This window comes from Dipteris shenzhenensis, chromosome 24 (genome assembly GCF_047967505.1).
Source record: "Dipteris shenzhenensis isolate YYH24624 ecotype China chromosome 24, Dip_SZ_1.0, whole genome shotgun sequence".
In the NCBI taxonomy this organism is placed as follows: domain Eukaryota; kingdom Viridiplantae; phylum Streptophyta; class Polypodiopsida; order Gleicheniales; family Dipteridaceae; genus Dipteris; species Dipteris shenzhenensis.
In genome coordinates this window covers 18,133,172-18,203,083 of record NC_141619.1, presented here as the reverse complement: position 1 = coordinate 18,203,083, position 69,912 = coordinate 18,133,172, and the positions used below count along the sequence as shown (strand labels likewise).

Below are 69,912 nucleotides of genomic sequence, written 5' to 3'. Positions count from 1 at the left end.
TAGGAGACCAGCCATGGAAGTAATTTTTGCAACATGGTATTCTTCAGTGTACACTAGCTGGTTAGTGGTGGTCAAGAAGTGTTACCTGGATTTTATTGATGGATCACTATACTCAACCTGGATGTGGATCACTATAGTCAACCTGGATTATTTCCATCTGACACTTATTTGTGCAATTTCATCCCCTAGAGAGGAGATAGCCGAGCAGCCACCATGAGCCTCAAGAGGATTCTCAACCTATATTCAGCTGGTCTAGATGTATGCTTGGCATATGTTTAGGTGTGAGATTAGGGCTAGCACCTTTCTTATATTATTCTATAGACACTTCTCATAAACTTATACTTATGCAATCGATGGATCGGCATGATTTTTATTGGCAGAGGATTAGAGTGATAGGATGTCGGTGAAGCTATGTTCACTAGACCCTTCTCAATTGTTTGTCTTAGAGGAGCCTAGATGGAGACTATGGATATTTTAGGGGAGACCTCTAGCAAAATTGTATTGGGATCCTATAGAGTAGTCTTGGCCAATCACTATTGCTTCAAATCGTCCTTTGCCCTTATTTTAGTATCTGACAACTTACCACTTACCCACAGTTGTTTAGCATTGGCAGGCGTAGGGATTACTGAGTAGCTCCTGTCTTTTAGGGAATTAGTAGAGCATACTTTCTTTAGCTTACCATTCATAGGGGTATCTCAATGGTCTCATGGTTACATCAAAGGGGTAGACCCTCACTATGCATGAGATGCTAGCTTGTAGAGGAATCCTGCATTGCTTGTGGAGTTGCCACATTAGCATGGTGGTTTGGACCAAAATTTTCAAATTATTTTCTTATATTACATCCAACCATGCCTTCCTTCTTTGTTTTTTTGTTGTCATGGCATGGTAGGGAACTAATATGGTCTATGTATACTTCTCTAATTGGTAGAGTCTTTATTTTAGGGATGCATGATCTCCCATACATTCTTGTACTACTATGCGTAGGCTGGGTATTACAAATTCCAATGGGACCACAGCTTCAAGGCCGTACATCAATTGAAAATGTGTATTCCCTATACTAACCTTGAGTGTAGTTTGGTATGACCATAAGGCTACATTTAATTTCTTTTCCCAATCAGAACACTTTGGTTCTACTACCTTGGTGAGGACAATGCATAATATTTTGTTGGTGGATTTGGATTGTCCATTTCCTTGGGGGTAGTAGGATGTGCTCTTTCTATGGATTACCATAAAGCCAAACAAGAGATCTTGGATAACCTCATTGACAAAATGTGTGCCTCTATTTGACACAATTTCAATGGGACATCTGAATCAAGTGATCACATTCTCATATAAGAAACTTGTTGTGCTTTTAGCATCTACCTTTCTAACTGTTTTAGCTTCAGCCCATTTGGTAAAGTAATTAGTGGTGGCTACAATGATGTATCGTGCCCATGTTCCCTTTGTTGCTGGATGTATGGGACCAACAAAATCAATCCCCCATTTTTCAAATGGTTTTTGTGCAACATCTGTTGTTATGAAGGGATTGAAGTCTTTGTGTTGAGGTTTAGTAGTTCGTTGGCATATATCACAGCTTTTGACATATTCATAGGCATCTGCCCAAGTGTGGCCACTAGTATCCTGCAAGGAGGACTTTTCTTGCTATTGCTTCCCCTTGGAAATATCCACCTGCAATGCCTTCATGGGCTTCATTGAGGATTGGCATGATCTCAGGTGGCATTACACATCTCCTTAAAACCTTGTCCTTGCCCATCTTATATAGTTGCCCTGCAATGAGTTGATAGGGTGCAGTTTTAGGATAGTTTTCTAGCATCCACTGCTTTCATTTTAGGGGGTGGTTTTCCTACCATTAAGTACCCAATGATGTTTACACACTAGTCAGGCACAACATCAATATGAAATAATGTGGCATCTGGTAGGTCATCTTCTATTCCTTTTGGCTCTTCTCTTGTCGTCAATCATGACATGTGATCTGCAATGAAGTGTTGAGATCCTTCTCTCACCACAATTTTGAAATTAAATTCTTGTAGCAAGTCGTTGAGGAAGACTTATAGGAACTTACTGAAAAAAAAATCCTTGAAGGCAATGCACACGACCCTTTGAAAAGTAGATCGGGCATTGCATTAGCCAAATGGCATGACTTTGTATGCAAAAATGTGCCATTCTATGGAAAATGTTGTCTTTGCCTGATCTTGAGGTGTAATTTGTACTTGGTTGTACCTACTGAACCCATCTAACGAGCTATACACTTCAGATCTTGCTACCATTTCTAAATTTGTTTCAATCAATGGGAGGGGGTAGTGATCTCTAATTGTTGCTGCATTGGTGTTCTTAAGATTCACACATATTTTGAGCTTCTTGTTTTCCTTAACAACAATCACAATTGGTGACACCCAATTGGTATGCTCGAGTTCATAAATGAAACCGGCATCTAATAATTTTTCTAGTTCCTCATAGAGAAAATGTCAAAGTCATCCCCTCCTAAATGATCACTTACATGCAAATCAATGTGTTGCCTCACGGCTCTCGTGTCTCAACTCGATACTTTGATGCTCAATGGTCCATGTAATGTCTGCTAAAGATATGAATGATAGCCATTATGTCTTCTCGGGACATGTCAACTATAAGACAATTTCTTTTTTCAATCCCTTTCTCTTTTTGTCTCTTTCCTGTGCCTTATTTTGATCCAAAGCAAATCCGTGTTGCTTGCAATCTTTGTTGAAACGCTTCTATTTGCTTTCTCACTTTTGGGTAAGAATGGTTGCTACAAGGGCTTAAAATCTATTTGACACCGAGAAACATCTCATGGAAGTGTCACACAAAGTCCTATGAATTTTCTTGATACAAGTGAAAAGAAAACAATCCTAGAATTGTGAAATTGCCATGGGAAGGTGAACAACTATGCGAGAGCTCACAAATTTGATTGACAGCCAATGTGGAAACACAAAATTACTGCTAATAACACAAGCATCGAATCTAGTTGGTCCCTCATCCAGATCAGTTATCTTGATGAATCGTAGGATCCATCAACCACCTCACTATGCGAAAGGTCCTCAAAACCAATCGTTTAGATGTCCTTAAGCAATTGTTGTCTCGATTGCTTGGCAAAGCAAAAAGCCAAACCCCTAATGCTAGGAACATACCATGAATTGAGCCATTTCATGAATATGATATGTTTTTAATTACACGGATGGTCCATCATCATCTGAACGCTACAATTGGATCAACCCACACCAAATTGAAAGCTATTATAAATGGGAAAGCATGGATATATACTTAACATGAAACAATTCTCATTATGGTTATCTCTTATGAATGTATTGATTTAGTGAAGTAATAGAATTCTATGAAACTACATCTTATCTCATCTCTCTCATGCTCCTATGACTATTCTAGTCTCTCTCAAGCCTCCTGAATTTTCTTACAAGATTCAAATTAGTTAAGTTTTTCTGTATCACACAAATTTGAAATCAATTTACAACGTTCATGTTCATTGCTTCTCATGTCTCATGTCACCTCTCCACTTCTCCCCTCTCTCTCAATTTTGGGAGTCTTTGTTTCTCTTTGGTAGTCTCTCCCTCTGTTTAAGAATATCCAAGAAATTGTAATGGCGTCAAAGAAGCAACTTTGGAGCTTTACTCCGTGGCTTGCCACAGGCTTCCCACTAGTGGAAGGAAAGGAGAGAGAAGAGAAGGGACGAGGAGAGAGAGGAGAAGGAAGGAGGAGGAGGGAGGAGGAGGAACGAGGAGGTGAGGGAGGAGGAGGAAGGAGAAGGGAGGAGGAGGGAGGAGGACAGGAGGAGTTGGGAGGCAAGAGAGAGAGGAGGGGTTGCAAGGTTGGAGGAGAGGGGAGGAGTTGTTGCAAGGTTAGGACATGCTTTTGGACGTGGAGTGCAAGGAAGCATGGACACTTGGAGACAATTGCTTGGAATACAAAAGTAGAACTCAACACAATGCCCCCAAAGAGTGTGCGCTTCATTCCATTATGGGCTATTTATACAAGTTGGAGAGCTTCTCTCTTTGCATGTAGGAATTGTAAGACATTCTCTCTCTACATGTAGAACTTGCATATAGAAGTTGCATGTAGGAGTTGCAAGTTGCATGTTGCATGTAGGAGTTGCATGTTGAACTCGCATGTAGGACTTGCATGTAGGAGTTGCAAGTAGAACTTGCATGTTGAGGATTCCTAAGAGAGATTATTCCTAGCCTTATGCAAGTACAAGCGGAGCTTTGCCGCTACTCTACACACACATTCTGTGCTACCGAAGTCCATGTTGGCACAGAGACAACATACTCCCAGATCCAATTTATTACCCGTCCTCGGGTTATGGCTTATTGTGATCATGGAGTTGGGATACCATGCGTGTAATCTAGTGGCTGTGGAACTTGTGCCATGCCAATTGATCCTGCTATAAAGCCTTGGCACCATACAATTTTGCTTGTATCCACCATTTGTTTGAACAGAGATATGTGGCGTGCTTCTAGAAAGATGACTCTTTGATAGAGTTGGCTTGTAATAGTTGGCTTGTAATCTGAGCATCGATCCGTTCATTGGGATTGAAACTGAGTGCAGGCAAATGGCGGTTGATGTGGCTTGGGACCTCTAGAATGTATTCCAATGTTTTGCAAAAGATAGCACTTTGGCGAAGGAAGCAGTCAATGTTGCCACACATCATTTGCTCATGTTGTTAAAGTGCTCGGATCAGTGTGCCTTGGATATTCCATTCTACACCAGAGTATGGCTCGGCATTGGCCAATTTAAGGTGCAATCTTCACCCAAAGTGTGTATGTTGGCTTCCCATCTGTGAGGTCATGGAACTTAGGATGAGTTCTGAGACATGGAGGTGCATGCGGGTACTCTTTCAAGAAGATTACATCAAAGAGCTTGGGATGGCGGTGCCAATCAGGTTGGGGATCCAACTTGCTTACCCAATCTTTACTAATTTGACGTTGACGAAGGTTGGTAGAGAAGTTGTCCAGGGTCCATCCACCTCGAGTTTTCACATCAGGATATTTGCTCCAAAATTCCTTGATGGGGTTACTGGGAAGTGGTATCACATCAAAATCATACCCATCATTGGAATTTAGCATGGGAGTGTGAATTCGATTATCCAGATCCTGATATTCAAAATCAAATACTGGGTCATTTTCTGCTGATGGTTGGCAGCACAAGTAGTGTCGGAGGTGGTGACGGGGCAAGGAGAGAATGTGGGAACACGGGGGAGAAATATGGAAGAGCGTTAGTTGTGGAAGGGGGATCAGAGGGGAGGGGGGAAGAACTGGGTAAATGGTTTGAGCAGCTTGGTAATCCTCGAGGGTAGGATTAACAAGGCAAGGGAAGAAGCTAGGTGTGAGGGGCTCGTAAGTTTGTGACTGTTGGGTTAGTTGAAAGTGGTGAGAGGCATGAGCAAAGAGATGATGAAGGGAGTAGATGTTAGGCTGTAGCTCGGGGAAGGTTAAGAAAGTGGTAGAACAAGGGTAAGTGAGGGTATGAGGTTGGCATAGAGAGTGGTTAGATATGGGAAGTTGGATGTGAGATAGGCCCTATCATCTTTCGACACTTCTTTTTGCTGGTGCGATTGGATCATCAGTTGTAAGGGTGGGATGTCAGTTATGTCATGCCTTTCAAATAATAGTGATGGCCTTTGTAGTAATGGCAACAAACTAGCAATAATCCTGAGGGGAGGACTACCCATGAGACATACATATGCGATGAAAGCATTCGTCCCGAGTGCTATAAACTCGACATGTGTAGACATGCAAAAGATATTTGTCTCATCTTTGGACAAGTCTTAGCAAATTATGAGCAGATTTTTGGTCCCTATGGAATGTTCCCATTTGATTGCTGGATGAGCAGATATGATCCTAATTTGGAGTTGCTTCCATTAAAAAAGCCCCCAGTGCATTGAGGTGATCTTCCGCTTGTAGAGCGGCCACAAGCTCTTGGTACACCACCGTTGTGCATTGTAGTGGGACTTCATTGGTGTTGTCTTCCATTGCCTCATTGTTGTGCACTAACAATTGGAGTTCAAGCTTGGAGATGACTATCTTTTGGGATCGCATCTCATCCATTTTTTCTTTATATTTATGGAAGATGGATGTATATGCCTCCTTAAGCTTTCTCATTTGCAAGGTGACCTATGCTTGTTGAGGAATGAATTCAATGGTATTTCACCATTAGTCCAAGACTTGTGCTTGTGAAGTGCTGGCCTCTTTAGCAGTAGCAAGTTGGTCCTTTAAGATTTTGCAGTCCCTTGTAAGCTCTCCAATGCTGAATGTGTGTATTGCCAAAGACTGTTGCATGTCTTCAAGCTTGTCTTGGCAATCTTGGAGCTCTTTTTCTTTGTGGGTTAGAGCGAGTCAAGCTTGTGCCAGTGCCTTCATCTACTAAGCATGTGTAGAGTTCAAGTAGTCATAGGGGTCTGTAGGATTGTCGTAGCTTGTACTGCTGCTCTCAACTATATTTGGCTTTGGTGGAGGTTGGAGGCCACATCCCTCACTGCCTTCTCTTGATCTTGGAGAGCTTGGTTCATGCATATGTCTTTAACCTCTTTCTCATCTATTTGCACCCGAAGTGCCCTGACCTCTGTGGCGTGAATAGTTCTGACATTTGGAGCATTTGGGTAGCTTGATGATGGAGAATGACAGACTTGATGAGGACCGGCGATACTGTTGATACAATTGGTGCCCATGTAGCCATCCCGATGATTTTGTAGTACTTGTTGGGGGTTGTTCCAATGGTAAGTCAGTCACTTGGGTACAGCAATCATACTATTGTTCTGGCACTAGCTCCCCTTGTGACTCATGGACTGGCATGGCGCAGTGATGGTGTCAATGTAGCCTCAGGCTCTAGCTACTGTGGTTGTTGGAGATATATTGGTTGCAGTTGTGCACCAAGTTGTAGCATCTCATGGGGCAATTCCTCAATTTTGACCTCCAAAATAGGAATTTCTTCGGAGGTATCCACATTTGCCAATCTGATAGTAGAAGAAGTTGGTGACGGCTCCCATGCTGATGAGAAGGGAATGTCCAACTCCTCAATAGGTTTTCGTGATTGGGCCAGAGTCATCTTTTGTTCTTGTATCTCTTTATTGATGATTACAACCAATAAGTGTGGAAATTACATTTTTGGTCTGATGAACCATCTAGTTTTTTTGTGAAGAAGATGACTAAGTGCTAGATCCAGTCTTGCTTTAGCTTCCTACTCAGCAAAACAAATGTGCAGAAGGGATCAATTCTTGTAGCACTTAACCCCTATGATTGTGGAGAGGAATTGTGCTGCTTCCTTGAGGCGAGGGCTAACGATGATATGAAGTAATATCCCGTCCCTGTGGAACTTTGTGCCCTTGGTGAGGAGAGGCTATACTTCGAGAAATTTAGCATCGGTAGGCCTTGTAGGGTATTTTGCACCTTGCGTTGTAATGTACATTGATGGTGTCATACTTGCCAACCTGTGCATTGCTAGAATGGTAAGACTAGAGAAAGTCCCCAATGTATGTGGTCATTGTAGGACTATCCTCCAAGGATTTTAGGCTCTCATACAAACTGCTCAAACCCCTTTGCTCTAAGAAATATGTTGTTCCGTTGGAAAGAGCATAAGTCAATGTAGGTGGCCACACAAGTTCCAATGATTGGGACCCGTCAATGGTTGTGTAGGACGGTAGTGACTGGGGTGGCATTTATTCTTCTTGGGTTTCCATGCCATGCACAGAATCCTCCTCAAATCTATCGCTCTAAACCACAAATGCCTGTGGTTGCCGTGATTGAGAGAAGGTAGATGGTTGCGAACTTTGGAGGGGATCTCATGGCTAAGGCGGTGGGCTCTTTCTTTGCATCCTCTTTAGTGGCAGCATTGTTTCCGAACTTGCATCCATGTGCATATGATGTACCACATTAGATTAGTTGGCATGCAGGCATGACATTTGTGTGTGTTTGTGAGAGATCTTATTTTTACACATGCTTTGAGAGTGTGGAATGAAAGTGTGTGGCACAATTATTCATGCAATCGACTATGTGTCTAAGCGAAAGCATGTGAGTGCACGTGACCTAGTAACTAGGTAGGGACTAACTATATGTTTTTTTGTTATTGTTGGGATTTCATAGAGCAAGGCTAGCACTTAGGCATCACTTCTGAGCCCTAGGTTGATGCTACCTATATGTGTGAAGACGTACATATGAAAGTGAGTGCTTGTGATACAATCTGATCCTAACTAAGGAAGACATGGGTTTCCCAAATCTTTATTTTTATCGGGATGGCTTGCGTGTTGAAGTAGTAGTGCTTCACTCCGCTCCCATTTATGGTTGTGTTAAATTGGGCTCCATCCAATATTTCTAACAGCACAGCTCCGATGGGATTCATTTTTCTTACTCGGTAGGGTCCTTGACCTAGTTACTTGAGTTTTCCCTTGTGTACTTTGGCATTGTATAACAAGACCAAGTCACCCTCCTTGATGTCTTTAGCTTTAAGATTCCAGTCAAACCATGCCTTTCTTTTGTGTTTTTCTATTGTCATGGCATGGTAGGCAATTAAGCTTGTCTCTGTATGCTTCTCCAATTGATAGAATCTTTCTTTCAAGGATGCATGATCTCCCATGCAATCTTGTACTGCTATGCATAGGCTTGGTATTACAAAGTCTAGTGGGACCACAACTTCAAGGCTGTACACCAATTGAAAAGGTCTATTCCCTTTACTGACCTTGAGTGTGGTTCGGTATGCCGATAAGGCTGCATTTAGTTTCTCTGCCCAATCAAAACATTGTGGTTCTATTACCTTGCTGAGGACAATGCATAATATTTTGTTGGTGGATTTGGCTTGTCCATTCCCTTGGGGGTAGTAGGGTGTGCTTTTTCTATGGATTACCATAAAGCCAGACAAGAGTTCTTGGATTACCTCATTGACAAAATGTGTGCCTCTATTTGACACAATTTTAATGGGACATCTGAATCGGGTGATCACATTCTTGTATAAGAATCTTGTTGTGCCTCTGGCATCTGCCTTTCTAAGTGCTTTAGCTTCAGCCCATGTGGTAAAGTAATTAGTGGTGGCCATAATGATGTAGCGTGCCTATGTTCCCTTTACTGTTGGATGGATGGGACCCACATAGTCAATCCCCCATTTTTCAAATGGTTTTTATGCAACAACTATTGTTAGGGGATTGAAGTCTTTGTGTTGGGGTTTAGTGGTCCGTTGGCATACATCACAACCTTTGACATATTACTAGGCATCTGCCCAAAGTGTTGGCCACCAGTAGCTTGTGAGGAGGACTTTTCTTGCAATAGCTTCCCCTTGGAAGTGTCCTCCTGCAATGCCTTCATGGACTTCACTCACGATTGGCATGATCTCATGAGGCATTACACATCTTCTTAAAACCTGGTCCTTGCCCATCTTGTATAGTTGTCCGGCAATGAGTTAATAGGGTTCAGCTTTTAAAATTAATTCTCTAGCATCCAATGCTTTCATTTCAGGGGGTGGTCTTACCCAATGATATCTCCACACCAATCTGGAACAAAATCTATCTAAAATAGTGTGGTATCTGGCAAGTCATATTCTACTCTAGTGGCTTCTTCTCCTAACTTTACACGAGACATGTGATCGGCAATGTAGTGTTGGGCACCTTTGTGGACCACTATTTTGAAGTTGAATTCTTGAAGCAAGAGGAGCCATCTAGTCATTCTTCCTATTATAGTTCACAAGATAAAGTAATGCTTGATGGTCGATGTAGAAGACAAAATCATTTACCAATAGATAGTGCCGAAATTTCTAACACTATACACCATTGCTAAGGCTTCTCTTTCTGTGGTGGTATAGTTGATGTCCGCATCATTGAGTTGTCAACTGGCAAAGTAGAATGGGTAGTCTTTCTTATGTTTACCAGGTTGACAAAGCACACCCAATTGCATACTTGGATCCATTAGTATGAACATGAAAATCGATATCCCAATTGGGAGGTATAAGGATGGGTGTTATGATTAGGCGTCACTTTAAAAGCTCAAAGGCTTGGTCGCACTCTTCTATCCATAAGAATTCCACTAATAATTTGTAAAGTGGTATGGCTATCATGGCATACTGCAAGCTAAATCTTTGATAATAGCCGGCATGTCCCATAAAGACCTATACGCCTTTGGAATTTGTAGGAGGAGGTAATTCCATGATGATTTTGATTTTGTCCATGTCAATTGTAATCCCATGTTAAGAAACAATGTGTCCCAAAACAACTCCGTGGGTGACCATGAACAGCCATTTTGTTGGATTTAGGGAGATGCCATACTCCCTGCATTTGATTAGTACTGCTTCAAGACATTTCCAGTGATCTTTTTTGTTCAAGTGGATGCACAAATCATCCAAGAACACCTGCAAAAACTTATTCAGAAATGACTTGAAAGCTGTGAACATGACTCGCTGGAATGTGGCCGGGCATTACAAAGGCTAAATGGCATGATTCTATAGGCAAAAATACCCCATTCTGTAGCAAATGATATTTTTGATTGGCTTGCAGGAGTAATTTGCACTTGGTTATAGCCATTGAATCCATCCAAGAAGCTATATATCTCAGAACCTGCCACCTTTTCCAACACTATTCTTGTTAAGGGTAGGAGATAGTGATCCCTAATTGTGGTGGCATTCACATTCTTTAAGTTTACGCATATTCTGAGTTTCTTGTTGTGTTTAGGCACGATGACGATGGGTGAAACCCAATCAGTGTGCTCTATCTCATAGATGAATATGGCATCTAAGAGTTTTTCCAATTCGTCTCATAAACCATGGTGTCATACTTTGGATTTGTTCGATAAGATCCACATACCTTAGGGTGGGCACCTTCCCTTATAACTATCGTGTATACTGCCACATCTAGTGAAATTCCTTTCATCTTCTTATATAACCATACTAGGCAGTATCAATATTCCATTAGGAGAGCTTTGAGGTTGGTTTCATCTTCCTATGTAAGTTGTTTCTCAATGAAAACCAATTTTTCTTCATCCCCTTCAAGGGGAGGTTTATTGTTCGAGTTTTTGAAGGTCCCTCATAGATTGGAGTTTCTCCAATGCTATCAGTTTCTTGAACTTCAGATTTTCTTAGTGGTCTTGGCATTGTTATGTGGACACTACCACTTGTGTAATTCTTGAAGTACTTCGGCACTTCTCAAAGATCAGCCTCTAATGGTGTTGAACTAGCTTGACATGTGCTATGGGTATTGGATGGCATAGTATCACTAACCAATTTGTTAGGCTCTTGGTGACTTTCTTTTTCTAAAGTCTCTTGATTGAGCTTCATCTGCACATGTGGCTTATACTTTCAAAACTTCTTACATTGGAAACTATGGGGTAGCTTTTCCACTGGTAAGTTGTTCCCAAGTAAGGGTTCATTTGCTATGCATACTCCTTCAAGTCCATTAGGGGACCATTCAAGAGGAGGTGGCTCAGATTTTGAGGGAGCTGGCTTGGAAAGATACAATTCGACGATCCTTGTTTGGACTCATTTGAATTCATTGAAGTGTTCGGCCTTGGCTTTTCGTTGATTTCCTCCTTTAGCTTTCTTGTGAGATCTTCTCTTGTTATTCAACTTTGGAGGTTCAACTTTGGGAAGCTCGACCACCATTAGGGCATGCAGAATGGCTAAGTCATTGTCAAAGACTTGATCTTGAATTTGAGCATTCTCAGCCTCAATTTCAAGGTCCCAAGGAAAATCTGAGTCATTATTAGTATGGGTATCTTCTTCAGGTTCATTATTCCACTCGAGGTCAGCCATAAAGAATGGCAGCTCTAGATCAATTGGTTCTTCATGTGTGAGTGGAAGATATACCTGCATGACCCTAGCATCTATTTGCGAAGATGGGGTCTAATGAATGGTAGTTGTCAATGGTTGCCATTGTTTTTATCCAATTATTGACATTGCTTTGTGTATTGCCCGCTATGGCATGCTATTGCAGGGGAGCTGATTTTCTTGAGATCGTCATTGAAGAGGTTTTATCCAACGCTCTAGGCACAATTGGTTTTATTGCTTCTGTCCCCACATTCACACTAACTGTGGTATTGTGATTTTGGATTGTCAGTTTATCAGTTCCCCAATCATGGAGGACTGATGCTTCACACAACCAAGGACGTCCCAGCAAGATTTGATAGGATTTCTTGGGGAGATCCGAGATTGTGAATTGAAGGAAAATGTGGAATCCTGTGACTTTTGTTGACATGCCATTCACTATTCCCAAGGGTTTTGCCTGTGAATCATCGGCAAGGCATATGTTGACATGCCATTCACTATTCCCAAGGGTTTTTCCCAAGTGTTTTCATTGGCAAGGCGTATGTTAAAATTAGCCTTTTGCATTGGTGGGAGACCCCATTCATCGTAGAGCTCCTTGGATAGGACATCTACACCTACTCCACCATCCACACTGACTTGGACTTCATCATATGCCTTGTGGATCAAAGACACAGTGATGTTGCATATGTCATCTCTCTCACCCATCTGCATAGGGATATCTTCTATGTCTTCCATAGGTGGAGGGGGATTTGTGAGTTCAATCCAGCCTTTGAAACTCTCCCAGAGATTGGGACAATTTTGTAATAGGATTCCAATGGGAATTGACATAGGACAACGTAGAATGCTAGAGAGCATGTCTCCTTCAAGTTGGCGTGGTGGTACATTATGTTGCAAATTCTGTTGTTGGAATAGAGGCTCAAGTACAATATCAATACTCAGTGAGGCCAAGTCAGGGATTGGATCTTGTGTTTGCTTCTTAGCCTCAAATTGAGCTTATTCCTTTTGTACCCATTGTTGAAGTGCCTGAAATCGAGCCTTCTCCACTTCTGCATTTGGGTATGGAGCTTCTTTTATTTGAGGCTCGGGAGTTGATGTGGATGAGCTTGGCTACTCATTGCTTGGCGGAGGTTGAGGCACTTGTGCTTTCTTTTGAAGAAGTCGTTTTGATTGAATTGGAATATTTGGGTCCTTGGTGGCCTCTTTTTGCTAGCGTGTAATTACATTCACAGGTTGTGATATTATGCTCGTCGGCCCTAGACTTTGATGGTCCACTCCAATAATGTTGATTGGGATGTCAGCAGGCTCTAGCCTCAGTTTGTTATGGGACCTTATTTTTCATGGGATAATCCATACAGGCATGGTCTATGCCACAATCTCTACAGAGTGGTTGGAAAGTAACGGGGCTACCACGATGAGGGCACTCTGAGATCCAGTGATTTTCTCCACAACTGTAGCACTTGATTGGTGCTCGATATGTGTTGGGTTGAACTTGATTTGCATAGACTGGTGTTAAACCTTCTGCACCTTCTACATAGTACATTGGGTACTCGGCTTCATACTCGAATGGCGAATCCACCTCCTCGGCTTGAAGTTGTTGTATTGGAACCACCGAAGGAGCTGGATTTGGCCCTCTTGGATATGATCGTGGATTTGCATTCTTAAGTAATTGCGGGACTTGTGTCCGGACGCGAACATGATTCAGCCTCGGAGATGGGGGCGCTTGTGCAAGTTCAGGTTGCCTGTACACTAGTATGGGTGTTGGTTAGTATTGTTGAGGTTGAGGCGGTTGTTGCGCATGTTAAAGATGCAACTATTTTCATCATGGCCACCGACTACGCAGATATGGCACCACAACCTTGGTGGTGGATTTGCTTGTGCAGTGATCCTGGCTCTTAGGATCGAGCATTCATTTGATGTATGATTGGCCATGCAATGTAGGTACCATACATTTTCTCACCGTGAATAAGTCTGAGGTGGCGGCTGAGACATGTGAAGCTTTTGTTCCATGGCCTGCATCATTTCTTTTTCTAGCTTCATGGTCAGGGCCTCTAATCGATCTTCATTAGACGTTTCAGCAGTGGACTTGAATTTTTCCTTTTTAGAGCACTTATCTCGTGCACTAGATCTTCCATCATCACTGCTAGTGTCAGAGTCGGTCATGCCATCCTCGATGTCAATGGTTGTCACACATAAGCAGCACTGAATGTTTCGTAACTACTAATCTTTTCCATGTCTTTGAGGATTTTCTTCCTTAAGCTTGCAATGAACCAGGCTGTGAGGTACTTAGCATCGGGGTGTGGGTCACATTTGGCTATTAATTGTTTCATCTTGCCCAAGTACGTGCGTACATCTTCTGGGCGACCTTGTTTGAGCTTGCTTAGTTAGAGAGTAGGATCATCTTGTAGTCTCTCCATTTGAAAGCACCTCTTGAATTCAGTTCATAGTAGGTCCCATGTGGCTCTTTCTTCCACTAGGAGATCTAGGTACCATTCTAAGGCTTCATCGATTAAGGCCATGGGGAGCTTGGTGACCTTGGTTTCATTGGATTGATCTCCACCCACTCAACATGCAGCATCAAAATGCTGGATTAATCGGGCTGGTTCGCCCCTACCATTATATTTGGGAAGTTTGAGTTTGCCCAGGGGGCGCTTGCCTTGATTGTTATTATTGTTGCCAAAATTGTTGCAATTGTTGAAGAGATTGTTTCCCTTCGCATCGAGTTCAAGATCCCCATCATCGCGATGGCGCCCGGCCATGTTGTATCGTAAAGGAGTCAAAGGGATTTCCTAAATTTCAGGGGGGGGATTGGGGTAAAGGCTTGTCGGAGGCGTTGCCCATAGAGGAGTTGTATGCCGATTTGGCGATCGTAATTGTCGAATACATTCGTCAAGTGTAGCTGCCTACAGTTTTGACGAGGTGAAACGGGTCTCTTTGCCGCAAGTGCAGGTGTTGATGTAGTTGTGTTAGGGGGGTTAGAGATGTGTTAGTGTTGTAGAGACTGTCGTGTTAATAATGTGCCTAGGATTGTCCCACTTGTGTAGGGAAATGTCTCGGTGCAGACGAATCGTCAATCGGAGGTCACGATGAAAATATGAGCGAATTAGTGCGAAAAGAGACCCACACGGGGACGCAAATTAATGAGTGCTAGGGATGCCAAAATGGTGTAAAATGGGCTAGAAAAATGCTCCATAGTGTGGTGTTTCTGTGTGTGAAACCGTGGTTCAAACGGGGTTTAATTTGGCCACCAAATGGATTAGATTCGATGCATTAAAGTAGGGGTAAAATGGGACCTTTTTGTGTGTGTGTGTGTGGAGGGGGGGGGTGTCTCTTGGTCAATGTTTTAGTGTGAATGGGCTTTAAGTCTCACTGAGGGAATTGGACTAGAGTAGTCTCAGTTAGTCTAACTAACCTAACTGTCCAGTTACTTAACTAACAGTTAGTGTAACCTAACCTAAATGTGGTTAACATAACTAAGGTTCGACTAGCCTAGGTTAATACTAACTGTAGCTAACTAACCTAGAGTAAGACCAACCTAACCTAATCAACTAACTAAACCTAGGTTAGTTTTAGGATTAGCTACTCTTTATTTAAAAAAAAAAAACAGGAGGGGGGGGACATCGCACGGCGTTGGGTGGTCACGGCTGGAGGGGGGCTGTGAGGGGAGGGGAGATGGGAGTCGAGGGGGTGGAGAGGAGGGGAGGTGCAAGGAGGTTGGAGGGGAGGAGGAAGGAGAGGAGGTTGGAGCAGAGGCAGAGGGGAGGTGGAAGGCGGGCCACGGAGTAGGAGGCGAAAGGCAGGTCACAAAGGAGGAGGAGGCGCGGGCAGAGGAGGAGATGCTACCAACCCATGGGCGGAGTTGGCTGCAGAGCCAAGGCCTAAGGCCCTTAGGTTATATAGGTTAGGGAGAGAAGGGCAGCCGACGGGGGGGTGGAAAAAAGGGAGGGGTGGGGGGGGGAGAGAGTGGGAGGGGAGAAAGGGGGGGAATGGAGGGGGGGTGGGGGTGGGAAGGGGGGTGTGTGTGTGAAAGGGGAGGGGGGATGAAGGTGGTGGAGAGGGGGGGTTGGTGGGGGGGGCTGGAGGGGGATGGAGGCGGGGGGCGGATGGTGGAGTGGAGGGGGAAGGGGGGGGGAGGGGGGAATGGGGTGGGGGGGGGGGGGTGGTAGTGGAAACTTGATAGACGAAAAACTTTGATGGAAATTCAAGGGGAGGAGGAGATGGTTACCTGCAACGCTCTCCAAGTCTTTCTCGATGTAATAAGATTGTTGAGGGCGAATGGACATTGGGTGGATGGCTAGGATATTGTTGCAAGAAGAGCTTGAAATATCTCACCGCGTGAAGATGGGAGTAGGGTGGTGGTCGATGGAGAGGAAGGAGGGTCTTGCGTAGGGCTCTGAATGGGGAAGAGGATGGAGGCTAGATATGAAAAAAGAAGAATGAGGGGGTGCAGTGGGTTTTTATAACAATGGGTGTAGGGTTAGGGTCAAAACCCTAAACTCATCCCGAGCCATAACTTTTCATGGTTAGCTCGGATCGCTCTTCTGTAAAAAGGTGAAATGATTGAAATTGTAAGTTCTACGCATTTGTGTCCATTACCTAGCCTGATTTGTTCTTTAAGTGGATTCTTTTTAATAAATAAAGAAAATTTCTTAAGGTAGTAACCCAAGGTTGATACTTGGGATTGATATGTTTGGCTAGAGTTGGGAAAAAAATTTACTCTCCTTGCTCTTGAGTGTTATGTTTGTGAAAGTTCATAGTAGTTTGTTTTTTACACATACTTATGTATGTTAACTCATTACTTAAGACACTAGTCTCCCTGGCAGCGGGCGCCAAATGTTAGCACTTTCCCATGGCTTCCACAGGAAGAGCAAGGTATTCTCAGTATGCAGGGTTTCAAATCTTTTTGTCACCTATAGATATATCGGTGTCATTGTTTATAGTATTAGTGTAGCTTAGGACCTCGGGTCGTATTCCGGTGAGAGACATAGGCTTAAGTTTGGTAAGCAAACATAGTGCATGCATGTGTGAAAGGATCGTGCAACATCATGATTGGGGCAATGAAGGCTTTCGCCTCCATTGGGGGTTGAAAGGTTTAGGAGGAGGTTCAGGGTTTAGAAGAGGGTCCAAGGTTTAGAAGCGATACAGGGTTCAAAAGGAGGATCCAAGGTTCAGGGTAGAGTACATGGCGGAGAACTCGTCTCCCTCGTAGATCATGGAGGTCAAGGGTTGAGGGACTGTACTTGCACCACTCGCACATCATTGACACCATTGATTAGCACTCGCCCACGCACCATCCGTGACACCCATGGCATGTCTTGCTTGCTTCTCGCACTAATGGCCCCAGGCCTCTGGTAATACTTCCAAAAGTGTTAGGAACCCCCCCCCCCCTTTCAGACACATGGCTTGACTCCACATTGCACCACCCCCACAATGAATGCAGTCCTAAGTTTTTTCCAGTTCATCTTTCCAACAGGTCTCAATGATTGGAACCATTGGTCAGCTTTCCCCTCTAGGCATAAGCTTAATGCTTGAACCTTGTTGAGGCCATCAACCTCTCCAAAGGTTTATTTGTTCGAATCTTTCCATGAACTTGATACCAGAAAAGCTTCTTGATGTTTTACTAGACATCATTTCCAACTTCTTCGTAAAATGGAAAGATCTTGATGATAGTTACGATCAGCGATACCCTGAACTATTGCAAGAATTTTTCCAACAGTAGCAACACAACAATTACCTTCTTAACCTTGGCTCTTATTCTAAGCGGAGGCAATGCCATGATTGTGACTAATCTCTCTAAAACCTCTTCTAAATACCTTAAACCTTGTAACTCATGAAAGGAAACCTGTGAATGAGTCACATGGATCACAAGGATCACAAGGAATGGACATGTCTCTATAAGGGGACACATTTATGTAGCTCTATAACTAAGAGGCACAACTGTTCATTCAAAGGTCATACCTTTATTTAAAAGCCACATCCCTATATTTAAGGGAGATGACCCATGACAACCCTTGAGATGAATGTACACCCAAATATTTCCCGCTTCAAGCACTGTTTCTGCATTATTGTTGATAATTATATTTGAGAAGGATTAATTAAGTAATAATCATCACAATTGGCTCCCCTAACCGAAGATGGATTTTTTACTAATGTAGACATAAGGCTTCCTTCATTCCTCTTCTAAAGGTAGTGGTTGAATCTTGGAGGGCAATCAGATTCTCCCTTACTGAGATGCAACCAACGTCTTAGGATGATATCGATAGATATCTTATCATATGGAATGATTCCATCCACCATGAACTGAGACACCCCTTTGGTCACTGAGAATATATAGATGGGAAAGAAGGCAGGAGTTTGGATAGGATTTAGGAGTTGTCTTCCTCTTACAAATTAGCAATCAGTTAAAATTAAGACCCCCACAGATGTATTTTGCAGATTGACACTGTTGTGTCACCCAAATGGATCCAAGGGTAGCTTAGATAGAGAGGGGGAGATGAGTCCATCTGTTGGGTGTCTTCTTGAAAACAAACTCAGCACAGACGTCCTCTATAGGTTATTTGCATCCTTAAGGGTTTAGATAGGGCCATGATCCTTAATGACGTGAAGGGGATGATTGGAGGCTTACTATATCGATCTCTCAAGATTCTCCAAACTCTCGACATTGTAGGCTTCAGCATGGAACATTGGTACATAGAACCACGCCTTGCTTTCTTTTGGCTTTACGAAGGATGCTCCATTAGCATCATGACTGGAATCCACATGAGTGTAGATGGATAGATGCAAATTCACCTAATCAGTCTATGGCATTCTTTGACTATACAATCATGAATGATAGACAATCATGGATCAAGAAGCTCCATGTGACCACAGCTTAGAGAGAGAGAGAGAGAGAGAGAGAGAGAGAGAGAGCATCAGCAACCCATGCTTTGTTGTTTCAAGCAAAAAACTTACAAGTTGTCCCTCAGCGTTGCTTGTAGCCTCCACTTTCTCTTTTACTTGAGTATCATAGACTTAGATGTTAGTCTCATGGGAGATCACAGCATAGCAAATCTGGGAGAGAAGTACACGGAGGCTATTGAGGGGACTTGGACGTTTCCAGTACAATCTATATGTATTATTTTATTGAACATCAGCCACACCCTCATGGCAAGATCTAGGGACCTCACGCGTTGCCGGGGCTGGTGGTACTTCTTTTTGGAGCGAGTGGGACCATGGTCTATTTCTAGCCTTTTATGGCTCCGTACTAGCTATGCCACTCTTTAGTTTGAGATGGATCCTCGTAGTCATTGTTTATAATGTTTACTAGGTTAGTCTCCTTGGTTTCATTGTCTTTTGTAAATTTTAATAGAAATACTTTTGTAAAAATTCATTGGAAAGAACTAAATTGTGCTAGGAACTCGCAACTATGAGCCAAATGTTCAGGTTAGAATCCTGTAGCCCTAATGTTATGAAACTTCAAGACCGTGTCAAGAACATCGCCCTTAGTGGTATATGCGATAAGATGTTGGTGAGAGACATCATAGAGAGAACCTTTATGTTTGGATGCATTACTCAAGAGAAGTTAGATCATTTCTCCTCATTTTGTGCCACAAAGGCTCTTTGCTTATGGGAAAAATGGGTCATTCATGTGGAAATAGAGCCTGATGCCTTTTCCTGAAAGAGTTCTAGGCCCATGACCTTTCACTTTTTTTCACAGCAACCATTCCATGGGACTGTACCATAGGAGAAATGGTGGATGTTATGATGCAAGGGAAGGATTGCTGCATTGCACTGTGAAAGGTATGAAGCTTCTAAAGACGGAAGCTATGGAGAAGGAAAGGGATTTTACAGAGAGTCTATTTAAAGGGAGTTTAGGTGGTGGGTAAATGGACTTGGGGCACGAGAGAGAGAGAGAGAGAGAGAGCACTTGTAGCATGATAGGAGGGTACACTTCCCCTCTTCCTGGACAAAGGTCATAATCATTGTTTCTATTTCATCTATTCAAAGCCTAAACAAAGTGGGAAAGAGTGGGTATCCATCCTTCCAAGACCATGTTACCAAAAAAGGGTTGTGACATTCTCTCCTTTGTCTTAAGCTAGTATCTGACCGTTTCAAAGAGATGGTCCACAATTGTTCTATGCTCCAATGTTCTCATTCTCTTCCAAAGAGTCTACAATATTGCTGACTGTTTTCTGAAATTCAGGAAATCAGCAAAACGGCACTTGTCCCTTGATACAAATCTCCTCCACGAGTACTAAGGAGAGCAATAAGATGATTAGAAATGCTGGAAAATGGTCATATTTCCCAATCATTCTCACTCCCCCATATTTCCAGCCCACCCACTCGCTAAGTTTTTGCTCTACACTAGTGCTGAAAACTTTTTCCACGACAGATGCAACCATAACGGTTCTTTAATTTGTGACTGGAATTCTGTCTTCTTGCTTAAGTAGTGTTTTCACTCAATTGTCCTTACAATTCTGGGGAAATCCTTACACCATTGCTCAATTCAAGGAATTGTGGATCCAAATAGATGCTGCTTCTTCATCTAACAATTTCTACAATTTGGAGGATATATCAAGCATGTATATTGCTTACCCATTGGCAAGTTCTTTTAGTGCTTTCAAAATGTCCATCAAAAGGCTGAACCTTTGGATCTGTGTTGCATCAATATGTACCTTACATCGTCTATCATTTTAAAGGTTTAAAAAGTCCACATAGCATCCTTTCCTTTCACTTGTACATTTTGCCATAATTGCTCGGTAGGTGGAGAGAGATTTCTGAATAGTTGTGGAAGATTTCTGAATAGTTGTGGAAGTTAGATTTTTTTTTTTCAAAGAGGAGAATTCTATTAAGTTTGAAAGAAACTTCGAGACCAAGCTCAATGGAGAGTGGGAGGAGGAAGCTCTTACTCTGACTCATCAATATCTGTAAGCATATCATCACTTTTAAGCACCTCATCTTAAAAGTCTTTGGACCAATCAGGATCTACCTCAGACTTGGAGATGTCCGCTTTCATCTCATCAGTTTCCACCTCAGCTACAGCATCAAAGGGATTGCTGAGTTGAAGAGAGGGTTCCCCTTTAGATTCAATAGGCTCAGTTTTGACCATGTTTTTTTGAGAAACACTGACAGCAATGGGAGGTATCGGGGAAACATTGAAAGCAGTGGGAGGTGTCGGAGCCTTAGGCACCCACTTTTCTAGTCCTCTTTAAAGGGCAATTCTTTATTGTGTTGCTGGAGATGCCACACAAAAAACATGAGTTAGGCAAGTTCTTATAAATAAGAGCTTGCTCTTGGACTACATCACCTCGCCTATTGAGAGAACAAGCGTTTTGGGCAGATCTTCGACCAAATCTATCTTCACACACGCCTGGGTATTGCCTCTCGGGTTGATAAATTGCTCCCTTTCCACACTGACAATCTCACCTAGGGCGCTACACAATTCCACGGCTTGATTGCATAAGGAACAGGGACGATCAAGAAGTTCAATACATACAGGAAGTTTGGTGGGACGGAATTGTCAGGACTAAACAAGGGTACCATCTCTCAAGATACAAAGGCTGATTTCTGATTCTCCACAGTCCCTGATGTAGGGCCCTGGTAGCCATATCCTCTCTTTCAAACAAACAAAAAAAAAAGCCTCTTCTCAAGAAGTGAACATTGGTAATAGAAAAAACTTTCCTAACCCAGTTATTTCGAAACCAGCATTCAAGGTAGGAAGCCGGGTGGAAGGTGCCATGGAAATGTCCAACTAAAGCATGCTCTTGAAGCCACTCTTGAGAGTCCTCCAACAATTCTTCATCTATAAATGTGGACACAAATTTACCAGTTATATGAGAAATCTGCAGTCCTATAGGCTCGTTGCCCTCTGCATGTGTCCCGTCTGAGTCGACCTCCATCTCCACTCCCCCTTCCGACCTTTGCTCTTTTCAGAAGAATTCAGTATTGATTTGAATGCCTTAATACTCCGCTTTACACACAACGGCAAAGCAGTGGTATTGACAGCCCCAAAAATGCAGGCCACTTCAGCAAGGTAGTTGGCCCGAGAGCTCAAGAAAGAAAGTGCCATTTAAGCATTGAATTTGTCAGTAACTCACAGGGGAAGCATTCCCCAAGTGGAAGATATGGAATGCTAATATGCCTTGTTAGTTACCTCTTACCTCCAAAGAGGGATGTTCATCATGCCATAGTTTTGGAGCCTGGAAGTAAGCCCATAAATAAAGCTCCATACCGTCTTTCCAAAGTGGAATGGGAGGAAGTGGCAAGATAGGTGTGGGAGTTTCTTGAGAAGAATTTTCTCTCTCATAGCACTTCCCCCTTTGCCTCCCCAATGCTCCTTGTGAAAGAGAAGGATGATTCATACTGTTTGTGCGTTGATTACAGGGATCTCAACAAGGGCGCCATTAGAAACAGATTTCCAATTCCCAGGATTGATGATCTGTTAGACGAACTAAAGGCTCCTCAATTCTTCCAAAAGATAGATTTAAGGTAAGGCTATCATCAGATCAAAATGAAAGATGGCGATGAGCACAAAACAGCCTTCTACACAGAACAGGGCTTGTATGAGTTTGAGTGATGCCATTTGGGTTGACTAATGCACCAGCCACCACCATCCAAGTACTCATGACCAAAATATTGCAGCCACTTTTCTTTCGATATGTGTTGGTTTTCTTTGATGATATCCTCATTTACAGCAAGAGGAAACAAGAGCACATTGAGCATGTCAAACACGTATTGGAAATTTTGAGGTTGCACCAGCTCTATGCCAAAACTAGCAAATGTACTTTTATGGTAGAAGAGGTTGAATATTTTGAATATTTGGGGCATATTGTGATCAAAGATGGAAACATCAGGTGGATCCCGCTAAGGTGAAATGCATAAAGGAATGGCCTCAGCCACAAAATCCCACCAAGTTGAGAGGCTTTCTCGGTCTTACTTCCTTCTATAGGTGATTCATTCAAAAATTTGCCAAGAGGGCAGCTCCTCTTACGGATGTCCTGAAGAAGGATTCCTTTTTGTGGTAGGAAGAAGCGCAGCTGAGTTTTGAAGACTTGAAATTTACCTTGACTGATGCATCTATGTTGGTATGCCCTGACTTCTCATGACCTTTCATTATGGAGGCAAATGCTGGTCGCAAAGTTTTGGGGGCTGTTCTAAGGCAGGAGCACGGCGTAATAGCTTTTGAAAGTAGAAAATTTAATGCCCAAGAGCTCAAATACCATGTTTATGATTAGGAAATGTTGGCTATCTTGCATGCTTTCAAAAAGTGTAAACACTATCTCACGCAGCCAAACTTGTCAACCAAGTAGAAGAGATGGTTGCCTGCAGTGCAATCCTTTGATTACAGGAAAGGGAAAGAAAATGCGGTTGCAAATGCCTTGTCAAGGATGTGGGCTTGCACAGTCTGTAGTTTCTTCCATCTGTGAGGATTAGATACATGGCATTCAGGAAGAGTACATGCAGATTTCTAAGGCAGTAGCCATCTTTCCAAAATTGCAGGAACCTTCATGCCAAGGTCATCTTGACTTTAAATTGTATAACGAGTGGTTGTGGTTTAGGGATAAAATTTATTTAGTTCCAAACTCATAGTATAGGCAGTTGGTCTTAACGTAAATGCATTTCTCCTATGGTAGGATATACAGATGTCACAAAGACATATGGCAAAGTTTCTTCTGAAAAAGGTTTGTGGAGAGTAGTCAAACATGTTGTTGAAAGTTTGCCATGCCAGCACAATAAGGTGGACATCAAACTATCAGCTGGTTTGCTACAGTCGTTACACATCCTTGAGGGCAAATGGACGCACATAGCAATGGATTTCATAATTGGATTGCGTTTTATAGATAGAGGATGGAACAACATCTGTGTAGAGGTGTTCAGATAGTCCCATTTCATACCCACTAAGAGCTGATATTCAGCATCAAAAGTTGCTGGCTTTTAAACATCATGGGTTTTCATAGGAAATTGACAGTGATAGAGATGGGTCATTTCTGGTAAAAATTATTTATAGCAGTGGGGTACCCGCCTCTAGCACAACATACCATCCTGAGACAAATGGATAGTTTGAAAGGGTGAATACATGGGTAGACAAATACTTGAGGCATTTTTGTCATGACATGTAGAAGTCATGGGATAAGGGGCTAGCACTTGATGAATCTCTCTACAATAGCACTAAGCATCTCTATGTTGGAATGAGCCTGTTGTATGGGTGGAAAGTGGGAACAGCTGTCTCAATTGCAGACACAAGTGTGAAAAATCAGCAACCATGAGATGATTTAGAGAAGATGGAGGCTCTTCTACAATTGGCTGAAAAGAATATGCAGGATGCCCAAGCCCAACAAAAGAAATAAGTGGATGAATGTAGGAGATATTTGGTCTTCAAAAAAGGAGATTATGTGCATTTGTGTCTCCATAAGAATCGATATGCTTTGATACAGGATAATACCAAGACAAAACTTTCTCATTAGTATTACAGCCCTTACAAGATCATCTGCAAGATTGGGGAGGTAGTGTATTAATTGGAGCTACCTAGAACCTCCAAGATCCACAATGTGTTTCATGTGTCTTTGCTGAAACCACATGTGGGACAGCATGTGCATATCCTCCTAGAGTTACCACCCATGGATGAGGAGGGTCATATCTTTTATATTCCTGGCTCATTGTGGGTTTTAGAGAGAGAGTACACTGCAATAATGTTTACATTGAATACCTCATCAAGTGGAAAGGACTACCTGAGGATGAAAAACCATGGCAGTCGGAGAGCATTGTCCAAGAATATCCATATCTTTTACCATGCTCATCAGTATCATTTTGCACCTTTGTGTGACAGCTAGAACATGTAAATTTAAGGGCAAAATCCTATGGGAAAGAGTCATTGTAATCTTTTGAGTAACATCTCAAATCCTATCCTATCCTCCCTTCTTGGTGCTTTTGTGTGCTCTCTCTCTCTCTCTCTCTCTCTCTCTCTCTCTCTCTTTCGATGTAGGCCCACATGAGCAAAGGATACGCCTCTCTTTCCTAACTAGAGAAACTATGCTTTCACTCATACTTTTAGGATCCTAGGACCAAGGCTCTACTCTTTGAATCCGGCGTCCAACCAGCAAGTATGTATGGCAGCCCTTCTTGGGAGCCAAACATCTTAGATATAGAGTGGGCTCGAGTAGAGCGATTATAGGTTCTCTTTCTATTGTGAATGATCCATAGCAAGCCATCGGTCCCTCATTAGATCATTCAGGTTGAGTTTGGGGCATCTCCATCGCAATTGGACATGGCATTCTAGACCATCACTTGCACCACGTACTGGATTATGCTCTTGCACCTCAGGGCGCTGTCCTCTTCTATGGCGTTAGCGATCGAGGTTGATCAGAGATGCTAGTATGCACATATATGCAGATGGTTCGAGAGACTGGGATTCCAAATAGACAAACTACCACCCTTCCAATACAGCATCAAAGATTCATTTGTCCCGCTTTGGCACAATGAGTTCAACCACGTCATCCGGGAGGATCTTCTATAGCTGCACATATTCAAGACATGCAAGGATCATTGCTCATGCATCTTCAAGGAGGATTTCATTGACCTGCCAAAGTACACTTGGATCCACCTCCCACACTCACTGAGGATTGCTATTGGGCAGTTCCATGTCTCATCACACCAACTCTGTATCGAGAGTAGACGATACCTAGGGTGGGTTGTATCTACACACAATGTGATCAACAAGAGATTGAGTTAGAGGAGCATTTTGCTTTCAACACTGTCTCTTCAGAGATGGTTTTGGACCCCACTCCAAACTCCTCTCATACCCAAATGAGAGATGCCTCATGCCACGATCTTAGGATGGGAAATAAGGCATTAAAGCAAGGCATCAGAAGGTAACAATTAAAAGCTAAAGAAATGCACTAAACAGGGCATTGAATTAGGCCTCGAAAGGGCTTTTATTAGAGGTAGAAGTGGCACCAAAAGAGCAACCAAGAGTAGGGCCAAAGATGGCCAAGAGCACCAAAACTGGCCAACCACCTACCAGCCATAAATGGCCAACCACTTATCTGGGGACTGGCCAAATGGGCTGACCATCAAAAAGCCCAAAAGGGCAGATTGCCTACCAATAGCCAGCCCCTCTATATGCATAAGACAGCCGCTCTACATGTATATAAACAGCCCATTGCTTCCCATCTCTCACATTTAAACAGTGCTACAGCAGATTGCACATCTCCCTTTGCATCCACCCCTTTAGATCTGGCATATCTAGCAGCCATGCACACGAGGAGGAGAAGGAGGGAGGAGAAGGAGGAGGAGGAGGAGGAGGAGGAGGAGGAGGAAGGAGGAGGAGGAGAGGGAGAGGATGGGTTGCAAGGTTGGAGGAGAGGGGAGGAGGAGTTGCAAGGTTAGGACATGCTTTTGGATGTGGAGATCAAGGAAGCATGGACACTTGAGACAATTGCTTGGAATACCAAAGTACAACTCAACACAATGCCCCAAAGAGTGTGGGCTTCGTTCCATTATGGGGTATTTATACAAGTTGGAGAGCTTCTCTCTCTGCATGTAGGAATTGTAAGACATTCTCTCTCTGCATGTACAACTTGCATATAGAAGTTGCAACAGCAGCAGCTTCAACATCTTGTTCTACCAGACACCTAGCTATAGCACAATTTCCAGCATCAGTTCAGTTCCAGATTCACCCAGATCTCAACCAGTTATCATGCATCCATCATCAATTCAACACAAATTTGCATAGTTTACCAGCCATTTCCTTTATATGTCTCTCTTAAGACTTTTGTATGGTTGTCCATGCCTTAGTATAGGCATCTTGCAAGTTTCTTACATACTCATCCTCCACAAAGATCTCATCATTGGTTTGGAGAAACGGTGGAAGCACCACCTTCCTGTAGCTGACTTCAAACAAAGCCTTGCCCATAGAGGAGTGCACAGTGGCTTTCTCTACAAAACAAAAACTTTTTCCAAATGCTTTTCTACTCTACTACAAAACACTTAAGCAAATCAACCAAAGCTGAATTTGCTACCTCAGTTTGACCATCAATATCAATGTGATATGCAAGCAAAAAACAAAGTTTTGTATCAAGCATTTCCCTCCGCTTGTTTAAGGATTGTTGTCTCCCAGAATTGACTTGGACATTCCCTTGTGCTTAAACATAATATTTACGCCATGTGATCTAGCTTTGTGGTCTTCTTGATTGGCAAGAAATGAGCATGCTTGCTAAATCTATCCACAATAGTCCATATGGCATCATTTCCCAAGGCTACATTGCTGCACAAATGTATCAATGTCCTTTCACATGGAAGGCCATTATAAGTATTTCTCAATCATTTGAGAGGTAAGCATATCCCTCTATGGCTTGCATATGGCAATGCATGAGATTCTTCTTTAACTTGATGTCTAAGACCTTCCACCACACATAGCTTTTTATGATAGGTGAGGAATCCATGTTTCCATCTGCAACGCATACATGGTGTCCCAACATGCAAATCAGCCCATATAGCTACAAAATCAGCACACTCATCTTGCATCACAAACAAGCCATCACATGAGGTTAATTGATAGAAAATTTGCCATATGCAACTTTATATATAACCTTCAAACTTATGTATGGTTATCGATCAAAATAAGCTATTGTATAGACTCCTTGCAAGACATGCACGCTATGCTGAAAATTGCACGGGAAAGCAGTGTAGAGGACCGTGCTCAATATGGCACTAACATAAAAGGACTCCTTGGATTCTGAGGGAGCATATACCTTAAAGTCCCAAAGGACTCTCAAACTATAAGGATTGGTAAGCATTCTTCCAAGTAATGCTTACCAAATCACAAAGAAGATCAAGAATGCTATTTGCCAATTAGCTTTGCTTAGTCGGCGGATCGAGACTCTCTCTCCCTCTCTGTCTGTCTCTGTCTCTGTCTCTCTCAAACGGATGGCAATATATTTAACTATATTTTATTTACAAAGGTGTTTTAGTAACACAAAGAAAGCATCATATACCTGTAAAACCTATGGACTCTGGTAAGAGCTTGGGAGAAAACTGAAAAGTGCTCACTCTAAGAACGAAGCTCTATGACGAGGAAGATACTCATGGCACTGGTCTCGAAATCAATCAACAAAGGTGCAACATGAAAACCCCCGAATCCCACAAGGACCAACTTATCATGTGGAGGGAGCCTTTGAACAAAGCCAAGTCAGCAGCATCATAGATGTCTTTATCAGTCTCCAGGTGCTCTATGACAAGTATCTCCAGAAACTCCTCCCACACTCACATCTTGGCTGGACAACATCCACGAGCTAACCATGATGCTATGTAAATAACATCCCAAAAATGGTGTCATAAAGCATCAAGCCTGTGTCTCAAACAATCAAACAAAGATCACGTGCCTATCAACATGGCTCCACAATCTCGAATCACTATGAAATATCAAGAGCATCATGCACCAGCATTTTGTATTTACTTCTAGCACATCGTAAGTGAATCTGTGGTAGGGTAATTTCTTGAAACTCTCATGTCAATATATTCATTACACATGCTGTCAAAATTCCTTGAGTCGTGCACATGAAGGCTACAAAGGCTCCCATGATACTTACTAGATGGAGATAACGGACCTTGAGCATATATGAAGGCTCCAACCAAGCTTGAATGTCCACATATATGCTCAAGTTCTGTTACCTACATTTGGTAAGTACCATGGGAGCCTTTGTAGCCATGGGAACCAAGCTTGAATGTCTGCATATATGCTCAAGTTCTGTTACCTACATCTGGTAAGTACCATGGGAGCCTTTGTAGCCTTCATGCGCACGACTCAAGGAAACTTGGTAGCATTTGTAATGAATGTATTGACATGAGAGTTTCAAGAAATCACCCTACCATAGATTCACTTGCGATGTGCTAGAAGTAAATACAAAATGCTGGTGCATGACGCTCTTGATATTTCATAGTGATTCGGGATTGTGGAGCCATGTTGACAGGCACGTGATCTTTGTTTGAAGCACAGGTTTGATGCTTTATGACACCATTTTTCGGATGTTATACATGGTAGCAGCAGCAATTCGGTTCAATAACATCATGGTTAGCTTGTGGATGTTGTCCAGGTACGATGTGAGTGTGGGAGGTGTTTCTCGAGACACCTATCACATAGCACCTGGAGACTGATAGAGACATCTATAATGATACTAACCTTGCTATGTTTAAAGACTCTCCACATGATAAGTTGGTCCTCGTGGGATTCAAGGTTTTCATGTTGCATCTTTGCGGATATTTAGGCTCCCTTGGTTACTAGGTCGTGACCATGCATCCACCAATGTGTCGAATCAAAAATTGATTTCCACACCTTGCATACCAAGCGACACAGAGTTGCTGCAGGTAAATATTAGCCCAAATAGAGCAGGTGCCATCCTCAAAGGTACCAATTCTATGCACAGTCGCCTTTCTTCATTTGCATGTTGGCTCACCTCTTCTCGCTTTGCTTGTACTTGTTCATGAACATGTCTCCTTGTACTACTCGATAGACGAACCTGTATGTGATGTTTGCCCTTCGTTGACTATTATGACGTATTGACAGTAGTATCTTAGTCTAAGTTATTGTTAGCGTAGACCTTCCTGCTCAATGTTTCCATCTTCTTAGCTCTCTTGTCGTAGTCTTCATTCCGTCATACCTCTAGGATGCCGCAACTACGTGACTCCACAAATGGTTGTTCTCGGTTGCACATGATGTTTCGCTTAAACCTAGCCGACTTGCTTTAGTTTATATGTAATTTCTGGTTTACGCTTCGTGCTCTCAGTGCACTTCCCGCGTTTGTAGCTCTCACCTCCCCCAAGCACTATCAAGCTCGACGTTCAGGAGTCCCCAAGCTTTGACACTACTGTTGGGCTGCTAGTCTTCTTCCACGCTTTTCACAAGCTTCTTCCAATCTTCAAATTCGGCCGGGTTTGCTTGCTGGTCACATAGCGCCAATTTTCAGGTGCCATGGGAGGCAATTCGTTTTATTAATTTTATACTTAATTTTTTCATTGACCTCTTTATCTTTAAGTAATGATAAACGCTACCGAAGGAAAATTTATTGTAGCCATATGTTGTATTTGCCATTCAATGAAAAAGTATTCTAATCTATTTAATCTATGATCCTATAATTTTTATATTATAAAATTAACCCTTTAAGGACTCTAAACACAAAGTTATGTAAGTAAATATTATTTTTAAAACTTTTTTTTTTTTGGACCCATGGTAAATTATGTTTCTTTTTTTGGTTAATTTTTACTTGAGTACCTTTTACGTTTACTTCTAGTTAAATAATTGTAGGTTTACTTCTAGTTAAGTAATTCTACGTTTACTTCTAGTTAAATAATTCTACGTTTACATCTAGTTACTTAGAATTTTTCATTTTCTTGCATTTTTACACCTTCACTTGTAATTTTATTTAATCCCCTAATCCACCTACATGCATTGCCAATTACAACTTTCCTTTTCAAGCACACACAAACTTTTAATACAACTAATTTGACTAAGCAAATACTGAGAGACATAGATTCTATCTAGTCAAGGTCTCAAAAGTATTTCGCTTTTCATTGTGCCCTAATGAACCTACTAAGGTAGAGGCCAAATGCTCACAACAAATAATGGTAATAGAGTTTGGGATGCTATAGACTACATGTCGCTATTATATGATTAAGAATTGCGGCAGCTCAGTGGGGTAAAAATAAATTTTATGGTTTTTAGAGAGAGTTTTGTACCTCACCAAGTATGACTATATGTCGGAGGCTAATTTTGTATTCAAGATTAGTGGGTGAAGTTCTAGGATGCAAATATAATTCGGCTGGAATAGTTCATTCAAGAATTATGGGTGAAGTTCTAGGAAAGGAAAAAAGGAGGAGGGTGACACAATCCCACGCTATCGGGTTTGATGCTGTGTATTATGAAATGCAATGACCTTTGGCATGCTTATGAGCCATATAGCAAGAAAGTGCATGGAAAAAGAAATAATTCAAAATGGTAAATAGTGTTGGATGATTTATCAAAAGATCTTTGCACATGCACAAATTGCATATTTTCAACTTCTTCCATTTTAGAGTGAATCTATATACCAATATCAATAACTATCAATATTTTAAGACCACCATGCAGTAGTCTCACTAGTTTGGATTCCAAATTTTCAATCCGTTTTGATTTTCTACAAATCAAAAAAAAGTTATGGAGCATGCCCTCAAATGGGTGTGCATTACTTTAGAACAACATTGGTTGCATGTATGCACAGAACACAATTTTGAAATGTTTTTGAATAAATTACCATTTCCTATACTCTTCAGGATGCATGCTTCATATGTAACATAGCACTTGTAATGCTTTAACGGTCTCATTCCAAATCGTTATTCCATTATTTTTTGGTCTCATGTACAAGTTTGGAATGTTTACTACAACTTGAAGACAAAGTTTGTCAAATTTCAATAAGTTATAGGTCATGCAAGATAAAATTCCTTGAACCTCACCAAAAATGGCTACACCCAAGCAAACAATGACCCTATACACACACACACACATATATATATGAAAGAATATGTTTTCTCTATGCCTTTCTTATCACAAAGTTGTGCTCCTTACCTGTGTGGTGGGAGTAGGGAGAGAGGTCTTGGCTAGCTTGCCGACCTCTCTCACTATATCAAGATGCTCTCTTCTATTTTTCATCTTTAGATTCAAAGCTGTTAGACAAAAACCTCCCCCCTTTTTTTGACTTTCAAGTGGTAAAACCAAGATTTCTTATGAGGAGGGAATGTAAAAGGTGAAATAGAACTACAAAGGGTGTGGGTTACACTTTTGTTTTTTAATACTCTATGGGGTCTATTATGATTCAAGTAATGTAATCACTGGATTGTGGGAACAAGCAATGTCATACTTGGGATGCCGAGGTTGTGGTATCAACTACATTCATTGATTCCATTGCGTTAGATGGAGCCGATACCCTAGAGGAATCCATCATTGCCATTACATTGAGGATAGAAGTGAGGATGTGGTAGGAAGCTTGCTACCATCAGTTAATCCCTTATGACAATTATGATAATGATTAAAGCATCATGGCTACTAGCAACAAGAACCTTTTTTGGTCTAACATACTGTCCCCTAGGGATCTTCAGAGTCCATCTCATTAAGGAACATCATTCCTCTCACTACTGGACATTTTGGATTAATAAGATAGTAATGCATTTGCAAAGGCACTGTATTGGCCACATCACCTACATGATGTGGAGATAGAAGCATGTGGTTCCCGTCAATAAAATAAAAATAAAAAAGTTAATCATGGGTTGTAAACTCCTCTTCTAGTTCCCTCTAGTCCTTGGGAACAAATTTTAATGGGTTTTCTCTCTAAGATTCCCACAATTGAGAATGGAAATGACTAGATTAATGTGGTAGTGGACATATTTTCAAAAATGATGATTTTCATCCCAGCAACCAGGCAATGTGATGCAATCATAGTAGCCATATTTTCTTCCAATATGTTTGGCTACATTTTGGATCCCCCCTACTATTGTATTAGATAGAAATTCAAGGTTTCTCTCTACATTGTGGCTGTCTATGGATAGATAACTTAAATGCTTCATAGCTTGGCATTCTCCCACCAATGGCAAAATTGAGGTAGTTGATAGGGTCTTGGTTTAAAGGGTCTTGGTTTAGTTTACCAAACTCTATTGTCAACACAAGCTCAAGAATTGGGACTCATGTCTTACATACATGTCGTATGGTTATAATAAAGTTCCACATTCATCCATAGGAAAGAGTCCATTTAAAGTTTTGCCATGATTTCCAGCCATCTCTCCCCATGGACATGGCTTTGTAGGCTCCTCATATCAAAGCATGTTCTTCCAAGGTAGCCAAAGATATTGTTGAGGTAGAGAAATTTCTCCGAACACCTTCAAGATCTACATAAACTAGTCCATCATACATTGCAACAAATTCAGGCCAAATACAACCACCAGGCTAACATACATAGGCAACCTTAGAATTCTGAAGAACGTGATATGGTTTTCCTCCATTTGCCAAAGTAAAGGTTGTAGCATAGCCCCCATGTTAAGTTCCACCTTGAGATATGGACCTATCAAATTTCTATAGTGAGTACATGAAAGAGCCTACCTTCTGAATCTCCCTTCTAGCATCTTTCTTCCTTTTGATGTGATTCCAAATTGTTAGCATCCCCTTCCCAAGGGGCATGTTGCTAGACCTGAAGAACAATAAGAATAGGACCAAAAGAGTTGTACTTAGTAGGCAAAAAAGGACAGATTCCTTACAAGGCTATGTGGATGGGTTTGGAGACTCTTGCCTCCAAATTCCCACACTTGAGACTCTTCCCAAGTTTGAGACTATGGATAGTATCAAACTTAGGAAGGGGGTAATGATGTGAATCCATCATTGGATTTGTAATTTCACATAGTTCATGACTGTAATAAGGCAATAATGCCATATATTTTATCAATTCTAAGCCAAATTTACCCGTGCTATGTCTTGGAGCCAAGATAATGCAACCACGGTGGATGCTTTGTCATGTCCAATGTTATAGGGTCTTGAAATGAGGCCTTAGATAGGCTTAGGCATGGTTATATGAGTACTTAGTTTCAAGGGTCTAGCCATAGTAAGATATCTACCCAAATTAGGTAGCCTTGTTAGCTAGGTACAGATTCCCAACCTATAATGGAGGCCCTACCATGTGCCCATGATGATGATCCAAGTCACACCATTGTAGTAGTAGGTGCTCCGTGATATGATGAAGTGAGAAGTAAGATCACTCCACCAATTGAGGTCATTTGCCTAACATTAAAGACCTATTAAAGACTTCCCCCTTTCTAGAATCAATCCCTTGATTGTATGGGGTTTCATAGACATATCTTGCATCACAAAAAATTTGGACTCAAAAAGGGGCCCTTTGGAGAATTACTAGAGGCTTGGATAAGGGAATATGGTATCCATGAAGGAGATTATGCCGTGTGGACTTCTCTATAGCAGAGGCTCCCCAAATCTAGGGGAAATTTCATTTTTTTTTCAAAATACCCCAAAAAACATCATTGGTGCCTCACAATAAAAAATTATCTTTGGTAGGTGTGCCCTGACCATGTCAAGCCTCCTTGTTTTCCTCCCGTGGCAAACTATCCCCTAGCTAGAACTATGCTCACGTTTTCCATTTAGTTCAACCATTTGGCCCAAATTTTGACTTCCTAATGAGCTCTCTCCCTATTCTTTCTCTTCCAAAACGTTTCAAACATTCACTCCCGCCACTTTCTAGTAGCTGGTTTTAAAATATCTTCATTCCACTCTTGATTAGTCATTCTCTCTCCTCTTTGCTCATGTTTTTCTTCCACATTCGAAAATCTCTCAGAGAAACTTCTGCCCAAGCTCTGTTCATCCCTCTTCTCTTCCATTCATCCTCTACTTATTTCACTCTCTCTTAGAAACCAAAGTTGTGACCTAAATTTGCTTGGAAGGAGTGAGAAAAATGGGCATTTTTGGTTCTTTCCCTATGTTTTTGGAGTATAGAGAGTAAACTCCTGAAGTTGCGACCTAAATTTGCTTAGAAGGAGTGAATAAAATGAGTGTTCTATCATTTTCGACTCTTTCTCTACCTTTCATACTTTCTAAGTAATGAAGTGATTTTGCCTTAAAATTTTTGTTTGTATTAAGTAGATACGCTTTTGTATCACACTTTGTCTATATGTTTGTTACAAAAGACAAGGAAGAGGGAGAGATTGAGGTAGATGATATTTAAAACTACAAGATGATCTTTGACTTTTTTTTCTTCACTGGTATAAGAGGGATAGATAGAGGAAGGGAAAGAGAGAGAGAGAGAGAGAGAGAGAGAGATTATTTCGAATTGCTATGTTTTTTTCTATTTGAAGGGACGAGTGAGGGAGAGAGATATAAAATAGTCGTTTGTTTTTTCATGAGTATAGGAGGGATAGATAAAGGGAAAGAGAGAGAGAGAGAGAGAGAGAGAGAGAGAGAGAGAGAGAGAGAGAATATATTTGAAACTACTATGTTTTTTTATTTGTTTGAGGGGATGAGTGAGGGAGATAGACAGAAAATAGTCATTTGTTTCTTTCCTAGTATGGGAGGGGTAGATAAAGGAAGGAAAGAGAGAGAGAGAGAGAGATATTATATTTCGAGCTGCTATGTTTTCTTTTGTTGAGGGGATGATTGAGGGAGAGAGACTGAGATTGTATTTCAAGCTGCTAGGTTTTAGAAGTATTTGAGAAAGAAGGAAGAAAAAGAGATCCTAATCAAAGAGTTTTGGGAGGGAGAGAGAGAGAACGATATGATATTGATAATGTTTTCTTTTTTTGTGGAGAAACAGAGTAGGAAGATAGCATATCTAAACTAAGTATTTCAAAATAATTTGATGTTTGTTTGTGTGAGGGGTACCTTGGAACATAGACTGAGAGAGAGAAGTATTCTATGCTTTTTGAAATAATTTTTTGTTTGTATTTGTCAAAGGTTTAGTTCAAGGAGAGAGGGAAGGAGGGGAAGAGAGAGAGAGAGAGAGAGAGAGAGAGGGAGACTTGCAAAGAAAGAGAAAGAGAGAGATAGAGAAAGAGAGAAGAGAAGACATAAATTTTGAGGGTCTATGGAAGTAGAAAGAGGTAGAAAGAGCTAATTTTAATCATATGGTACAGAGGCAGAAACTATGAAAGTAGAAAATGATAGATATAGAAGTAGTTTATAGTCTGTTGTATTGAAGAATGTTAAGGATGAGCATGGGGAATGGATTCCTCAGCTCTCTATAGAAAATATTTTTGGATCACACTGCAACCCACTAATTGTGGGTGCTACAAAGTGGGTCGAAAGGATGCAATGGACATCTCTAAACATTGGAAGGGAAGGATCTTAGATTGTGAAATTTCTCCTGGCAATAACACAGTGACACATGTATACATTCAGCATGTCGTTACCCATGCAAACATATATGTGCATCCAAATAATATGAAAAATAATATGTTTAAAAAATCATATTTGGAAGGCCACTGGGACATCAGCAACCATGTGCATGATTTGTATGACAAAAATCCCCTGCAAGCCCTAAATTCAACATCGTGCGACCAGAGCCTAATTTTTGTAGAAATTGGGCTCTGGTCACATGATGTCAGATTACAGAAACTGAGCTCTAGTGGCACGATGTCGGATTTAGGGCTTGCAGGAGGTTTTTATCATACAAATAATGCACATGGTTGCTGATCTCCTAGTGGCCTCCCAAATATGATTTTTTAAACATATTATTTTTCATATGTGAAAAACCCTTATACTTATATATTCCTGAAAATTGATGTTTTATTAATTTATATAATCTTTGAGTTTTGATGTGATATGTTGGTTGCATGATATCTTATGCATTGATGAATGTACCAGACACAAGGGTGGAACCAGAGGGTCTTCTGGTGGGGGGATGGCTGCAATCAACCACTAAATCAACAGAGTGGCTCAACACATTTTGGTGTTCAGATGGAAAGCTGAATATCATGAAGTTCAGGATCCTCACTCAGATGGTGAAGATGAGGCCCATCCGTTCTACTACAGATCATGCTGTTTTGGTTAGGCATAGTGTAGCTTTATTTTTGTTTTCAGACACATGATCCGGTCCTCTCCATAGTATCATAGCTATTGTGGGGCTAGCTGGCGTTACAGATTGTCGGTCTATAGAGAATGAAATTGTGCAACCCTCTTTGCTTCAACAAGCAAAAAAGGGATCTGAGCCAAGCAGAAAGAAGCGTAGACTAGAGCAGCTTATGCGTTCAAGTGGGTGCTCTTTGTAATACTACTCTATGTCAATAAAGAATACAAATTTCAAATTATTTTCTCTTCCCGCTACTACGGAACATTGTTTCCTTTTCCATGTTAAGTAAAATTGAGTATTATTTTCTTTTGCATGTTCTATTGAGATTTGGTGTTTATTATTTTATTTTGCTGTTGTATATGTCATCAAACATTCTTTTGTAAGTAAATTGAGATTGCATGTAAGTAAATTAATAGATTGCAAATACAATAAAAATAAATTTGAGATTGCACATACAAAGACAATTAAAAAAAAGACATTTTATTATATTGAAAAGAGGCTGATACAAGACGATGCCCATAGGTAGAGTACATGAACTCTAGTTATCGCCCAAGGTGGAGCATACAACATCCCTAAGTGCCCTTGGGCTTCCTAAGATAGACAATAAACTGCATGTTTTTGGTGGTTACTATAAACCTTTTCCTATGGATGGCAGCTAGCTGGGTGTCACTAGGTAGGCCACAGCTGCATGCTACATGGCAAGCAAGGCATCTCTAGAAATACACTAGGGATCCTCCACAACTCTGCGTCTATAAAACCGAGACATTGCACTATTGTTAAGGTCTTGCATGACCTCGCGTATCACTCTTGCGAAGCTCACTATCCGTCGGGATGAGTAGATTGATGGACTTTTGAAACTTTCTGATCACCTGAAGTGTCAGTGTCCCCAGCTTGAATCTGTATCCCCTCACTAGAGGAGGGCCTCTTTGCTCTTGATGTGGAGAGCCTCTTCTTGGATGTTGAGGGCCTCTTTGCCTTGGACCTAGAGCTCGGTGTCCTCTCCCCCGTTGGTGTGGACCTTGATTGTCTGTTCTTGACTTAGTCCGCTGCTCTGTCCTTCGTTGTTCCTCTTCCTCATGCTCCTCCTCTGTGCTCTCTGAGTCATCGGCCTCTGCATAATGATCCTCTTGTGCCTTCCTCTGTCCCTTTGTCTGCAGGCTTGCTCCTTGCTCCCTGTCTGGCTTCCAGATTGGTAGTTTCTCCCTTTGACGGGGATCATTGAGGGGAGCTATCACTCTCTCTCTTTGAGTCTAGAGGTGGGTCTTGCTATGCGAGTCTCCGTGGTTCCTTGATCTTGGGCCTACTAGCCATGGGGGATGGAGAGAGTGTGCGAGAGAGAGGGTGAGGCTGTGAGAGATAGGGTGGAAATGTCAAGGGCAAGTGGGAGTGGAGAGCTCTTTAAACAATGAAATGAAAATGAGGGCCCATTCTTTTATATAGGGCCCAAAACCCTATTTTTTAAAATACTTTTTTTAATAAAAACTCTAAAAAAAGTAAAATTGGTGCAACCTTGAGCTAAATACTTATAATTAATATCCAATAACTCAAAATCTATCATTTGTACTACAACTCATGGCCATTATACATTGGCTTTATTGCAAATCACATAACTAAAATTACAAATAAATTCTGAAACTTATGCATGGGCATCCACAGTGGAAGAGTCTACACCATCATTTTCATCTGTCTCCACCCATACGCGCCCTTGTCTACGATGGGTTGCATGCCACCTTGCATGATTCTATCTTGCATTTGATGAGTTGTATATTCTTCTTCGATGTTCCTCATTAACATCTTGCACTGCTAAGGATTCTTTGAATGCTAGTGTTACAGCAGCTACTCTTATTTCGATATGCCTATACCACCATTGCATCAATTGAACCATTGGGCTTGACTTAGTTCTACCACCCCCATGTTGGGTCGCTCTATTATATGCACAACATGCTTGCCAATGCGATCTTTCCATGCCCTGAGTGGACCACACTCCGATGCTTCCATAATTCCATGCCATGTATGGTGCATGAGCATATAAAATGTGCTGTCAAATAGAAAAACAAATTAGTAAATATAGGACATTCAATATGCACATCTCAATGTCCAAGTTAGAGGTTACCATACTGTGTGAAATGATTCTTTCCCCAAGCTATCTTTGTATTCCGGCTAAAGTCATTCACAGCATTGATGAAACACTGTGCATCATCATCTTCGAATCTTTTCTTTTGTAGCAAAGGTACCAAGCTATCAAGAGCTAACCACACTCGCGCCTTTTCCAATCTTTTTTGTCCCTTCCCACCTTGTTCACAATAGGCATTGTGTAACTTTCTCCATACATCAAACTCATTAGCATGTTTGAGCTTGTCATTCTTCTTCTTTGTAGAAAGGAATTTTAAAGCCTTGACACCACCAAAGCTTGGCTTACAAGGATCATTGCCTGTTTTTCCATATCTTTCCTCATCTTTTGTAATCTTTACTTGCCCAAAGTGTAGTCCCATATCTGAAAGAACCTTTTCAATTCTTGCAATCATCCTCTCACTCTCTTGTTGGGGCTTCAAGTTATATGCATCAATGATGCACAAATGCACCAACTTTTCAATTATTCTCACAATAGCATGAAGCGCACAAATGTGTACTCGCTCAAGAGGAATTTCAAGAATTGGGCTCCATGATGGATCCTTCCCTGGAGCATCCCTATCCATGGTGCCTTAGTTTGATCTATCTCTACAAGTTCAGAGGCCTATTGCTTTTGATTCTTTTTACCACCCTTTGCAGATCCTCTCATTTGCATGCACAATCAACAAGGACGGCTTGTATTTGCTCCATGTGCCACATTAAACATGCATTTAATAGTCTTGAGGTCAATAACTAGATGCCATTCTACACGGTAGGATCCATAGCCCTCAAGTTCAAGTAGCTCACCATTGTTATGACCTTTGATCACACTTGGGATATCGATTTGGTAAAAAAACCACTTCAAAATTGAATGCGACTCTTTCGGCACCTGCAAAAAAAACTCACATGTTATTTCAAAATATTCTAAGACTTTTTACATTATTGCATTGAAATTTAAATTTCCATCATACCTCAAAGGCAACCAACCACCAAATCTCTTGTTCTAATTGCACACTGAACTGTCTTGCATCATCAAGCTCAACTTCAAGGTCCAGTATTCCATTCATCATTGTCAAACTAACTCTTTCTAATTTTTGACCTTTGACCACCTCACTTTCATCGAGCTTTAGTATAATCTTCAGAGTACCATTGCATTTCTCCATAGGCATATCATAAAACTTCACCATGGCTTGTAGAACTCTTCAAACATCCATCACAAAGTTATTATTAACTGTCAATTCCAAAGGTTGATACCACACACAGTTTGAAGTAGAGAAAAAATTCAGAGTGTGATGAGATCATTGCTATGGAGAGTGATGAGTTGGCATTCGAGGGTGGAGACAATAATTGTAGTACTTGAAGTATTGTCCAAAGAGTTGAATCTCAATATTGATTAAGTCCTTTCTAAAATTTAGGACAAGTTTTCCAAATCCCTAGTATATCATTAAGTGAAGATTGGAGGATCGTGACTCTAAGTTTTTCTTCTTTTTTGGCCTAGCCCTAGGGGAAGGACTAAGTGATACAAAAACTAAGTTGTCTACCATGAAGAGAAACAAAAATTCTCTTTCTAATAAAAGCATGTGATATTTTTATGTGGTGCTGCCAGGGTTACACACTTACATGCAAAGACACACACACATAGAAAAAATTCAGAGTGTGATGAGATCATTGCTATGGAGAGTGATGAGTTGCCTTTTTAAAATTTAGGACAAGTTTTCCAAATCCCTAGTATATCATTAAGTGAAGATTGGAGATATTGCCGATCGTGACTCTAAGTTTTTCATCTTTCTTAGCCTAGCCCTAGGGGAAGGACTAAGTGATACAAAAACTAAGTTGTCTACCATGAAGAGAAACAAAAATTATCTTTCTAATAAAAGCATGTGCTATTTCTATGTGGTGCTGCCAAGGTTGCACACTTACATGCAAAGACACACACACATTCACCTCAACCACTAAGCTAGGACCTCATTGGAGGGGCTCTACATAACTTGATGTGCTAAAAAATCTATTCCAGATTCATCTCAAGGTGTGCTTGATTTCATCTTGTATCTTCTTTATGCTTGCACTCATAGCTTGGCAAGATTTGGAGAAAAATCAGTTTGGCTTGGGGAAGTTGACAACCAAGAACCTATATTCTCTGATCTAGGAAAGAAATTATAAAGAGGCACCTTTTGTTGTTCCAACCATTATTGGTCTGCATGCGGCCAATGCTACCTCCGCACCCTTTAAATATTCAAGAATGTATTCCAAATGAGTTGACCCAGTCCATCATACCTCTCACATTTCTTGATGGACAAAATATGGCTAAATGTGATCGTCTTTCAATGACTACATGGAGTTTATAATCACTTTCACAGCATCACTGTCCTCAGGTTATTTCCCCAAACCCTACTATATTGGAAGTGAGTACGCCTTACATCATGTTCTCATGCCCATGAACATATCACCTTTACTAAAGCCACGGTAGATCCAATTTGGACGTGGGCCAACATGTTGGCTAGTATCAATTTCTCGGACTCGTTTTCCCAAACGCTGCAAGTCTTATACCACTCTAAGCTACCCCCCTCAAATTTGTGCACACCATCATTCCATTTTGCTAGAGGAACTTCCCACTTGCCTTTGATATGTTGGTACAACATCCATTGGTGGAGATAATGGTGTATTGGAAAGGCACTACGCGATGTAACTTTTGGAAAGTTGAGTTTCACTTTCTTAGCTTTTTGTGTGTCTATGATATGACCATATCGATCTATGTTGTGGGGTGTGCCTAAGCTAGGCTAGGACAGATTTTTTCATGTATGCCTAAACCAAACACCTCGAGTATGCCTATTTTGGACTCCTACACCAACTTCAAAGAAGTAGGCCTTCAGTGCCCAACTCCCAAGGTGCTGCAATGAAAAAATCCCATAGGTTCTTTGCAATGTCGTGTTGAACACTCTGATCGACCACTGGAGAGAGGCTTATCGATGGGGACCCAACGCCTATAAGATCAGGGTACCTACAGAATCATTCTTGATACAACTCGACCACCATGATGACAATGGTGTTTCAACTCTAGCATGGAAAATCTCAACCCAAATTGAGAGCAACGTGGAGGTAGAGAGGAGACCAAGTTGAAGAAGGAAGGTTGCAAGCCAAAGGAAGACATGGATTTTTTTTCCCTAGCCATGGATTTCCATTTCCCTAGCCATGGATTTCCATTCCCATAGCCATGGTTTTCGTTTTCTTTAGCCATGGATTTGTGTTTCCCTTCACCTTCATCTGCCCCTTCCCCTTCCCCTTTCCTTTTCCCTTCCCCTTCCCCTTTAAATTGTTTAAATAGGATGCATGTTTCCTTGTTTAAATAGAATGCATGTTTCCTTTTCCCTTCCCCTTCCCCTTCTCTTTTTTTGAGTGAATGTCACATATCTTTCTTTGGGAACTTGCATTCTAAATTGTAGATGTAATGTTTGCTTTGATTCCATGAAGGATGGCAAGCAAAGGATCAAGTGGAGGGGCTAAAAAGAGAATCTTTGATATTGCTACTTTGAGCATCAAAAGCAGTGAGTCAACCATGGTGGAGCTAGGGAGAGAGAGATAGAGTGAGCTTTGATGTAGACACTCTAGCTCTAGTACACTGAGTGCCATAGGGGTAGTCAAGAGGACTCCCAAACTTCCACCAACCTCCATCAAACGATCAATAGAGAGTTCGTTGATTATGGATACTCGAGGTCAATGGATTATTAAACGAATGTATAGCCTTTGCTTGTCAGAATTCAAGAGGGTAGTGATGGACTTCCATAAGCAATCGCAATATAAAAAAGATTATATTTTGCAAACATTGAAGGAGGAGTTCCCACTGCCTCATGAGGAGCTAGAGTTTGACTCCCACTAGATGTTGAACAAGATGGTTGTTGTGCTTAAGTCACATAGAAAGACCAACTCCATAGTAGCAGAAAAGTAAAGAAATTGGGTCGAGAGACCGAGAGTTGGAAAAATTATAAAGAAAGAATTAAAGGATCCCAAGAAGTATGATGAACAAAAGAAGGTGATGGCAATGAGGAAGAGTAAAGGGGGACAATCCCACTTGGGCTTGGGCAACAAGGCCCAATTTTATGCTTATTTCGTACGTACCTACTGCTCACTTCTTTTAGTATATAATTTTGGAATCAACATGTAAATCATTGAAACTAAGATGTACTCTTGTAATGTTAGGAAATGAAAATTGACAGGGAGTGCACCGATGGTGAGTAATCATATGTGTATGAGAACGGTATGCATGCTTACTCACAAAGAGAGGAATTTGTGCCCTTAATGAATGTAATCCCTTTCGATACCCATTTATTTTCAAATGTAAGAATTAACAACTATAAGATATAATAACCTCTAACACCTATGCTTGCTAAACATGAGGATGGAGACAAACACTTGACACAAGCCCACCAAGAGGACCAAGAAGGTGGAGGAGCAAGAGGAGGGAACACAAGGTAATAGGAAATTTTATACTCAAGCAATGTAAACAATATAAAATGGCCACTACAGTGCAACACAGACGTTAATAAAAAAGGGCAGATTAGGGCTTGGCCAATCCCTAATTTACCCTAATTTTTGCTTCCAAAAAACATAGGCCTCAATATTTCTCTTGATACACCTTCAAGAATTTTTAATAGCATCGATATTAGTGTTGATACTACTGTCAATAATCTATTATTAGCATCGATATTAGCGTCACAGTAAATGTAAAAAATTGTAAGCATTGGAAATAGTATTGATATTAATGTTATTATTTAGCCAAAATAGAAATTATCAACAAAAGTATCAATGTGGTGTATTTTGATGCTTTCTTATCGACACTACTATAGACGAAAACTACGATGCTTTTTAGAGTTTGAAAAAAAATTCCCAATGTAATTTTAGTTTAAAAAAACATTGATAATGGAGTTTATGGTTCTAGTGCCACGTGGTCAAATCAGTCTCCAAGGTTAAATGCATTCATTTTGAAGTAATATTTAATGTTACCACGTGGTATAAGTAGTTATTGTACAATACTTTTTTACATTAACTAGTTAGCTTGTAGAAACTATATCTTGGAAAATTTCTTACTGAGACTTTAAATAAAGAATGTTCTAATAGGAGTTAGGTCACCATTTTAAATCCCTTCTCCTTTCTTTTTCTACTAGGATTAGAAATGTATAACCAATATGGGTTACTCAAGCATTTAGCATATTTTACATGTGCGATCTATGTGATGTGCATGTGTTACAATATTGTTAGATGCATATTGCTGCACTTTAAGCTCCAAATCACATCATGGAAGGGAAAACCACATTAATGAAAACTATACACACATGATGGGGTTTAGTAAGCTAAGATAAGGGATTTAAAAAAGATTCCTTATATGCATACAGGGGGTTTCATGAGATTGTTTTGCATAAATGTGCTATGTCACATGTATGTCAAGCTACACATGAGACATGTAGCTTGCAATAGTGCATGGCAAGTTAAAAGTTCATTTTGATAATAGTTTAATCTTTGAGGAAGCTATAGCAAATGTGTACCTAGTTAAGGACATTTACGCTAATTTATCATTGGACATGTATATAATTGCCAATAATGTGGTAGAGATAATATTGTAGACATTAGTGCTCATGTTCTTATTGATTCCATTCAGAATCGATTTCCCTCCCTTAAAATTTCACGCAACAAAAGTATGCATAAGTGCTGTGATGAGTGGGTGAAAGATAGGGCAAGTGGATCCCAATGGTGCATTTATTCTCCTTTACGATTCTTCATATCTTGATCATAATAACAATATCTATTTTGACCAAAGTTTCAAAATAATCCTAGGCATGAAGAAGAATCTATATCCTCCTTTGACATTTCACACATGAAAAGTAGGCAGATGTGATGTTATTAGTAGGTGAAAGATGGTTTTGCAAATGGGTTCAGATGATTTATATGGTTTTTTCTACATCATACATATCCATATGAGTAGCAAATATCTTCTTGACCTTCTTGAACTCTTTTAAGAGATGTGTGATTAAGGGTGTGAGGAGATAATATATTTATGTAGAATAGCTATGTTTATATCTATTGTTGCTTGACCACCATCAATGTAAATTCCACTATTAATTAATTCTAAGCTATAATCAAGCTTTTTTTTTTGAATTTCATCTAAACTTGAGTTAATACTTGCTTTATTGCACTAGAGGTTCTAATAAAAACTTTATAAAATCTAGAATAGATGATACATTTTAGTTGTTTCATGTTGTCAAACAATACCTACAAAGTTAACCTAAAGATACCAATGCTCATGACTTCCATTCAAGATCTTGGCTACATCCATTGAATTAAAATGTCTCAAAAATCAAAGAAAAGATGATTTGGCTAAGGGCATGATCACATTATCAAGATAGCATGTTTTCAATTTCATGGAATGTTGGATGGAGATTGCTTTGGTATGTGATAAGCACATGCGTAAGGAGTTTTGTCCAAAAAGGTGTGAAAGGCATAATGTAAGATAGTAATGGGTTGGATTCATAGCAGATTGTCACCTTTTTAAATAAGTCCAAAAGGTCTTTAGACTGATCACACTATATGGTCACATCATATGGCCACATAATGGTCATCGTCTAATTGTTCTCACACCTCTCCTATCAACAAAATACAACGTGAGTTCCCCCTATAGTACTTTACAAATATCTAAGCTACCATGAGCATGAGAACATGGGCAAAGCATGCTTCTCTACTTATATCAAACCTTACTATACTGAATTAGATAGTAATTATGTCTACTAAAAAGACAACCAAAGGAAAAGAACTTGTATTTAAAAAACATTGATCTCAGTAATTGAGTGAAGGGGAGGATCTCTAAAGTGACACCTTACCTAAAGGATTACCACAATTCAATGAATAGATTAATTTTTAATAGAATAGAAAGACTACAAGTTGATTTGTCTTCGTAATCTTAGAGAAGTGGAGGACCCCTAAAGGAAGTGAGAGAGAGAGAGAGAGAGAGAGAGAGAGAGAGAGAGATTAAAAAGATAATAATGAGAGGGGCAAAAAGTACATGATTACAACACACCCAGCCACTCACACACTCAATTTGAGGCTATCTTAGTGATTAATAGAATAATCAACTTAGTGAAGATTTAAATCTAAGGACAATTGGAAACACTGAGTGAGCAGGTTCCATATCTAAAGCACTCATCCAATGGTTAAGAAGTTGTAAGAAATAAGATTGGTCTAACTTCACACAATTCTTTCTAATATTAATACACATATTTGTCACCTCCATAATGGAGAATAGTAGTCCCTCTCTTAATGGAATCATGCACAAATAAACCATGGCCAGCGCCTATAACAGTTGACTCATGCACCTCAAAATCCAGGTAAGGTGGGAGAAGGGCTAGCTGCGGAGAAAACTGGAGGGACAAGTGGAGGGGAGGGGAGGTAATGTGGGAAAAGGGCTAGCTGAGGAGAGGACTGGAGGGACAGGGAGAGTGAGAGGGGAGTAGAGAGGCAAGATTAATTTTTCAAAATTTTTTGGGAGGAGTGGATGAATTTTTCATTCCGAGCCTTCTAACTAATGTCGATCCATGTTAACTTAGGTTAGTAATGTTCAATTGGGGATTAATAATTTTGCTTTTTTGGGTTAAATTGATTAATTAATTGGATTTTTACTATTAAAAGTTGAGTACCGGGACATATCTATTCGAGACCAATAATGTGTGGACACTTTGACAAAAGGGTAGGCATTGCTCACCCTACTAAGGATCTATGGAAAGTAGGCTAAAATCATGGCCGATGGTGTTGAATCCTTTATTTCTAGTCAAGCTAACCATCTTAGGGCATGTTTCTATGCCACCCCAGATGCATGCATTTGGGTGGTAGTGTGAGCACCTTGTGGGTTCACATACAAATTTTCATTCAGGTGGCGATGGTCTTTCGAGCGTCAAGGTGTGCAAAAGAGTCATTTGGCCACTAGTGTGCTCAAGGAGTTGAATATAACATTGAGTTAATCCGACTCTTTCGTTCAAATTCACAACCTTGCCTATAGTCGCTTTCGTTCACATTGTCCCTAATTTTCTCTCATTTGCTCTCCCATGCCTAATGGCCATCCTCCCACCATCGATGGCCTAACGAGTGTCACACCTTGCACTCATGGAAACAAGCCCTCAAAGACTAGATTAGTCTTTTTGTGTTAGTAGTTGTTAATGGACATTAAGGGTTGCCTACTCTTTCCTCGTCCTCCTTTCATTAAAGCAGAGGTTGTCCCACCTTGTTCTCAAGGAAGTCCCTAGTGAATTGCCCAATTCTAGGAAGTCCTTAATTTTTCCTTGAATTGCCGAGTGCAGGTTAATTCATGGATGTCGAGGGCCCACGGGCGACCCTCTTTTAACTTGTGAAATGAATGCATGTGAGCATTACTCGTTTTTCTCACCCTCAACAGCGACGACTGGCAGAGGTGACAGCGACAAGCAAGTTGATGGATTTTATCTTCCAAAAAAGAAGAGAAGAAGATGCAAGTATCGGACGGCTAGAATTTAATTCTAGGCGACCAACCGCAAACCGCGTGTGACGAACACACAAACTGATGTGTAAAGCAACCCTCGGTTGCAACACCCTTCAAAGGGGTTTTTACCCTTCCCCATAAGGGAAATAGAGAGATGAACTTTCGAAAGAAGGACCGCTTTGGGACAAATTACAAAGAAAATGCCACATCACCCTTCAAAAGTAACTTAGGAGAAGTAACTCTTAAATTGCCCTTCAAAATGAAATTCTAGGCTACCCTTGAAATTTGAGGATTGGTGCAAAGGATGCCAAGTTGTTGATCCACAAGGACTCAAAAGCATGCAGAAAGGAAGGAAGAAAAAGACACGAGTGATGTGTAAAGGATGCAACGTCGTTGATCCTTTGCGTGGAGCACGCCTCAAAAACATACGGAAAGAAAGAAGGAAAGACACCTGTGGTTTCCACCACCGCCCACTTAAGCACTTGGGAGCCCCTTATAAATAAACCACTTCCTGTCGAAACATCGTATCATTGCCCTTCTCTAAGCTCTCAATTCAATCGACACGAACATTTCCCTCTCTTCTTGTACCATGGAAGATCAACCCGCTTACGCTTACCCTCCTCCTCCCCCAGGTTCCCCCCCTCTCCTCAGCATTTTGCCGTATCATCTCTGATTTTGTTTTGGGCTCTCGCATTTGCATCTTTTACCGCGCAATCGGTTCCACCTCGTTGCTGTGGAATCCATTGGGCTACCTCGCTGCCAATTCCACAAAATGAATTGATGATGACTGACCCATTGGTTCTGCCGCAGGCTATCCTCTACCCCAGGGAGCCTCTGAGGACGTGCAACACCCAAAGAAGTCCCGACGTGGGCGACTCTTCGCTCGCAGGAGTCGACCCAGATCAGGTCCGGAAGACAGGGGATTTTTAGAAGGATGGTAACGCCATAATCTCTCTCTCTCTCTCTCTCTTTCTGTCGTTGGGTATGTGTGTATGTGTGGTCTCCCTTTCTCAGGTTTCTGTTCCCATGTTGGATGCAGCTTGGCGGCACTATGTTGCTGTTGCGTTCTAGAAGAGTGCTGCGGTTGAGATCTCGCTCCTCGAGTGAAGCATATACAGTTCCCGAAGCCCTGAAAGATCCTTCCAGGCGAAGTTCACCTTCTCCTATAACATATAAGCATAGGTTTCATGTAGGATTTGGATCTGCTCATTCTTGAAAGGAATTTCTTCCATATGAAGGGAATCAACTTCCGTTCCCATCTTCCTTTCATGTTGAGCCTTTCAAAGAGCCCTCGTTATATAAACCATACTATTGATTGTATATGTATCTTTTAAACTTGCAAGTCCATTTTGATGCTATAGCACCGCAATGCATGTATGTGCATATAGACCTTGTGAATATGCGCGTGCTCACATGCATGGGAATTGTGCATCTGCACGCATACACTTGTATGTGTGTATGTGGAACATTAAAGGCATTAACCATTGTGAAGAATTCGTTATATCTCTACTCTATATTAAGGAGAGGTTTTAGTTATAGTGGTTAGGACGATTGGAGAATTGAGATCGTTGGATGAAATTCACACAATATGAGCTATCGATGCATTTTTGCGTGCGGGTATACACTTTTGGCATCTCATTAGGTGGGCGCAAGGATTCTCATTTCTCATTAGGTAGGCGCTACCTGCAAGTCCATCTAAACGTCATGCCACATCTTCTTCTAAGAGAGACGATGCAGATGTGGGATGAATTGATTCGACTATTCATCCCTTCCTATGGACTGCTGTGACAAAACATTTCCTCGTACATTCGTGCAACATCGCTCACCGAGGTGGTTTTAGGCTGCCGCGAAATTTTTCATAGACCTTGCGAATCTCTTGCTAGACGACTTAGAGCAAGGACACATGCTAGTTCTTTTGTCTCAATTTCTTGGTCGCCTTTTCTCTGTGGAGATCAGGAAGATTACCAGTGCCATCTTGCGGTTGGCTCAATTTCATGGCTCCTTTTCTCTATCAAGATCAGGGAAGATAGCCATTGCCATCTTGAGGGTTGGCTTTGGGGATGAGATGAATTATTGATGTCTCCTATATGGACGATCCATGATTTTGCATTTCCTTGTGATTGCAATGGGAAACCATGCCTCTTACATCATACAGTTGCCACACACAAATTCCACGCACAAATGCCTCTTACATTATACAAATGCCACGCACAAATTCCAGGCTGAATGAAATCAAAGCGAGGTTCCGAGAAATCAGAGGCTTGACAAATTGTTGGAGAGAATTCAGACACTGCGATGAAGTAACTGTCAATGGTCGTATTGGTGGTCAATACTTTCGTTCTTTGCCCAAGTGCAAGAACGATCACATCTGTTGTCAAGTCTCAGGTGTCTTAAGTGAATTCACACACTGCGATGAAATAATTGTCAATGGCCTTATCGGTGGTCAATACTTTCGTGGTTTGCCCAGGTGCAAGAACGATCACATCTGTTGTCAAGTGTCAAGTGTCTGCATCTACTTCAATAAGAAAGTGATTGGCGATAACAAAAACATTTGAATGTTGAGTTTGATTTTCTTCGATGATTTTTGTCTGTCGGTTTAAACAAGTCGCCAACTCTCTCAACATTAAGAATTTACTCGATCTGACTTGCCAGATTGTAGCGGACATGATTAAGGGTAACCCCCGAAGAAATTCGTAAAACATCATTAAGAACGATTTTACAACACAAGAAGAGGAACAGGTGAGGCACAATTGCTTTCGAGTGATGCCTCCTATTGAGTTCTGCAAGATATGTGCAAAGCCTTCTATTGAGTTCCGCAAGATCTGTGTAGAGCGTCGATCACTTGGTCCATAAATTATACAACTGCGGAGGTTCATCACCATGCTTTCATTTACAGAGATTTCGAGCGGCATTATTTTGAACATGATCGTTAGCAATCAGTCGCCGTGGTACGCTTGCTCAACAGATCGTTAGCAATCAGTCGCACGCTCTGATTTGATAATGAGGTGCTGCTAGGCATCGTGAAAAGATAGATTGTTGGCAATGAGACGCCATAGTACGCTTGCTCAACAGCTTATATTCATGTGCAGAGCACGGGCTTCATGCTAGTGTATAGTATCCACAACTAATTATTGTGTATAAATTGATAGAGTGTGCTTGCTCAACAGCTTATATTCATGTGCAGAGCACGGGCTTCATGCTAGTGTATAGTATCCACAACTAATTATTGTGTATAAATTGATAGAGTGTCCTTACATATGAATAGGAGAGAGAGGACTCAAAATTTTGAAATGTGATGCAAGGGAATAAAGAGAGAATCTATAAATATATCTCCATATTGGATGAGTTGACTTTAAAAAAATCAATTAGTGATCTAAGAGCAATTAATCTAATGTTAGTGGCCTCTCCTTGCCCCGTCCCTCCCCTACACCTAGCTATCTCCTGCTCTTTCCCCTTCCCTCCCCTGAACCTTGGTCTCCCCCCTTTGCTTTCTCTCAACCCCCTCACTCAGCTCGCACTTTGCCATCATGCTATCCCTCTCCCTCTGCTCAACCCCCTTGCTCATCCTTGCCTCTCCCTGTGCTCAATCCCCTCTATCCCTACCTCCCCTTGCACTCTACCCCCTCGCTCTGCCTACACCTTGCCATCTCCCTATCCCTTCCCTTCCCCTTCCCTATGCCATCTCTTGCTTTCCTTCCACTCTCCCTTTCCATTCCCCTCTCTCCCATCGTTTAGGGCTGCCGCCCCCTCCATGACAAGTTTATGTAGCATCAATGGCAACGTCCGCCTCCTTGACCTCCTTTGATTTGGCCCCTTGTGATTCGCCGTGATGGCTCTCAATTCTACCTTGAGGGGTGCCATAATTCCATGCCCGTTTCTCCCAAGACCTCCACCTCCTACTACTTTCACTTGCTGCTTACTACCAACATAACAATTGATAAGTAATGGGAGCTGCATGGGAAGATATATGCTTCAAAAATTTGGTGACAAAGAGAAGCTAAGGTTTGATTTGCTCAACCTCACTAACTGTGAGTTTTTGCTTGGAGCTTAGCAAGGGAGAGGGTGATGATACACAAGGTTGTACCTAGAGAAGTCGACACACACCATACCAAAAAGGACAGAGCAATCCGGGAGAGGGGCAAGGAGTGTGATGAGGAAGCGAGGAAGGGGAAGGAGAGAAGGTCAAGAGGGAGACATTCTAGGGGGAAGCAAGATATTTCAACTCAGATGGGAAGGGGGTAAAGCCATATGTTTCGTCCTTTGATGGCGACAGGATGGAGCGATGGCAATGACCATGAGGGATGGCCTTATAAAATTTAAGCTGATGCACACCATACCAAAAGGGAGAGAGCAATCAGGGGGAGAGGCAGGGAGTACGATGAGGAGCGAGGAAGCAGAAGGAGAGAAGGTCAAGAGGGAGACATTCTAATGGGAAGCGAGATATTTCACCGTAGATGGAGAGGGGTGAAGCCATATATTTCGTCCTTTGATGGTGATAGGATGGAGCGATGGCCGTGAGGGAGGACCTTAGGAGGTTAATCAACAAAGTTTTTTGGGACCCCTCTAGCTTATCTTAATTGAACATATTTGTAACTCTTTCGGGCACCTGATACTAATTATTGAGATTTTTTATTTTTTGTTCTCTAGGGGGACATATTTTACAAACTATCCACCCTAATAGCACATAGAATAACACCATATAAGTGTACAGAATCTCCAAGATGGATGGTAGTGTTTTTGATACATTGTACCAGGCTTAAACATGTAAAGTTGAGGGCAACCTATGGTTAACATGTTTATGCATATTAAGAGACTATCCAGCAATAGCACATGAATAACACCATAGAAGTGTCCAAAATCTCCAAAGATTGATGGTTCTGTTTTGATACACTGTATGAGGCTTGAACATGTGGCAAAATTGAGGACCACCTATGTTTAACCTGTTTTGTACACTTTAATATCGTTGCCCTTGTGGTGCAGAATGCACGTACTCAAAATTTTGAAATGTGATGCAAGGGAATAAAGAGAGAATCTACAAATATATATGCATATTAAGAAACTATCCACAATAGCACCATATTAGCACATAGAATAACATCATAGAAGTGTCCAAAATCTCCAAGATGGATGGTAGTAGTTTGATACATTGGACCAGGCTTAAACATGTGGTAAATTTGAGGACTACCCATGGTTAACATGTTTACTACAATTTAATATCATTGCCAATGCACATATCATGTGGCTAAGTTATTCTCCAAGGTTAAATGCATTCATTGTGCAATAATGTTTTATGTTACCATGTGGTATAAGTAGTTATTGCACAATAACCTTTTCCATTAACAACTTAGCTTGTACAAAAGATACTCTGTACAATTTCTTGTTGATCTTTTAAATAAAGAATGTTTGAACACGAACTAAATCACCAATTTACTTTCTAATCGTTCTTTTTCTACTAGGATTAGAAATGTAGAACTATTATGGGTTATTTGAGGAAGGCATGTTTTACATGTGTTACATATGTGATGTGCACGTGGTACAACATTGTTTAGATGCATATTGCCAAACTAGTAACTTCTCAATTACATCATGGAACATAAAATACATATTAACGATGGAAGGTATGCAGACATGATGGGGTTTAGTACTCTAATAAAAAGTAAGGTATTTTGGAATTATTCCTTATATGCAGATATGTGGTTTTATGAGATTCTTTTGCATGTGTTATGTTACTAAGGTTACACACATGAGACATGCAATAGTACATGGCAAGTTAACAGCTCACTTTGATGATATTTTAATCATTGGGGAACCTACAACATGTGTGTACATAGTTAAGGATATTTACAATATTCGATCACATGCTTAATGGGACATGTACACAATTGCCAACAATGTCACAAAGATATATTGGTAGACATCCAAGCTCATGCTCTTATTGATTCCAAAAGACCATTTCCTCCCTTAAACTTCCATGGAACAAAAGTAGGCATAAGTAATGTGATCAGTGGGTGAAAGATAGGGTTTAAGTGGATCCCAATCGTGCATATGATTTTTTATTTTACCTTACTATTTTTGATATACTGATCATAATTACAATATCTATTTGACCCAAAGTTTCAAAATAACTCCATGCTTAAAGAAGAATCCAATTCATGCCCTGACATTTTACACATCAAAAGTAGGCATGTGTGATGTGATAAGTAGGTGAAAAATAGTTTTCTAAATTGATCCTGATGGTTAATAGGAATTTTTCTACCACATTATACACATCCATATGCTACTCATGATAGGAAATATTTTTCTTGAACCTTTTTGAGCCAATACCATGCAAAGCTTAAGGATATGTCATTAAGGGTTCTAGAAGATAATATTTCTATCTAGGATAGTTGTGTTTTTTAACTATCGTTGCTTGATCACCATCAATGTAAATTGAAATTAGATTCCACTCTTAATTGATTTCAGTTATAATGAAGCATTGTTTGTATTTTAAATTTCATCTAAACTTGAGTTAATAATTTCTTTATTAAAATGGAGGTTCTGATAAGAACTTTATAAAGGATAGAATATTACATACATTCAGCCATTTCATGTTGTTGAACAATACCTGCAAAGTTAACCTCAATGATACCAATGCTAATGACTTCCATTCAAGCCATGGCTACATCTACTTGATTAAAACCAAAGAAAAGATTACAACTGAGGGCATGCTCACATTATCAAGATAGAATGTGATGTCTATTACATGGAATGTTGGATGGAGATTGTAATGAGCACATGAGTAAGGAGTTTGGTCCAAAAAGGTGTGAAGTGTTAGAAATGAATCCCTACAAAGGGTATCCCATAGCAGCAGAAGACTTATAGAGCATCCCAGGAATGCAGGTGGAAGTCTAGTATGGAAACAAAACTTCTTACTTGTGTGTACTTCACAACCCTAAGTGTGTATGCAAGCCAGTAAATAGACTGCAAATCACAAGAGAGATATAGAATCCACAAAAGGTATATTTCTGTCCAACTACAAGACACACAAAAAGAGAGGCTCAGAGTTCCATCAACCGTGGTCCTCTGATGTAACAAAAGTTCTCTTACTATCTCCTTAGCTTTTCCTTTGTGAGCTTATGTAGACTGTCCATATGTGATCCCCACATCTTACTGCCTTGGAAGATAAACTAGGGTATAACCCCTTTCTGAGGTAAGTCCACAGCTCCTCTATCTCTCCTTCACCTCCTGGATATAGGCCCAAGGAAGGTCTTCTACTACTTCGTTCTACTCACTGAAGGCTACTTTCTTGGATGCCAACTAAGACTCAAGTGGCCTTTTTTAATAGGGGAACACCCCTCCAAAACACTCAACCTAGTACTGGGGATTTGGTTGATCCAAATAGTCCCCCCACTTGACTTTACTAGTTTGTAAAACCTGGCCTAATCTATCCAACCTTAATCCGACTTCTTTCCAAGCTTGGCTCCCAAAACTACTGTGATTGCTATGCCTTCATGCAATAATAGATCTGCACTTGTCTAGACCTTCTCTAGACTTTCCCAAAATTTCTCCACAAATCCTATTGCAGGTGTTCGCGCTAGGGATGACATTAACACCATGTCATTTCAGTTGTTGCAGCCTGTAAACCCTGTGCAAATATAGTCCTACCAATCCTTGGCAACCAAATGGCAGCTCCATACCACTATTGCCCTCCATGTAGGCCCAAATTCTCTAGGTATTCCTCTGTTGTACTACCACATGGAAACCTATTTGTTGTCCAAGTGGTAGTCCCCTTTTTTTGCTTTTCCATGTGTGAATGCTGCCCACATCACCGCCGTGATGCTGTCCATGTGGCAACCCCATTATATTCTCGTCCACCCCCCTGATTCACTCCTCATTTGGGGGCTCACAAATGGGGATGTGACCACTACTATTCCAACACCCCTTCTCACCGACACATCTTGGCGTGATGCCATTTTGTTGATAACGATGCTCCAGGAGCTCTTGGGTCATAGCCCTTTGGATCATTGTGGTGTCAATGTCACTTCTTGGCTTTTCATACAGTGGCTTCTATTCCACCAGGTGTGATTCTACATAAGCACACCAATCTGGTACACATGTCCATCTTTGGTAGCACCTGTTGGCAACACCACCTTTAGTCATGAAACCGCCTTCAAACTCAAGCACTCCAGGTACTAGTATCCTTCAACTGTCCCCCTCATCACGGGTGAACATCCTAAAGTCCTCCATGCACCATGCTTTTAGGGTCTATTTCAACCTGTCCTATCTGGCAAGGATCGCAATAGCATACTCTAGATTACTTGGACCATCAAGATCCTTGTGTGGTTCTTTGTTGGCCGCCTCAAAGTCACATCCTCCATCTGGCTCTAAGCCCTCAGGTCCTATCGAAGAATCCCCCTCTGTGTTAGCAACACCAGTGAAGCACCCACTTGGATCCAAGAACTCATTGCTGTCTATCACCTTCACAAAAGTTTTCGACTCCTCTTCTGACAATCTCTCAATGTCAGACATCTTGACCATAACACTAGGGTTTGCATACCTAATCTTAGCAACACCGGGAGATGCCACTCAGAAAAGTTCCTTTGTGACCACCACATTGGCTCTTGACTCCTTTGACTCCAAGCTACCCCCCTTTTCTTCTGATTATCCTTCTTCTTGCTGCAGTCCTTTGCAAAGTGCCTTGGCTCATCACAATAGAAGCATTTCTTTTCTTTTTTCTTGTTCTTCTTGTTTTATTCATTTAAAAAGTTTGCTCCATTATCAAATTTGTCCTTCTTGGGCTTTCCTTTGCTAGGCTTACCCTTACCCTTGCCTTTGCTCCTGTCATGAGCTATTAAGGCTTTATCATCCGTTTCATCATACTTCTTTACCCGAACTTCTTGTTGTAGTAGCAATGGAACCAACTCCTTGAACGTCACTAGCGTCGCCCTCTGTCCTACCCCGCACCACCTTCATCTTGGTGATGTGATCTTGTACTAAATCCCCCTCATCCATGCTCATGCCATACAACTCCGTCTTGAGGTCCAAGATCCTCTCTTTGTTGTTGAGCTCATACATGTCCCTCAACGTGGACCACACCTCAAAAGGAGTGTTTGTCATCTGTATGTGAGGAAGCACTACATTTGCCGTGGGGCTTGCAATGATAGCCAAGGCCTTCATATCACAGATTTGCTAGGCCCTCACTAACCCCGAGTCCACTGGTGTCATCACTGCCCACTATTGTAGTCCTATGACTAGAGTGGCCACGGTGGGTTGAGGCTCTCTCTCGTTCACAATCCCATGACTACCTCAACACTAAGTGGCTTTCAACCATCATCTTCCACAATGGGTAATTCGTCCCATCAAGCTTGCCTATGTCACCAAAATTAGGGATTTGATATCCGTTGGCCATGACATGAATTGAAAATGATAAAGTTAGAGTGTTATACACCTGTGAAGCTAAGGCTTCCACCTAGATACAATCCTTCAAACCTTGAGCCTCCCGTTTGGGTACAATCCTTCAAACATCGAAGTAGATTCCCCCGAGAAATGAATCAAGGTCCTCCTTCAACAAGGTCCTATCCTTCAAGCTCCACTTCCCGTGAACTTCTTTTAGGGCTTTGATACCATGTTAGATATGAATACCTATAGAGGGTATCCCACGGGCCTTAGGCAGAAGACTTATAGAGCATCCCAGGAATGTAGGTGGAACTGTTTAACTATGGAATCAAAACTTCTTTACCTGTACATACTTTACAACCATGAGGGTCTGCAAGCCAGTATATAGTCTATGAATCACATGAGAGATATAGAATCCACAAAATATATATTTCCATCAACAGGACACAAAAGGTATATTTTGATAATGTCAGAGTCCCACCAAACCATGGTCCTCTGACCTTATCAAAAGTTCTCCTACTATCTCCTTGGCACCTCTAGATCCTTGAGCCTCCGTGCTCCTCTCTGAGCTTATGTAGACTCTCGGTCTATGATCACATTACTGCCCTGAAAGATAGCCTAGAGAGTACAGCCCCTTCTGAGCTAAGCCTAGAGTACAGCCCCTTTTGAGCTAAGTTTGCACCTCCTCTATCCCTCCTCCACCTCCTGGATGTAGGCCCAAGGCAGAGTATTTTGCTGCTCCTTTCTGCTCGCTGAAGGTTACTTTGGTGGCCTCCTTTTGTAGGGGAACGCCCCCTCCAAAATACCTGAATTGGTATGGGGGATTTGGCTGACTCACTTGGCTGATTTATAAAACTCGCTAGTGGGGGCACACAAATAGGCTGGCAAGCCCAACCTTGGCATGTGGCAAGTGTGTCTGTCTGGCCCTAACCCGACTTCTTTCTAGGCCTATTCGGCTCCCAAAACTAGTGTGATTGTTGCGCCTCTATGCTTCTATAGATTTGCACTTGTTCAGACCTCCTCCAAGGCCTAGAGCCCTTGCAAACCCTACTACAGTGTCCATACCAAGGATGACAGCAGCACCATGTCATCGCACCTGTTGTTGCAACCTGTAAACCGTGCACAGATTTGGTCTTGCCAATCATTGGTAACCATGTGGCAGTTCAATATCGTTGATGTCTCCATGCAGGCCCCAAACCTCTGGGTATTTCCTCTATTGTGCTACCCACATGGTGACTTGTTTGATGTCCATGTGGCATCCCTCTTTTTTTGCTTTTCCATGTGTGAATGTTGTGCACATCCCAGCCATGATGCTATCCATGTGGTAGCCCCATCCTACCCTAGTCCCACGCCCAAGCACTTCTCATTTGGGGGCTCATAGATGGGGAGTTGTCCACTACTATTCCAACAGGAAGGCCATAATGTAAGACGATAGATTCACATGAGATTGTCACTTTTTAAAATAAGTCCAAAGGATCTTTAAACCGATCATGCCATATGTCCACATCATATGGCTAGCCACCAACATAGTGTTCCTCATCCAATTTTCTCTCACAAAGCATCCAATGTTATTGAAATGCATGAATATACTAACCTATGTTTGCCATTGTACTTCTGCATAGAAAATTGAATCATAACCCGTTTACAAAAATGTGCATTTTCCATGGGTAGGGCTATTCACAAACTTAGAGAAAAACCAATAACATATATTCTACTATGCTTGGAAAAGGTTTGCAATGTAGCACTTATCTTCAACTCTCCTACTAACAAAATTCAACGTGAGGTCCCCCTATAGTACTTTACAAATGTCTAAGCTACCATAAGAATGAGAACATGGACAAACAAGGCTTCTTTACTAGATCAAATGTTAATATATTGAATTACCTATTTATAATGTCTACTTTCAACAATTGAATAAGACATTCAAAGACAAATAACTTGTCTTTAAAATTTACAGATCTCCATAATTGAGTAAAGGGGAGGATCTCTAAGATGACATCTACAGGATTACAACAATTCTATAAAGAGATTATATTCTAATTGGAATACAAAGACTATAGGGTAATCTGTCTCCATAATGCTAGACCAGTGGAGGACACCTAAAGGAGAATTTATACACTTTCTATACGTCTATCCATTTTTAAAGTCTCTCTCTCTCTCTCTCTCTCTCTCTCTCTCTCTCAGACTCTCTCTCTCTCTCTCTCTCTCTCTCTCTCTCTCAGACTGACATCTCTCTCTCTCTCTCTCTCTCTCTCTCTCTCTCTGTGTCTCTCTCAGACTGTCAGTCTGAGAGAGACAGAGAGAGAGAGAGAGAGAGAGAGAGAGTGACAGTCTGAGAGAGAGAGAGAGAGAGAGAGAGAGAGAGAGAGAGAGAGAGAGAGAGAGTTTTGGAGTAAATATATAATAATGAGAGGGAAAGAAATAAATCCTTGCAAGTTTGTAGTAATTAAGAGAAAAATCAAATTAGTCAAGGAATTTTTTTAAAACCAAGAACAATTGGACAATTTGAGTGAGGAAATTCTAAATCTAGCGTAAAAGACTCATGTGACGAGGAAGAAACCAGGAGAAATGATATTAAAATTAGTAACTTATGAAGGTTTCATATTCAAAATATGATGACTTGGTGTTGCTTTAAAAAAAATTTCTCACTATCTTCCGTTGATAGGGAGAAGGGTTTGCCTGAGGGAATCAGACATGGTAGCTAGCTCTTGTAGCCAAAGGTTGCGACCCTCAACCCTTTTTAAGCAGAATAGATAGCCAAATGTTGGCCTCTTTCCTTATTTCTATAGAGAGTCCACATATGCTTCCTCTAGAAAAGACATATTTTTGGCGACCACCTAGTCCCCAAACCCCTCTATTGACCCTTTTATGCTAGAGAGCACACCACAAATGACCAATTGTATACTAAGCACGATTATAGGAGCAAGCAAGCATTTCAAAGTTCTTTGGGGTATTGACCATATGTCTCGAGGGTGGGAATCTTAGCCAAAATTCCTCAAAATATTCCCCTATAATATTTTTTGATAGACGAATTTGCTAGAATCCACCTTAAAAACAAGGTGGGGATCCCCTTATGGCCCTTCCTTTTGGAGTGTCATTATAAGTCCAAGTGTAAGTAGCTCGTAAAATATTTCAAATAACTTGTGAAAGAAAACGATAGGTGTAAATTGGAAGGAAAGGAAAAGAGAAAAAGAAAGTGAAGGTGAAGGAATATCGGGAAAGGTAGATGAGTGAAAGAGAGGAGAGAAAAGAGGTGAAAAGGTGTGTGTGTGTGTGTGTGTGGTGGATGGGCCATTAAATAAAAGTGGGGACGTGCCTATTTTGGCTAAATGTGGTGTCATACAAGAGACAAAGAGAGCCTCCATCTTTAGAGAGAAGTACCTAACAAAAGACAAAAGCCGTAGGATAAAGCATTTAGGACCTCCACATGCAAACAAAAACCTTGAACCCTAAACACATTAGAAGCCCTTAAACTTCTACTAACCCACATTTAAGCCTCATACTAACCATAATTTGCAAGGTCAAATTGACCAAATGAACTAACTTCAAAACTATGGCCCTGATTAACAACTCACTAACCAAGTCATCCCCTAGGATGCATGCAGGGCCAAAAAGGCGATGTCGAGCCGAGGAGGGCAAATGCCCGAACCGTGCGAGGTGCCGGCGGTAATGGAGAAAGAGAAATGGATGTAGATCTTTTAGATGCGAGGACAAGAATGTGCCGACAAGTTGGTAGGCGTTATTTTCAAGAGAGTACAGAGAAACTGAAAAGGTTAGAGGGTTATGTGTCTATTAGTGATCCAAAAAACAAAGACACCTAGGCGGCCGGCCACCTGTCTCTCGTCCACTACCGTCCACTACCGTCCTAAGAGTCCTTAATTATAAGTACACCACTTTCTCTGTCGTAAACTCCATCGTTGAGTTCTTGATTCAATCGACACGAAGAATTTCTCAGCCCCTTCTCTCTCACCTGTGGCTTTTCCTTCTCTTCTGTTATCATGGAAGATCAACCCACTTACGCTTACCCTCCTCCTCCCCCAGGTTTCCCCTCCATCTCCTCTTTCCTTTTTCGTTTTTGCCCTCATCATTTGCCTCCCTTATGATCTGCTTTGCTTCTAGATCTGTTTTGGGTTCTCGCTTTTGCATCTTTTAGCCAGCGATCCGCTTATTCCCAAATGATTCCGCAGCAGATCGAATGAAATTGATGATGATGAATCACCCATTGTTGCTTCTGCAGGCTATCCTCTACCCCAGGGTGCCTCTGAGGACGCGCGACTCCCAAAGAAGTCCCGGCGTGGACTACTCTTCGCTCTGAAGAATCGACCCAGATCTCGGGGAGAAAAGGGTTGTATCGAAGGATGGTAACGCCAGAATCTCTCTCTCTCTCTCTCTCTCTCTCTCTCTCTCTCTCTCTCTCTTTCCGTCTGCTTTCCCTCCCCCCTTTCCTGAGTGTTTGTACTCTTCAAATCATCGTCCTATGTACTTAAATCTTCAGGTTTCTGTTCCCCTGTTGGATGCAGCTTAGCGGCACTATGCTGCTGTTGCGTTCTAGAAGAGTGCTGCGGTTGAGATCTCGCTCCTCGAGTGAAGAACACAGTACCGAAGCCCTGAAAGGTCCTTCCAGGCGATTTTCGCTTTCCCACTACAACAAATAAGCATAGTTTTCATGTAGCATTTGGATATTAGGTGTATTTCTGTTTCTTCTTGAAAGGAATTTCTTCCATCTGAAGGAAATAAGTTTCCGTGAAACAATGTCCCCATCTTTTTTTTTCTTCACGATGAGCCTGTCAAACAGCCCTCGTGCTTTACTATTGTATAAACCATACTATTGATTATACCATACTATTGAGAGTGGCTTTCTGCATATGTCTTGCAATTCAATTTGATTCTATAGCATTGAGACGTATGTATGTTCGATTACATGTAGGCCTTGTGAATGTGCACGTTCGTGTGTACATGGGTGTTGTGCATGTGCATCGCATCTATACACTTCTCTGTGCATACAATAGGGGTATATGGACTTTTGATATTGGCAATGAAAGTTCCGTGCAAATGGGGGGGGGGTCAATCGAACGACTCAACCATGTTTATATATGGTTATGTGGTTTCAAGGAAACTCGTGAAATGTAAGTTGCTAGAAGAGAAAATTGTCATGTTGGCAATGAAAGTTTAGTACAAATGTGGGTGTTAATTTGCACTAAAATGACTCCATTTACCCATATGGTTATGTGGTTTCAAGGAATGATGTATGAAGTGATGGAGGTGAAAGTATAATTGTGTTTTAAGTTTAGAATTTATAGTTCTAAGTAATATTTCTTTCTAAAAGTACTTCAGCCACGCCTATTCTCAAAAACTTCATATGTTTATATTTAATATACTTAAACAAGCCTCTACGCTTATTCTCAAAAACTTCATATGTTCATATTTAATATACTTAAACAAGCCTCTATCTTATCATATGTTAGCATAATGATGCATTAGATTCCCTTTGTTAGAATGCGGATCTCACCATCATGTGATGATGTGATTACTTGTTAGAAGGCTTAGTGGGTGTGATTTGTCATCCATATACTTGCATGATGGTTGTACACTCCCCTTTCACTCACTAGTTTCTCATGGTAGAATCTTCAGTGAGCTTAAGTTTAGATTTTACATTACTCCTTCAACCACGCTTATTATCAAAAACTCGATAAAACAAGCTTCTAGCTTAATAATGCATTAGATGGCCTTTGTTAAGAATGTTGAACTCAACATCATGTAATGATGTGATTATTTGTCAATACATATACTCTCATGGTGTATGTTAGGGTTGCACACTCCGCTTTCATTTAATCTTGTTTCTCATTGGAGAAGTTGTAGTGAGCTTTTGTCTTGCTTCATCTTGGTTCTTGAAGAGGACGTTTTTCTAGTTCTTGTAGAGGAGGTCATGTCCTTAATCCAGCTAAGAGAGCTTGCGAATTTGAGTTATGAAGCTTAAGTATTGGGTTGTTTTTAAAACAATCTAATCCTATTTAGGTCCTTTGTTATGGTTTGTGGATTGTGTGTGAGAATATGAGAGTGGAACCATGGCTTCTTGCATTTAGATCTCCCATTAAAATTTTTCACAATTACTAGTATGGCTTGTTGCATGCATACCTCCCATCAATTTTTAGTAGAGAGACCAATTTGTGAAGGTTAGGGGTCGGTGGAGTCGATACTTCCTTGCCAATCTTGTGAAGATTCTTGTTAAGAATTCAATTTTTAGTAGAGAGACCAATTTGTGAAGGTTAGGGGTCGATGGAGTTGATACTTCCATGCCAATCTTGTGAAGATTCTTGTTAAGAATTTGATTGTACTATGTCCTAGTTTCAACTTTGATTAGGTGTCAAGTTGAAGTTTTGAGAATGCCTATGTGGTTGCACGAGAACCCCCAAGGTTTTGCATTTGTTGATGTGGCCTCCCCTGGGATGCCTCCATGATAGTCAAGGGATATTGCTCATAATGCTCTTAGAAAATGTGTCTTCACACATCAAAAAGTATGTGTGTGTGTGTGTGTGTACATACATATAGTCACTATATATATATATAAGAGAGAGAGAGAGAGAGAGAGTAAATTACACCATAGAGATTGGGTTTATGAGAGAAAGCTAACCATAACCCTAAGGGAGCATGTATATATATATATATATATATATATATATATATATGAGAGAGAGAGAGAGAGAGAGAGAGAGTAAATTACACCATAGAGATTGGGTTTATGAGAGAAAGCTAACCATAACCCTAAAGGAATATGTATATATTTACAGTTTCTCTCGAATACAACTTAGTGTAGTTAGTAATCTTGTTACACTCGTCTCTCTTTCACAATTGAAGTTTTGTCTATGGTCTATGGGAGCCATATGCAAGATTTTAGAGAAAGGCATTTAAGAGACAAGTTGTCCTCGATTGTGGACTAAAGACAAGGAAAAGGGATCTATGAGTGATCAGACTGATCACAAAAGGAAGAAGACAAATGCGGCATCATTACCACTGATGCCATCAATATTATCCTTGCTTAGCTTCTCTTTCATGAAGTAGGCACATCACAATGTGTAGGTGATTGGCACATGACAAGTTAAGGCTACAAATAAGGCATGAGTGACGTGGTAGATTAGGTCCTACCACTTGGCATTCGTTTAAATAATTGAATACTGCACCATATAGTCATTTTACGCTCTTTACACATGGCCCACCTATTAGCCAAAATGACGAGCATTTTGCCACATGGCAATGCGCTATTAGCCTTGAAATTTGTGCTACTTGGCCAAACTTGTGTGGCCAAGGTCCCTTGCTCAAGGGCTTGGGTGGGGGGTTTCTTCTTTAAAAGAATGTAATGCAAGTTTAGCTAGTGGGGCTTGTACCCACAACCATGTGCCGCATGCTCAAGGTTCTTACCACCAAACCATGGTAGTGTGTAGGCTCCCCTTGCCCATCAAGGCCTTATTATTCAGGCTTGGGTGGGTTGGTCTTTGGTGAAAAACTTGGACAATAGAGACATGCAAAACTTGAATATGATAGGAATCCAATTACAATCACCTTCCAAGTTACATTCATTATCAGAATCCTACAAAGAAATTTTAAGTTTGTCAAACCCTACATGACCCCCAAGTGGAAGAATTTCCCTCTTCTTTCTACTATTGGCAATCGAGAGCCAAGGGAAGCCAACTTTGGAAAATACTTTGGGGTGCATTTGAACAGATCAAGAGTCACCTGGTCATTTCTAGCAAAGGAAGTTTCATGGCTTTGGATTCAATCTGGGTGTCAGTTTTTTTCACAAAATAGTAGTTATGTGATGAGGACCTCTCTAGAGCCTGGCATTTGTCAAGGAAAGGTTTACACACTTGGTGGGACTTGTGGGACAAGAACAATTTTAAATGGAAGTCTTGGTTAGATATCAGAAGGGAATTTAGATTAGCTAATGCTGATCAAGAACTGGTTATGAACAGAATTCAACTCTAGGAGGGTGATATTACATGGAAAGGGGGCAGAATATTAAACTATTCCAAAGAATTTAGATGGGTGGGTAACTCCTCTTTTTTACCCATACCTACTCCATTTGAAGGTATAGAAGAGGTGGTGTCCACTCTCAACTAAATACCTGTTGGACCAAGATATTCATAATTTTAATTATTAGATTTCTTAGCTATGGGTGGAACTGGAGGAACACATTAGATCTATTGGAAGCTGCTCCACCAACTCAAGTCAGGACCTATAGACACAGATTATCCCTCGTCTTTTTCCAATCAAAGATGAGCCAGAAGGTTGACTGCTTTCTACTGAGTTTTTTACACTCTGCCTAGGTTATGCAAGAGACCTTTTCTTCCAACAAATGTGTCAGAGTAGGTTAATGACTACAGACCAAATTAGAGGATCTGAGATTTTGTTTTCTATCAGTGAACAATGGAGTTTTTGTCTTCAGATTAGATTTTCCCCCTTAGAAATTTTTTTTTCTATCAGTGAACAATGGAGTTTTTGTCTTCAGATTAGATCTTCCTCCTTAGAGGAGAGAATCTTGTTCAGCAAGGACATCATTGTACAAATCATATGAATATAATATAAGCAACATTTTCTTTGCACAAAAAAAGAAATCTCTTTTGTGTTTGGAAAGACTCTTTAGAAATGAACTTTCATAGCTTCTCCAGATTTTGAAGTTAATCCCATGCACATTATAGCCACATTGATTGTTTTCTTCATAGAACCCTCAAAAAAACAGATTATAGACAATTTCCTTGCATTATTGAGGCAAAATAGAAGCCTATAGATTATGTTCATATATTGGGTTGAACAACAATGATGCATTTATTTCTTTACCTCTTCCTAGCTTATGAATTTATCTATGATAGTAGAAACCTACGGCATATTCCATGGGGGAAACTTGATAGCATGAATGTACTGAATGTCCTAAATGATTTGAATGCTCAAGTAATATGAGCTAAAGGTTATCTACGATGGGAATTTCTAGACATCTATCTGCATTAGATGCAATTATATGTCATAAAGTTATCAAGAAGCTGATTGTAAGAAGGCCTGATAGTCATGATTGTTGCAAAAGAGGATTGACGAGATGTCCGAGGAGCATGTGAGTTGTCAAATGTTGATATGACACAAAAGATCTCTTTCTGAACAAATTGGTAGTCATGGATAATGCATCAAGTATGGGCTCTATAAAACAATGATGAATGCATGTTCAAACAATTCATTCTACAATTTGCTTTATTGCAAAGACTAACAATATCATGTGCACTATGGTGTGATTGAATTGATGCTTAAACACCCTCACATTGAGGAATGATCCACTGATTAAAAGTGTTGGGTGATAATTGAATCCAACAATGATGCACTATGGCATAATTGACTTGATGTTGAAATGTCACGAGGACTGATCTATTGATCACAAGTTCTTTTCAAAACTACTTCCATGAACAATGCACTATGGCATATATCTTGAAAATGTAATGGAGCTAAAAGAGCCTCATATTGAGGGCTTATTTGCAAATCCACATGACTAAAATGTGGAGGTTTATTGTGTAGTCTGGAGGTGACTCACATGTGGGGATGCTATTGGAGGTGACTCACATGTGGGGATGCTATCGATATGCCGGTGAGCTCTACTCCACAACTCCTAGTTGGGAGCAATGCAAAGGCTTAGTGTCACCCCATCAGCTTCCATAATTTTTGCAATGTGACTTCATGAAGAAGAAAGGAGATGGGGAGGAGGAGGATGACGGAAAAGGAGAGAGGGAGTGGCAAACTCATAAGGGCACTACAATGGAAACAAGAGAACAGAGAAAAGAGACTTGTATTCCAAACTTGTGCAAACAAGTGAAGACCAAAGTCAAACTTTTGGTCTTATAAAACATCTCACCTTTTGAAGGGAGGGCCAACCCTATTCTCCTACTTCCACTCTCTTTCTTCTTTTTACATATCACCTTTTGAAGGGAGGGACAACCCTATTCTCTCACTTCCACTCTCTTTCTTCTCTCTTTTTACATGTCACTTGATACGACTCCAAGGCATAATCACCTACACATTCTACTCCTATTAGATTTGCAAAAATGTCATGATGCCAAAATGGTGCCTTTGTTAACCAATGTGGTTAACAAGCCCTCCTTCTTGCTCATGATTCATTTATGGATTACAGCTTAGCAGCGGTAACACTTCTTGCTGGTTATTGATTCCCTCATCATTCCTTTGAGGACACTACGGCCAATAATGACCTCTCTAGCCACAGTGGTTACATGTACGAGTGCTTCGCATTCCTCAGCTTTCAGTTTCTTTCATCCTTTCTACTCAATTTCCAAAGCCACCCAATGGCTCCACTCTCTTCTCATGCATCAAATGAAAACTCATTTGCAAGCTTCTCTCCCCAAGGATAGTCACTAAACATTGATGGTTGTGCATACAACTGCATGCAAGCTTTGGGATTTGCTGGCTATAGCCAGGCTTCATAGATGTTGATGTTGTTGTACTACCAATAGGAATGCACAAAGGGCGATATTAGTATCTACATGCAAGCATGCAGACACCAACCACATCATCACCCTCTAACAGTAAGCCACAAGAAACACATTCCCCATAGAAAGTAATGTTATTGAGCCCAGTGGAATTATGGAGTGTGGGCTCTAAATTAAACATGTCACCAACCTTGAGGAGTTGTAGTAATGACTCTGTAACAAACATTGAATCTTCGCATCTGTAACTGTGGTCATAGCAGCTTCATATCTTTTATGCATGGGCATATTAAATATAAGAAAATTTAATCAGAGAGAAAAGAACATATAAAGAATCTCACCATGTATACACTACCAAGAAAATCAACCAAAGTGTTGATGAGACCTGCATAGCTCTTTAAAGTTTTTTCAAATGGATTGAAGCACTTCCAAGTAGTTTAAAGCACATTAAGAACGTTGCAACACATTCAAAAAGTACTCTAAAGCAAGTTCAAGTACTTGAAGTACATTAAGTAATTTGTGGGACATTGAAGAAGTACTCTAAAGCACTTTGAAGTACTTTGAAGTGCTTCCAAGTACTTTAGAGCACTTTCAATTCTACTTTAAGTACTTTGAAGCACTTTCAAACACATTGAAAAGGTACTTTCCAGTGTGTGTGTGTGTGTGTGTAAGACTTGATAGCACCCCTTTGCATAGTGAAAAGACAAAAGAGCAAAGCTAGACAATGGAATAGAAAGAGAAACTTATTGCATTAAAGGAAAAGTTTGTACAAGTCGATGAACCCCTATTAATAAAAGAAAACCAATAGTGGGCCATTTTGTAAAAATGATTTTGCATAAACTTCATAGAAGAAGTCCTAGCAAGCATCACTTTTATTGAAGAGGGGAGTCTGCATACTTGCCACCATCCAATAAGAAATTATGGTAAGAACCAACTTAGTAGTGATTGGGAAGACAGGTGTCACAAACACCCCTCCCTTGTTATCAAGGTCAAAATAAAATAGAAGCTTAACCACAAACTTAAACAGCTCGATGTAGAAACATAAGTGAAAAAGATGGGACCATAGGAATAGTGTAAGAGGGGGGAAACTTTACAGAAAGAGGTAAATAAACAGTGGGAATGAAAGAAAGAATTAAAATAAGTAACTATAGAGGTGGGGTATTTTTAAAGGGAAGTTTTTAAGGGGTAATTATAAAAGGATAACATTAAGGTAAATTATAACGAGAAAAAGCCAATGAAAAATAGAGGGAAGTTTATAAAGAGAGAAGGAGGAGGAAAGCTAGGAATGTAGAAATGCGAAAAGAATGCATAAATAAGGAAAAGAGTGCGCAAAAGCGGAAAGAGTGCAAAAATAACTGAAAACTTGGAATACTTGCTCTCCTATTCGTGACTAAAATCTACCAAATCGATCTTTGTATGAATCAAATGTTTCACTTTGAGGGAGGTTAAAAAAATTTTATGACTAGTATCACTCCCAGTGAATCATTTAAAATCCAACTAAAATTAACTCGATTTAAGTGGTTTTTAGTTTTATGTTTTCCAAGGATTTTAGAGGTTCAATCCTAAACTTTGGAATACTTTTGTATTAAGATTTAGCATAACGAGAATATAGAAATATTCCAGGAGGTACAAACAAAGAAAACTTCTCTTAGTTTTGAAGCAACTAAGTTGAATATGGAAGGTGCTTGAGCTCTCGCAAGGGGTGATCCTTGTTCACACCCCACATGGCCTGCTTTTTCTAGTATCAAGACTATGTGTGATGAATGATGTGTGGTGGTATTAACTTTCAATTCATGGTTATAAGTTTCTTGTTATAGTTAATATATCCTTGGAAATATGCTTTTGCATAAACATGGCTTTCACAAAAAAGGAGGAAGGTTGCTAAGAAACAACATGATTAATGCTTAAGGGAATATAGTGCTTTTTTGGAATAAAGAGTCTCCTAACAAATTTGTCCAAAAGAAAGTTTAACCAACAAAAGACATCTACAACTTTTGTTCACCCATTCTTTTTCAATTCAAGGTCTTGATTTTAGATTTCAACCAATAAAAGTCCTAATGCAAGACTCATTTTCCAACTCTTAAAAACTTTGCATCTTTCTTTTTCATATAGTTACTTAGGTGACCATCACTTGGAGACATAATTGTTGTGATGCAAGAAAACCACACATTCTTATTGCACATGCAAGTCACTGACAACACAAATTTCCAAATTCATTAAAACACAATGTTTGGGGAAACACATACAATGTTATGGTTACCTAGAATGCAAATTATACAATGATGGTCAAGGCTCCGATAAACAAACAAATGTTTTGAGATAAGACTTAGATTCAAAATGCTACAATGGTCCAACGGGCTCATCAAGATAACCAAATGGTTTCCAACACTAAAGGCTCCAATGTGATTATTTAATGCTTAAGAATCATGACCCACATCATTCTAAAGAAATACATTAATTCTTCAAAACCAAAACCTATAGCACTAAAATTAGATTAAAGTCCAAGGTAATTGGTAACAAAACCCTATCTAATTTTGAACCCCTAGTTGACTCATGATCTCATGATTTTGAAACAATCCATTTCAAATATTGGAGTATAAAGAGATTTATGGTACTAAGAAGCCAGACTGGTAATCATCGAGTGGCCTACAACCAAAATAATGAACTAATTGGACAAAATCATTTTTGTTCTCAAAGCTCAAACTCGGAGAGAATCAAAATATTTGAACAAATGCTAACTTCTGTCATGCTTTTTGCAGGGTGCAAGCAAAAAACAAATCAAAATGATGCAAAAGGAGGAGAGAAAAGCGGGTTCTCGCTACTAGATGAATGATTCAAACAAAGCCATCATAGACAGCCCTCTGATTGAACAGTCTCATCAAATCACATATGGATGCATCTATGACCTAGCTGTGGATCATTGCCACCCTGATTCAGCTCCTATGCCTCACAATCTTTTAGTTATGTTGTCTTCTGCAGATACAACAAATTATGCAAAGAAATCACCCAGAAGAAAAATCGAGGCATGAGGAAGAGATCTTGGGATTAAACTTGGGATTACAATCACAAAATCATTTGGGCTCTATGGTAGGCGGCATGAATCCACCTCTATATGGGAAGGAAGGATTGGAGGAATCTTTTGAAGTGC

At 40.7% G+C, this 69,912-nt stretch overlaps 2 protein-coding genes across 2 annotated transcripts; both read left to right on the top strand.

The window, feature by feature from the left end:
- The first annotated feature begins 47,410 nt into the window (after positions 1–47,410).
- On the top strand, positions 47,411–48,275 carry LOC147886309 (protein CYSTEINE-RICH TRANSMEMBRANE MODULE 12-like). The gene is made up of 3 exons (XM_087395834.1): positions 47,411–47,549; positions 47,728–47,854; positions 47,957–48,275. The coding sequence occupies exons 1-3, from the start codon at positions 47,507–47,509 to the stop codon at positions 48,003–48,005; spliced, it is 219 nt and encodes a 72-aa protein (XP_087251960.1). The 5' UTR covers positions 47,411–47,506; the 3' UTR covers positions 48,006–48,275.
- An 11,901-nt stretch (positions 48,276–60,176) lies between these two features.
- Positions 60,177–61,198, top strand: LOC147886308 (protein CYSTEINE-RICH TRANSMEMBRANE MODULE 12-like). The gene is made up of 3 exons (XM_087395750.1): positions 60,177–60,333; positions 60,530–60,653; positions 60,813–61,198. Exons 1-3 carry the CDS (start codon positions 60,291–60,293, stop codon positions 60,859–60,861), a joined length of 216 nt encoding a protein of 71 aa, XP_087251876.1. The 5' UTR covers positions 60,177–60,290; the 3' UTR covers positions 60,862–61,198.
- The last annotated feature ends 8,714 nt before the right edge of the window (positions 61,199–69,912 follow it).

What these genes read in the sequence shown, in the direction of transcription:
- LOC147886309 (XM_087395834.1), top strand. Translation starts at nt 47,507, where the DNA reads ATGGAAGATCAACCCGCTTACGCTTACCCTCCTCCTCCCCCAG. An exon ending in TTACCCTCCTCCTCCCCCAG is followed by an intron (nt 47,550 to 47,727) that starts GTTCCCCCCCTC and finishes GTTCTGCCGCAG; the next exon opens with GCTATCCTCTACCCCAGGGA. An exon ending in AGGGGATTTTTAGAAGGATG is followed by an intron (nt 47,855 to 47,956) that starts GTAACGCCATAA and finishes TGTTGGATGCAG; the next exon opens with CTTGGCGGCACTATGTTGCT.
- LOC147886308 (XM_087395750.1), top strand. Translation starts at nt 60,291, where the DNA reads ATGGAAGATCAACCCACTTACGCTTACCCTCCTCCTCCCCCAG. An exon ending in TTACCCTCCTCCTCCCCCAG is followed by an intron (nt 60,334 to 60,529) that starts GTTTCCCCTCCA and finishes TTGCTTCTGCAG; the next exon opens with GCTATCCTCTACCCCAGGGT. An exon ending in AAGGGTTGTATCGAAGGATG is followed by an intron (nt 60,654 to 60,812) that starts GTAACGCCAGAA and finishes TGTTGGATGCAG; the next exon opens with CTTAGCGGCACTATGCTGCT.